This window comes from Garra rufa, chromosome 4 (assembly GCF_049309525.1).
Source record: "Garra rufa chromosome 4, GarRuf1.0, whole genome shotgun sequence".
In the NCBI taxonomy this organism is placed as follows: domain Eukaryota; kingdom Metazoa; phylum Chordata; class Actinopteri; order Cypriniformes; family Cyprinidae; genus Garra; species Garra rufa.
The window spans coordinates 53,330,118-53,401,229 of NC_133364.1; the positions used below are offsets into that span (position 1 = coordinate 53,330,118).

General features: G+C 36.0%; 1 protein-coding gene and 1 pseudogene across 1 annotated transcript; both read right to left on the reverse strand.

The window, feature by feature from the left end:
• Positions 1-16,601: 16,601 nt before the first annotated feature.
• On the reverse strand, positions 16,602-24,615 carry LOC141333020 (uncharacterized; annotated as a pseudogene).
• Positions 24,616-36,919: 12,304 nt separating this feature from the next.
• LOC141333021 (uncharacterized) lies at positions 36,920-39,216 on the reverse strand. The gene is made up of 2 exons (XM_073837969.1): positions 39,098-39,216; positions 36,920-37,881 (listed from the first exon to the last, which is right to left on the reverse strand). Exons 1-2 carry the CDS (start codon positions 39,168-39,170, stop codon positions 36,920-36,922), a joined length of 1,035 nt encoding a protein of 344 aa, XP_073694070.1. The 5' UTR covers positions 39,171-39,216.
• Between the last annotated feature and the right edge of the window lie 31,896 nt (positions 39,217-71,112).

The following is a 71,112-nucleotide window of genomic DNA, read 5'->3' on the forward strand; positions in this document are numbered from 1 at the left end:
TGTGATAACTAGAAAATGTAACAGTAGTAAATGGAAACAATGGAAAGTTGGAACTTTAACTAAATGGATAGCTGGAGCAATTATATTAGGTGTGAATGCAATAATGGGTACAAAAGGGATGACACCTTTGGTTGTAACTTATATGATGTTTTTAGAACCCCCAAAATCACCTGGAAAGAAAGGGTCTGGGGTTTGGTACCAGAAGAATACTGAAGGATAAAAAGTGAACAGGAAGTGTTCTTAAGAAATGTACATATAGAGTTAAAAGGAAGAAGTGTGATTTTAATAATAGGAAATATATAAAATGATTTTATTAAGCAATGATAATACAATTATAATGAAGCAATAGAATATTAAAAGGAAAGGAGAAGTAGAAGTAGAAAGTATTAAATGATTAAAAGTGTTTGATGTAATACTTGAATGCAATATGATGATGTGAAAGATGAACACTGAAAGAAAGAAGAAAAAGAATACATATATGTGTAATAGACCATATTCTTGTACATGCTTTACAATGATGGTACAATGAGAAAAATTTTAAATTTAAAAGAAAGTGGGATGTTTTATCTCATAGACAGAGGCATTGCTGGAAATGGTGGAAGAAAAGCCCCGGGAGCCTAGAAGAAAGGTGGCGGCCAAGGTCTTGATCGAGACCCAAATCCCAACCATGGGACACTGTAAAAGGTGTGAGAGGGACGGGAGAGGCCGTACCTTTATCTGTGAGGATCCAAAAGGGGAGTACATTGGAGCATGCCAACATGAAATTACTAATATACCGCTATTGCGGCAGAGATTTGGCCAGTACCTTACCATTGTGAAGCAGAGTATAAAAATTTGGCCTAAACCTGATGTTGTGAGAGATATGATTCTCAGAGAAGATATGTTGAAACCAAAAAAGGGTAAATTTTGGATTAAAGAGTACATGAATGTGATTGCAAAAATTAAAATAACTATTAGAGGTCAAATATATGTTGAATTAATGAAGTTCAACAAAAGAACCAAGACTTTTGAAGGATATATGCACATGAAAATGAGAGAGTAATGTGTTGGATTGAATCAGGAAATAGCAAGAAGGGGGTGTTTTGGATTTGGATAATAAGGTTGCTATTTACCTGTTTCAAAGTTATGTTATTTGCTTATTTTAAGTTGATGCCATATGCTTAGAGATAAGGATGCTTGCAATTGCAAAATTTGTTGTGTTAAGGATGAGTAAGAAACAATTGTGTAAGACATGCTATTGAGTTATTACTGTGTAATCAACCACAAAGGTTAACGAGAGGGTACACAGGGGTGAAGAGATCATGTTGCAACCCCAAGCAGAGCTGAAGCTGATGAAGACCTTGAAGAGGAAACGGATGAGTGCTAGACGCAGACAACAACGTAAGAGACAAAGGAAGGACCACCGTCTCATTAAGAATGACTTGCAGAGAATGGTACGCCTACAGCAGGAAGATTGGAACATACAGGACATTGAGGAATTGATGACTAATATGATGATTAATTGATGTGTAATGGTAATTACCCAAAAAGTTGTATAAAAGGTCTGAGGAGTAAACCACTCTTCAGATGCTGACTGCATTAAGCGTAAGAGGATACCTGATACCCTAACGAGGGACGCTTAACAGCATCTCCAATATTGCTGTTGAAAAGTTTGATTATATAACAAATAGCTTAGCTGATTTTTTATTTTATTTTTGCATTTAACTGCTTTGTATTGTAACTAATAAATAATAATTTTATTGTTACAAGTGCCTCTCGTGAGATTTTACTTATAACTATTAAATAAACCTTAACCACGAACAACCACAAGGGGAGTCTTCTACGTAATTCCTGAAGGACTGCAACCTGCGGGCAGGTGAGTAACTTTTGGTTTTGGCTAGATTTGACTGTCCTTACCCTACCTGAATAATCATAGGGTTAAAGGTGATAAACGCACCATTATTGAACACCAGAGACACTCACATTCTCACATTTATCTCCTCTAAAGCTTCATAAGAGATCTCAGCTTCATCACTCACTGTGCTCAGATTATTCTCCTTAGATAGAGACACTCACATTCTCACAATAATCTCCTCTAAAGCTTCATAAGAGATCTCAGCTTCATCACTCACTGTGCTCAGATTATTCTCCTTAGATAGAGACACTCACATTCTCACAATAATCTCCTCTAAAGCTTCATAAGAGATCTCAGCTACATCACTCACTGTGCTCAGATTATTCTCCTTAGATAGAGACACTCACATTCTCACATTTATCTCCTATAAAGCTTCATAAGAGATCTCAGCTACATCACTCACTGTGCTCAGATTATTCTCCTTAGATAGAGACACTCACATTCTCACATTTATCTCCTATAAAGCTTCATAAGAGATCTCAGCTACATCACTCACTGTGCTCAGATTATTCTCCTTAGATAGAGACACTCACATTCTCACATTTATCTCCTCTAAAGCTTCATAAGAGATCTCAGCTACATCACTCACTGTGCTCAGATTATTCTCCTTAGATAGAGACACTCACATTCTCACATTTATCTCCTCTAAAGCTTCATAAGAGATCTCAGCTTCATCACTCACTGTGCTCATATTATTCTCCTTAACCAGAGACACTCACATTCTCACATTTATCTCCTATAAAGCTTCATAAGAGATCTCAGCTACATCACTCACTGTGCTCAGATTATTCTCCTTAGATAGAGACACTCACATTCTCACATTTATCTCCTATAAAGCTTCATAAGAGATCTCAGCTACATCACTCACTGTGCTCAGATTATTCTCCTTAACCAGAGACACTCACATTCTCACATTTATCTCCTATAAAGCTTCATAAGAGATCTCAGCTACATCACTCACTGTGCTCAGATTATTCTCCTTAGATAGAGACACTCACATTCTCACATTTATCTCCTCTAAAGCTTCATAAGAGATCTCAGCTACATCACTCACTGTGCTCATATTATTCTCCTTAGATAAAGACACTCACATTCTCACATTTATCTCCTATAAAGCTTCATAAGAGATCTCAGCTACATCACTCACTGTGCTCAGATTATTCTCCTTAGATAGAGACACTCACATTCTCACATTTATCTCCTCTAAAGCTTCATAAGAGATCTCAGCTACATCACTCACTGTGCTCATATTATTCTCCTTAGATAAAGACACTCACATTCTCACATTTATCTCCTCTACAGCTTCATAAGAGATCTCAGCTACATCACTCACTGTGCTCAGATTATTCTCCTTAGATAGAGACACTCACATTCTCACAATAATCTCCTCTAAAGCTTCATAAGAGATCTCAGCTACATCACTCACTGTGCTCAGATTATTCTCCTTAACCAGAGACACTCACATTCTCACATTTATCTCCTATAAAGCTTCATAAGAGATCTCAGCTACATCACTCACTGTGCTCAGATTATTCTCCTTAGATAGAGACACTCACATTCTCACATTTATCTCCTCTAAAGCTTCATAAGAGATCTCAGCTACATCACTCACTGTGCTCATATTATTCTCCTTAGATAAAGACACTCACATTCTCACATTTATCTCCTATAAAGCTTCATAAGAGATCTCAGCTACATCACTCACTGTGCTCATATTATTCTCCTTAGATAAAGACACTCACATTCTCACATTTATCTCCTCTACAGCTTCATAAGAGATCTCAGCTACATCACTCACTGTGCTCAGATTATTCTCCTTAGATAGAGACACTCACATTCTCACAATAATCTCCTCTAAAGCTTCATAAGAGATCTCAGCTACATCACTCACTGTGCTCAGATTATTCTCCTTAACCAGAGGCTCTCACATTCTCACATTTATCTCCTCTAAAGCTTCATAAGAGATCTCAGCTTCATCACTCACTGTGCTCATATTATTCTCCTTAGATAGAGACACTCACATTCTCACATTTATCTCCTATAAAGCTTCATAAGAGATCTCAGCTACATCACTCAGTTCAGTTCAAGTAGCTTTATTGGCATGACATTTGTTACAGTATTGCCAAAGCATTTTATATACAGAGTATCATAACTTCAAGGTAATAAAACAGACAATAAATCAGAGAAAATATATTAAATTAAATACAATAAATAAACGTAAAAACAGCAGACAGTATTTCTAATATTGATTATAATAATGACAAATATATAGTGAACAATATGTGAAATTAAATATAATTAACCATTTCGTATGGTGTGTATAGTATATACATATTTTGCAGCTAGTTTGACTGCCACATCATGCTCTCCGAGTATATAATGTAATTTCTCTGAGTCATTTAGAGACAAAAATGAACAATTCAATGCTTCAAATTGAGGAAAGAAGATTTGCCTTGTAGTGGTGTATTTGGGGCAGACAAGAAGAAAGTGTTTCTCATCCTCTATTTGACTCAAGTTACAATGTTTACACATTCGCTGGTCTCTAGGAATCCATGTTTTTTTGTGTCTTCCTTTTTCTATTTCTAATTCATGGTCACTGAGTCGATATTTTGTAAGAATTTGCCTTTCTTTGATGTGTTCACTCACTGTGCTAATATTATTCTCCTTAGATAGAGACACTCACATTCTCACATTTATCTCCTATAAAGCTTCATAAGAGATCTCAGCTACATCACTCACTGTGCTCAGATTATTCTCCTTAGATAGAGACACTCACATTCTCACATTTATCTCCTCTAAAGCTTCATAAGAGATCTCAGCTACATCACTCACTGTGCTCATATTATTCTCCTTAGATAGAGACACTCACATTCTCACATTTATCTCCTCTAAAGCTTCATAAGAGATCTCAGCTACATCACTCACTGTGCTCATATTATTCTCCTTAGATAGAGACACTCACATTCTCACATTTATCTCCTCTAAAGCTTCATAAGAGATCTCAGCTTCATCACTCACTGTGCTAATATTATTCTCCTTAGATACTGTACTATTAAAGTACTATAGCATTACAAAATAAAACTTGAAAACAGAAGTGCGTCAACACATAGCAATCAATAACAACAACATAAAAGGTAAGGAAAAGGATAAATGTAGGTCTGGGTGAAGAATGTAGGAAAGAATGATGGAAAAGAATGAATGTAGGGAAAAATTAAGGAAAACAATAAATGTAGGCCTGGGTAATATGTAACAGATTCATAACACAATACAGAACATTTCCCAGTCCTAAATTCATTCAAACATCAACTCTCAGACATTCCTTCTTAACCATGTTGCTGGCTTCCTTTTTATGTGTGCACAGGTGTAGTGAACGCGGTTGCTGCATTTGAAACGGATGATCATTTTTCCAAAATCTGGCCTTTCACAGTATTTGCAGGCTCTCTGTGATACCAAGACAGGGTCATGTCTTCTTGTCAGTAGCTCAGGCAACACACTTGAGATAAAGAAGACTTGTTCTTTAAAACTGCTCATCTTTTGTACATCCTTGAAGGCTATTGCTGTATTTGTAGGGACAATTGATCTCTAACACCCCTTTGCCAAAGCAGGTACATCTTGCTATTCCATCCAGTGATGATCCAATGGGTGGCTCAGAAGGTTTCACTACTAAGCCACATGAGCTGACGCTGAAATCTGGATGGCTTTGGGACATGTATGCAGTGTAGGCTTGTCCTGCCGTTTCCTCCATGTCCTTACCCCAGAGCACAGATGGGACATTTAATTCTGTTCTTTTATACTGCATTATGGTGTTTAGGTATGTTTTGCTGATCTTGTCAGTTATGGTTGATCGGTGTAATTTAGTGCTTGTGATTCGACCAGCCCTATGGGTGAACCAGTCCTTTGACTTTGACTGCTGCCGTGTCACAGATTCCAGTTTCTCACATTGATGAGGTTGTAGTGTAGTTTCAAGTCTGTGAAATGTATCCTCACATTTAACCTGCATTTCCTGTGGTGAAAGTTCCCGGAGTGTTACATCAAATAAAGCAGTCAAAGGCTCAGGTAAGTCAGGATGCTCATCTGAATCAGTGTCAGATGATGCAGTGTCTGTGTCGCTATTTTCCAGGCTTGTCAGCACTGCAGCACAGGGGTCCACAACCTGCAGTTCCCGGATGTCATCATCTGTCAACACTGATAATACAGCAACAAAAAGACACAGTTATTGTGCTGCATAATGTTCACATCCGAGCTTTAAACACACAGGAGTATAATATACAACAAACAAATGTAATTTCTAAAAATAAGTAACCTGAAGACAAACGCAGACCTATTCAAACTAACAAATTATACTGATAAAAATTAAACTGTGTCTGTACTGTAGGCATTTTCATCTCTTCATCACCAAGTTACACCTTTCTCATGCTACATTATGGTGTCAAAACACTATGGCAATAGGAAGCTTGTCTAGGCTGTCAACTATTACATGCCTCTGGGTGTAAAACTATTTTTCCTAGCAGATGTTAAAGGTGCTTGAAGCTGCCTGTCTAGCCTCTTTGGTTTGAGGAACTTGATTTCCCTCAATGGAGCTGGTCTGACTTCTTTCCTGCTGATGTCTTTCCACATGCACACTCCAGATGTAACTGCTGCTTTCTCAGTCCTTCCCATCCTAACATAGAGCTCAACTTTGAATAATATTGCAGCTGAATGACTGCAGCATGACCCAAGCCTGAAATTTCACAAAAACAAACTTACTGGCTGATCAATAATGTTATGACCAGGGCTTGAAATTAACATTTGCTTTCACCCAAATTTCGTCTCGGACTATGAAGTAAACAAACATCTGACTTACTACGCGTGTATACGACCTAAGCCTAAACAGGTTTTGAATGTAACTGAATGATATTGGCTGGCTGCTGACATTTTGAACACTGTTGGCACTGTGTATTTCGTGAAAATTGTAGTTTCAAACCCTGGTTATGAGAACATATGAGAATATGAAAAGGAGAGTAGATTAAACATAAGTTTAACACTGAAGCACAATTCATCTTTGTATGTCAACTACAAGCCCACAACAACAAAAAATAGCCTACTTACCCTGCCATGCAGGTGCAGTTCGCCGTGAGGATGTAGTTCTCTCGTTGGTTGATTATAACCCAAGCCTCATACATCGTTGTCTTGTGTCCTTGTCTTTGACTAGGAAGAATTTCTGATTTCAACACACAAAACTCTGAGTCTATGTCATGCTATTTGACGTTCTGTACATGACCACAGACAACGTATTGATAAGCATCCAGTGATTTGTATGCTCGTAATTTCTCTCGGGTGTACACGCTCGGTTTCTCAACTAAATACGTATATATATCTGGCCACTGTATATTTGGCCATCTGCTAACGTCTTCTATCCACTCCACTATAGTACACGGATCTGGTAGCCGGATACCATTTGATAAAGTCAACTTTTCCAAATAACTTTCTCTGTCTGTGTTGCTTAATCCGCTCGCGTAGTTTGACACGCTGCTGATTCTCGCCATACTTCCGTTGCCAATATGCGCGCGCATACTTTGCTACGTCATCATTGTGTACAAACAGTAAAAGGGTCTATAGAGTAAACTCCTGAGAGTGGCGCTAATGCTAACGCAAACTGATGAAACATAACAGAGATTGAGTTTTGTTTTCACTCATATCGGTTTCACAGACAGTGCGGTAACATTAGAAAAGCATATTTTACTACATTTAACCCATAATCTGCTTTGGTGCGATTGACTGATGAAGCATTCAAATGAAAATGCATAGGATATAATCGAATTGTTCGCTAGTTATCTTAGTAAACGACACATATGTTGATTTTTTTTATAAATACATGGTAAATTCACTTACCTTACAATAAATGTCTCACACGAAGCGTTAATAACGTATCTGTCTGAAGGATTTCCCTCTTCATGTCCAAATTTCCTGATCCCGCCTCTGCTTCAATTTCATTGGTTGAATCTGTAAACCAATAATTTTCCTTTCTGCCCTCAGAACATGTTTGAGTAAGCAAAACTCCCATCTGCGTGCGTTATCGCAAAATCGAAAGTAAAAGTAAACAGCGCGAGCTCTCATTTAAAAGTGATTTCTATACCCTGCATATTGAAAGTGCCAAAATTATATACAATATTAGAATCTTTGCGGGTGCGCCGATAAGAAGAAAATATGGAGTCCCGGTCGTCCCGATTGCCAATCCGCCCCTGGTACAGGCTACAGGCCCGACCTCTCTTCACGATGTTTCACCAGTCGTTTAATGGCCACTCCCCTTTTACCTACCACCTGCAAAGTTGATATGAATATGTTTTACTTTTTTACATACAAAAAGATATATAGTATAAGGACAGGTATTCAGACCACAACTGAACGTTTGAAGAAAATGTAATGCCTTATTATTTAGAATTAGCTATTATTGATGTAAATGCAGGCATTCAAGGCACATAATTGATTTATTACGGTATTGACGGTATTAGATAATCCATGTCGTGGCGCAATGTCACACCGGTAATGACTATGACACCGGTGTACCGCCCACCCCTAATACAAACACACAGAAAAACTGGAGGATCAACAGAGATCCATGTGACACACTATTATAAAATGGCGTTTATTAAAGAGGAGAGTGAAGAACTGTTGAAGAAACATTCAAACATGAAGATATTGAGGAACAACCAAATATGGTGTCTATTAAAGAGGCAGGGCTGCCAACTTTTGAGCTCAGCTTGGAGTGAGAATTCCCACAGCAGTGTTTTTAGGGGGGTCCGGGGGCATGCTTCCCCATAAGAAAATGTTGTACATTTTACAGTTAAATTCATCTATCTGGTGCACGTTGAGAGTTCACAATTAAGAGCTCCAATACAGTTTCAGTGTGCAAACTAAACACAGAAAAAAGCTGGTCAATTGACTTGACCTTGAGGTTCAAGGGGACTCAATCCTCTTTTTAGTTGTGATATGGTGTCTCAGTCTAAATTACTCTCACACTGGTATATTTAGAAACCAAAAAAATTTGAATTAAAAAAGTATTAGAAAAAAATAATAATGATAATTGTGATGACGATCGTAATGATGACGTCATCACCGAAGCACCGGTCTGGCATTTGGCTATGTTTATGTTGTAGCTGCATGATTTGAAAACGTATTGAACGAGTATTGATGAAATGTGTATGGATTATGCCTCAAAGACTACGATCCCTATAAACTTTATAATTGTCACTCACCGTGTCTGCATAACGTAAGTGTTGCTGTGTTTTTGTGATTAGTACGGTTGGTACAAACAATAATAACATGAGATGGGTGTTTCAAAGCATTTTATTGTATTGTGTGATTTTTATGTATTAAGTGTAGTCGTAGTAGTTGTGTAGTCCATTTGTTTTACCTGTCATCTCCAGTTTGTGCACGTAGTGCTCTGGTAGCGCGCGTAACCAGAACGCTTCAATAATTAAGATCGTTCCATTTTCTGAATGGGTGTGCTGGATGTAGAGATAACACATCGGTTATATGTTTAAGTTTGTTACAGTGTGAATGTGTTGTGTAAGGAAAATACATTGCTGGGGTATTCCTGTTTGAGTTATATGTATTTCTACTTTGAGGAAATGCATTATGTGAGATGAACAAAATGATATGTACTAACCCATGAGAATGGATCGTTCTGTGGATGTGTGGTGGGAAACTGCCTATAAATTGAGTGTTTTGAAATTGTAGAGGAGGGCTGGGGGACAGAAAACTGCATCTGTTAATCCTGGAAAGTGCATGTCTGATGAGAGATATGTTTAAAGTTTGTACGAAGTCCCCCTGCAAAGTACTTTTGAGCTATAGGTTTGGCTGCTGACAGCTTTTTTCTTTGTGTTGATTAGTTTCAGTGATTGTTTGTTGTGGTTTTTTTTTTTTCTTTTTTTTTTTTTTTTTCTTTTGGAATTATTGCACTTAAATGGACACTAGTTGGTGGCTTTTGCTTCAATAAATCTGTGGCAACTAAAATTACCCTGTTGTACTGAGCTTTCCTAGCTCCTTCCTGGCCTCTCAAGCAGTTACGACCTGACATATGGTGGCAGCGGTGGTTCCAAGCCATTAGGAAGCCAGTACACAGGGGTGCATGGAAGTTGGAGACATCAGGTGCGTGTCTTCTACGTTAAGACTGTTCAAGTTGAATGGCTGTAGAAACTGTTTTTAAAGGAGAATGCCACCTAAGAAGCAAGATAAGACAAGAGCTATGGAGGAGGCTGAACCACCGGATCAGTCGGAGGCTGAAGAGAGGTCTTCGGAGGGAATGCCTGGCTCAGTTGTGGGCATGCTGCAAATGTTCCTGCAAAATCAACAGCAGAGAGAGGATCGAATGGAAAAGGAGGTGCAGCGCCAGGAGCATAAATGGCGGACTCTTCAGCATCAGTTTATGCAGCTGCAGACTGAAGTTCATCAACAACAGCAAGATCAACGGTCGAGGGAAGGAGCGACTGTACCTACTGCTATGTCAGCAGCTGCGCTTTGCCCTCCATCTGCCGGGATCAGCCGACAGACCCCTCATTTAAGTCAAAATGATGATCTGACATTAGCACCGGCACAGGATGTAGCAACGCAAGCTCAGGTGTCGACTCAGCCATGTTTTCAGTCTCCAAGAATGATGCCGTGGACTAAGGAGGAGGATATAGAACATTATCTAACAACGTTTGAACGCATTGCTCATGCATGCCGATGGCCTAGGCAAGATTGGGCGTTACATCTCCTTCCACTGTTATCTGGTAAAGCGAGGGCAGCCTATGTGGCTATGGATTCGGATGATGCTCTAGATTATGATGATGTTAAACAAGCTATTCTTGATAAGTTTGAGATTAACAATGAGATGTACAGACAACGTTTCAGATCGTACAGTGCCCTGGAGGACGAGACACCAAGAGAGCTGCAAGTAAGATTGAAAGATTTATATGAGAAATGGATGACTCCTAAACGTCGAACAAAAGAGGAGATCGGCGATCAGATCGTGTTAGAGCAGTTCCTCAAGTTACTCAATCCAGATACGAGAACATGGGTGAAACAGAATAACCCTATTTCATCTAAACATGCAGCTGAGATGGCAGAGGCCTTTATGGCAGCGAGACGATCGTTGTATCAACCCAGACGGTGGCGCAACTTCAGCAACAATCCAACTGGTAAGTTTGGGGATGGTTTGAGTGGTGGTCTGGTTAATCCTAATACAAGTACTTCTGTTCCTCAAGGTAGTTTTGATACTGACTTTAGCAAACATCAGGGTGGAGGTAATCGATATAAGGGTAAATCTGCATTGGTGTGTCATGCATGTGGTCAGCCAGGACATAAAAAGGTAGACTGCCCAGTACAAAAAGTTTCCAACACTCGCCTTTGTTATGTGCCAAGACCGGTTCTAGAATTTAGTGAGGTAGAGTTGAACAGAGATACAGTCATTGAGGTGAAGATAGGGAGTAAGTTCTTCAAAGCTTTGGTTGATTCTGGTTCAAGTCAAACTCTAGTGAGAACCGAATGCTTGAATGAAGTGGATATAACAAGGCAAGGCAAAGTGAGGGTTCGTTGCATTCATGGGGATGAGAGGGAATACCCCAAGACAGACTTGGTTATTGAGATAGAAAATCAGGCCTACAATCTATCAGTTGGTATAGTAGAGCAGTCACCCTATCCAGTGATATTGGGTAGGGATGTGCCAGTGCTGGTAGAGCTTTTGCACAGAGATGGGGAGATCGCTGAAGCCAGAGTGGTGACAAGAGCTCAGGCTAAGCACGACGAGACTTGTAAGCATTCCTTGCAAAATTTGCCCTTTAATGGGTACCCCAAAATAAGAAAGTCTAGACGAGAGAGACGGCAAAGAAAAGTTGAGGGCACCGAAATGGTTGAAAAGTTGCCTAAACCTTGTACTGAGGACTTGGAACATATTCCACATGATATAGTGCAACTACAAAGGCAGGATAAAACGCTGAAACCTTTGTTTGACAAGGTAGGGAAGGTGACCCCTTCATCAACATTGCAGCAGAAAGATCATTTTGTGATTAGAGATGATAGGCTGTATGTTCAAGACGATGAGGGAGAGAGGTTAGTGGTTCCAGAACCAATGAGACTTAAGGTGTTGCAGTTGGGGCATTCTGTGCCGTGGGCAGGACATCTAGGGCAGCAGAAAACCTTAGCCAGAATTGCCAGTAGATTGTATTGGCCAAGGCTTTATATGGATGTAATGGATTTTTGCAGATCATGTCCAGAGTGTCAGTTGGTAAATCCAGCCAAGAAGGGTGATAGGGTGCCTCTAGTCAGTCTTCCGGTTATTGAGGTCCCGTTCTCCCGAATTGCTATGGACATTGTTGGTCCGTTAGAAAGAACTAATACAGGGAATCGATATATCTTAGTGGTTGCAGATTATGCAACTAGATACCCTGAAGCATTTCCCCTCAAAAACATAAAGACGAGACAAATTGTTAATGCCCTGGTTCAGCTTTTTTCACGGGTTGGTATACCCAAGGAAATAATAACAGATCAGGGAACAAATTTTACATCCAAACAAATCAAGCAAGTGTATTCTATGCTGCGCATACATCCTATTCAGACCACACCATACATGTTGTACATTTTACAGTTAAATTCATCTATCTGGTGCACGTTGAGAGTTCACAATTAAGAGCTCCAATACAGTTTCAGTGTGCAAACTAAACACAGAAAAAAGCTGGTCAATTGACTTGACCTTGAGGTTCAAGGGGACTCAATCCTCTTTTTAGTTGTGATATGGTGTCTCAGTCTAAATTACTCTCACACTGGTATATTTAGAAACCAAAAAAATTTGAATTAAAAAAGTATTAGAAAAAAATAATAATGATAATAATAATAATAATTTATATTATAATTCTAATGACAGTAATATTGAAAACAATTCTGTGAAGTAAATAAAAACAAGTATTTCACCAGTATGTTATTTTACCCTTTTCTACAGTAGGGGAATTACAATACTTTTGTTGTAATTTCTACACACATGCAAGCAGGCCCTAAAACTTTTTGCCATATTTGCCATTTTAATCATGATACAAAAGAAATTTTTTAGTGATTTGAGAAAATTTACCAGCCATTAATATTTTTTCCTGGCCATGAAACTGTTTTTGCAGAGGCTGCTACTACAACAACTAAACATTTTTAATAAAAAAAAAAACACTGCATTTTAATCTTGATACAAACAAAGATGCTACACACGTTCACATGAGCAGTTTTTTTTTTATTTAAATTTGATTTTATCATTTACACATTTGAAGCAAAAAACAGAATTGTCTGACTTATTATTATTATTATTATATCTTTATATATATATATAAAATGTCATACTGTGTTTTTATCATAAAATTATGTAAAGTAACTGTTGCAGTGCTGCAAACCTGTGAACTTTTTTACCACAACACGAAAAGCAATGTACAGTAAAAGAATTTCAAGATTTAGTCATTACACTTTTATAAATAATTGCAACCGCATTTAAAAAAATATTTTGACACGAAATTTCAAATATTTTTCTTTTAATCTATTAGAATGTTGTTGTGAAAAAATTATATTTTTCTCATATTCGAACATGAATCCTACATTCATGAGAGATTTATCATCACCGAAACGTTGCTTCTTGTATCGGGTAACGTTATTCAGCCGTTAGCAGGATGAAAAACAAAACTTTTATTCAAATTCTGAACGGACTATATGTACCCTTGGAGTGCACAATAGCCCATCCTTAATAATCACTAAAAACATGTTGCTTCAGTTTATCGCAAAAGTCCCTTAATAATCAATGAACTGCTTATTTACAGTGAGAGGACTGGCAAGTGTACAGGGAAACAATCTGGCGTTTAGACGTGAGTGAATTCAGAACGCAATGGCCCATCACAGGCGTTCTAGATCAACAGATATGTCTGTGATTGTCTACATTGCTCAGCGCTACGAAAACACTTTGTCTTCTGACGATTTCCAGATCACAAACACAAATCTGCACTGAAGCTTTTGCCAAATCTGTTTAGCCAATATCTTATATTATTACAGTTTTAACTGAGGGTGCTTTTGACTGCGTGAGAAAATGGATGTGTGGCTTGAGAGCGTGTGAAAAGTATCAATTGCCTGAGTCTCACGCTGAATGCATGAGAGTTGGCAGCCCTGAAGAGGAGAGTAAAGACATGAAGATTGAAGAGGCATTCAGAGTCAAACATGAAGATACTAACAAACAAACAGGTTGTTTTTTATTCTCAAAGCTGAAATGAATGATATTTATGAATAATGTAACAGGAGTGCAAAAATGTGGAGACATTTAACAGAAGTGTTGAGATCACATGACAAATACTAACACTGAATATCTTGCTTTCACACTGTGCATTTGTTATGACGTAATGCGGTAATATTGTAACAGTAATATGGAATTAACCTAAACAATGTGTGTGTATGTATATACAGAACATTTTAAGTATAAAAGAGATGCTAGTGGAGCCATTCATAAAACCATGAAAGTCATTTGCATTGTTTGTGACAAGGAATGTGCCTATCATCCAAGCAGTTCTTGTTTAAAATACCACCTGAACTCAAAGCATGTTAATGTTGTGGAAGACAAGGGGCTTATGGATGCATTTTGAATCGCTACCTCCGACACAACCTACACACTACCGTCAAGAGTTATAAGCAGGGGTGCACATACGTGGTCTGTAGGTCCGCATGCATGACTGAAATAAGAAAATGTGTGTACCGACATGGTTGTTAATGTACAATTACAATTTTAGATCGACAAACTTTAATACTTCCTAGGATTTCTATTTGAAATTAAAGCATAATTATAGGCTATTCGCTGTCGTTGACATTTTATTTACTGACCCTCTTTACTGAACGTTCTTTAATCAGGAAGGCGCATACTGAAGGCCGCCCGCGTGCGCGACTCCGCACTTTTTACATTTCGCAATTGCCAGCAACCCACCAAAATAAAAGCTTGCTAATTTGTGTTTGAAAATGATGGAAATTCACATAAAAGAGTAAATACTATCATTTTATTTTTAAGTTTAATATAAAATATTTTTATTTAAGGAAAGAAAAGGAAAGGAGGTGAAGTGAGGCCAAGTATGTCCAAGTTCACTGTGGGGGAAGTGGAAGAGGAAGTCTCCCCTAAATATTTTGGTTGGCAGAAGGCCATGGGCTTCAGTGGCCACAGAGTCTGTCCGACCAGGATTGCCAACATGCCACACACTAATGATTTCAAGTCCAATGTTTGTCACCACTTCCACGTCACAGCCAGAGTCAGCTTTCAAGATGGTTGCCATGCCACAGCCAGAGTCAGCACCCAAGATGGTTGCCAGGCCACAGTCAGAGCCACCACCTGCCAGAGCTGCTTTTTCACCTGTCACCTAATCAGCCAGAGTTGCTGCATCACCTGGTTGTTTTGCTGCACCAGAAACTCTAGCCGGTTTGAAAGCCACGCCAAGGTCTTGAGCCACTATGGACAACATCAGAGTTCCCTGTCATCAGGAGTGTTGCATTTGGAGACAATAAGGCTTTCTTGGGGCATTTGAGGCTCGCATCCAGTTTGGCTGATCCACCATTGAGGCCGGTTGTTGGGGCCGGCTGTTGGCATCCTTGGACCATCAACAGTGGAGGTTATAGAGGCAAGTCCTCTGTCTTCAGTGCTTCCAGTTATGGCAGTGGCAATGTTGTGTGTCTGGGCAGTATACTGTACTCTCAGTCTGGAACAAAGTGCAGTCCAAGAATCCATTCCAGAGCCAAGTGTAGTCCAAGAATCTGTTCCAGAGCCAAATCCAGTTCAAGTTTCTGTTCCTGAGCCAAGTCCATTCCAAGAATTAATTCCAGAGCCAAGTCCAGTTCAAGTTTCTGTCCTGGAGCCAAGTGTAGTCCAAGAATCTGTTCCAGTTCAAGTTTCTGTTCCTGAACCAAGTCCAGCCCAAGTTTCTGGTCCTGAGCCAAGTTCAGTCCAAGTTTCTGGTCCTGAGCCAAGTTCAGTCCAAGAATCCATTTCAGAGTCAAGTCCAGTTCAAGTTTCTGTCCTGGAGACAAGTCCAGTCCAAGAATTTGTTCCAGAGTCTAGTTCAGTTCAAGAATCCATTTCAGAGCCAAGTCCAGTTCAAGTTTCTGATCCTGAACCAAGTTCAGTCCAAGACTCAGCTTTCGAACCTAGTTCGGTCACTGAACCCAAACCAGAACCAGTTCCACTCTGGTTGCCAATTAAGCTAGATCCACCTTAGCCACGGTGTGCTCCGCCAGCTCCACCTAGACCACCATCTGTCTTCTCTGCTCCACCTTCTGGTCAAGCAGCTCCATCTTTGGCCTTAACCTGGTCTCTGCCCTCTTTCATTTAAAGAAAATAGTCTGGCCCTGCATGGCATTAGCCAGAATGCCATGCCTATATCCACCTGGAACTGAAAGGCCGTCCCCCTTGAAATTCACTCCCCAGACTCCGCCCCCTTGCGTCTCTTCCATATAGGCCTATGTATATAAATCGCAATGTGCAATATTACGACTCTGTCGGTTGTTGTATATACTTTCATTATGATACTGTACAGTCTGTAGTCTCATATATTGTCTGTAGTACATGTTCTTTTCCTAACACCAGTCAGAAATAATGCTCATAATTTCACTGTGTGCAGAAAAATATAAAGACAAAGGCTTTTAATTCAGTTCCATTTAAAAGCTTTATTTAGATATTTAAAACAAAGCCCAAAAACGTGACTTTCAACTATCAAAGCTAAAATATTTTTTTTTCTTATGCAAATTCAATCAGTTGACCACAAATGTTGTTAATAAAATATAAAAAGTAAAGATAATGTATTAATAAAAAGTAACATTTAATAATGACTCAAAGCAAAATGATCATTAACTACTGGAAGTAAAAGTGAATACTAATTTTTTGCTACTAAGTTTGATCTCTCTCCTTCAAATTTACAAGTAGGGATGGGTATACATATGCATGCCAGACTAGAATGTGTAAATCTGCCAGAGATATACACAAAAAAACAACTGATTGTTTCTGCATGACTGTGTATAGCAGATGATTGAATAAAATGCTTCTCATTTGCAGTGCAGTGATACGGTTATTGTCCAGTTTGGATCCTCTCATGTATTTTCAGATATGATGACTGACTAAATATTTTGTTGCAGTGTGAACACATAAGGTTTCTCTCCAGTGTGAATCCTCTCATGTAATTTCAGATATGCTGACTGACTAAATCTCTTGTTGCAGTGTGAACACTCATAAGGTTTCTCTCCAGTGTGGATCCTCTCATGTGTTTTCAGAGATGATGATTGATTAAATCTCTTGTTGCAGTGTGAACACTTATAAGGTTTCTCTCCAGTGTGGATCATCTCATGTGTTTTCAAATGTACTGACTGACTAAAACTCTTGTTGCAGTGTGAACACTTATAAGGTTTCTCTCCAGTGTGGTTCATCTCATGTGTTTTCAAACGTACTGACTGACTAAAACTCTTGTCGCAGTATGAACACTTATAAGGTTTCTCTCCAGTGTGGTTCATCTCATGTGTTTTCAAATTTACTGACTGACTAAATCTTTTGTTGCAGTGTGAACACTCATAAGGTTTCTCTCCAGTGTGAATCCTCTCATGTATTTTCAGATATGCTGACTGACTAAATCTTTTGTTGCAGTGTGAACACTCATAAGGTTTCTCTCCAGTGTGAATCCTCTCATGTATTTTCAGAGATGATGATTGATTAAATCTCTTGTTGCAGTGTGAACACTCATAAGGTTTCTCTCCAGTGTGGATCATCTGATGTGTTTTCAAATGTACTGACTGACTAAAACTCTTGTTGCAGTGTGAACACTTATAAGGTTTCTCACTAGTGTGGTTCATCTCATGTGTTTTCAAATGTACTGACTGACTAAAACTCTTGTTGCAGTGTGAACACTTATAAGGTTTCTCTCCAGTGTGGATCATCTCATGTATTTTCAGGCCTCCTGACGTACTGAATCTCTTGTCACAATGTGAACACTCATAAGACTTCTCTCCAATGTGAATCAACTTATGCAGTTTTAAATAAGTTACTGAAGTAGAAATCTTTTCACACTTAGAACACATGCATTCTCTCACACCAGTATTAATATTCTCATACACTTGCAAACTTTGTAAATGGCAAAAACTCTTACCACACAGATGGCATGAATGTGGTTTCACCTTTGTATGAAGTTTCAAGTGTTTCCTCAGACCTGAAGCCGTTAAATACACTTTACCACATTGATCACATGTGTGCTGCTTCTCTCTAGTGTGGATGTTCATGTGCTCCTTTAGGTTTGATGAGCGTAAAAAACTCTTCCCACATTGATGACAAGTAAATGGTTTTTCTCCAGTATGAATTATCATGTGGCGCTCAAGATCTGTTTTTCTTGTGAAACTCTTTCCACACTGAGTGCAGGTGCAACATTTCTCTGCTCTTCTTTTCTTTAAATCTTTCTGTTTGGCTTGAGAGCAACTCAAAGTTTTTTCTCCAGTTTTGAAATGGTTTTTCTCCTCAACTTGACTTGATTCTTCATTCTCCTCTTTTCCTTTAATCAACTCTGAAATAAAAGTAAAAATGGTTCATTTTCAGTAACTTGTTATAAGCTGAAAAACATGAACAAACTAACATTTGAGAGCAGTGCCAATAAGTCCTACAGATGGTGGCACCAGAAGCAGATTTGGGAGAGCTGGTGTGTGGGATATCAAAAATAATGATCATTTAAACTAGAAATCGACCGATGTGGGTTTTTCTATAACCGATGCCAATGTTTAGAGGTCAGGGTCAGCTTGTGGCCGATATGTGCTACTGATTTTTTGGCCAGCTTTTAGGGTCGATATCTTGAAGTTCTCCCCTTTATTTGCATGCTAAAATGTCACACTAATAATAAGTGGATGCACAACATCTTTAAACTTAACATCATGAACACTGACATGAACCATCTCTCAGATTTAACCAAAGTTAACCAAACAAATCAAACTGACCAAGTATTAAATATATAAAACAGATAATATATATAAAAAAACTTTCAATCTTATACATGAAAGTTTTAGAACTGAGATTAATGTTTTAAATATTTGAATACAGGAATATTAAATGATTTATATAACTGAAAAGATCTGCCAGCAGGTGGCGGCAAGACCCTAATTTATTACTGAATCATATCATTCATTTGATTCGTTCTAACAGCTGATTCATTCCTGAATAAAACAAGTGACTGTCTTTACATATGGGAAATTTAATCATTTCACTAGATTCGTTTAAAAATGCACGTTCATTTATAAACGAAACAATGCTGTTTAAATGGAGATGCACAGCGGCTCAGTTGTGACTTGTTTCAGACTACTTTTGATGACAAAAGAGAGCAAAATCGTACTTTTGATGATGAAATAAAGCAAAATCAGGCAATAGTGTAATCCGCCCGCGTCCCACCCGCTAACCGCACACAATCTTCCTATTACATTATTCTAATTCTTAGTTTTGTTTGATAATATGATGAATGGATGGTTAATTTTAACAGCTGATCTGCACATCGCTGCTCACTTGTATAGGTTTAATCGTGATTTTAAGCCAAATCCATGTTAAAAAAAAAATAACGTTTAGTGACATCTGGACATGACCATAAGTATAAACTTTCAGTATCTGGGGTGACAGAGAGGACGGAGAAGACACATCAGGTGCAATCATCAAAATATATTTAAATGGAAGCTGGCGCCATGGTCCTCACTACATAACTCAGGTTCAGATTTTAGAAAATGTAGTTAATTTTTGCATCATTATTGATTAAACTCATCCACCCGCGACCCACCCACAAGTAATTAGAATGCATTTTTTTTTATTACCAGACTCGTGGATTATCCGCAGCACCCGTGGATATAACCACAATCTGTGCATCACTGTCTCCGAGCGGGGCAGAGTAACGTAGCCCTAAATCACAACGCTGCATTGTTTGTGAGAGCTGCCACCTCCTCCACCTCAGTGGAACTCTGTGAAATTCTCCAACTCAGATACAGGAAAAATCGAGCAGAACTTATAACACTGGGGCTAATATGTTAGCAAGCAAGCTGCTGATAGTTTTCGACTAAAGTTAACTGCAAGTAAGGGAACCTTCAACCAGCTGTAGCATTATGCCAGGTCCTGTTGGTTCTACGCTATTAATTTTTTCTTTCACTAAGTGAAAGCAACATAGTTTCATAGTTTACTAGAAATATATAGTAAATATATGGAAATGGGACTTAGAAATATCAGAATTGAAGCCTTACCTTTATCTCTCAGAACTGTTATTGAATCTTACAATATAACACCAATAACAAGGAGCTGCCCACGGATGTGCCTGACTTTAAATTAGCGCTACTAAACACGGATATCGGCCAATGCCGATCAGAGATGCTCTCAAGTCTCTGAGCTAGAGTCCAAGTCAGTCTCAAGTCTCTGAGCTAGGGGTGGGCGGTACACCGGTGTCATAGTCATCACCGGTGTGAGATTGCGCCACGACATGGATTTTCTAATACCGTCAATACCGGTATATTTAAAACAATAAATTTTCTTCAAACGTTCAGTTGTGGTCTGAATACCTGTCCTTATACTATATATCTTGTTGTAAATAAAAAAGTAAAACATATTCGTATCAGCTTTGCAGGTGGTAGGTAAAAGGGGAGTGGCAAACGACTGGTGAAACATCCTGAAGAAAGGTCGGGCCTGTAGCCTATACCAGGGGCGGAGTGGCATTCGGGACGACCGGGACTTTTCCCGGTCGGCCGGCCAAAGGATTTACACAGCGGATCACAAATTGAGCGGCGCGAGGCGAACGCGACCGGCCTGTTTACTTTTACTTTCGATTTTGTAAAGGGAGCAGCACATCTTATAATAGATATTTGTCAGTGAGTACAAGATTGCAACAAATCCTCCAGTCTATTTTTGTCATCTCTCTTTACTTTCGACCCGTGATCATTCAAATCTAAAGGTCATTGTACACTGAGTCCGATTTTCGCATGCGTTTTTTTTTTTTTCTCATATTCGCCGTCCTTATCAAAATGCTTATTATGGATGCGAAAATGCATAAAATCAAACACGATCCGAATTTTTTTATGACGGACGAAAGTTTCAGAGGCAGTGTGTAAACTCGATTAACATAACCTGTATTTTTTTTAACGTGCAAAAATGTCGGACGAAAATTTCGTACTCATGTGTGCAAAGACAAACTCCAGCAGCTCGTGTTGGATGCAGGGTTGCCAAGTCCGCGTTTTTCCCCACAGAATTGGTCTACTTATAAACTAATTGCCATGGGTTGATTTCCCCCAGTTATTTAAAGGTTTTAAATATTGCAGAAATTAAATTTCAATAAAAAAATAATTTTTGTTTTGTTGTACACTGTTAAGTAAGATCTTTAGGTTTTTTGCAAAATAAATATGTTGAGAATGCATAATACTCTCCTATGTCTCTTTTTGATAAGGATACCTACCATTTACTTATTATAATATAAAAATATTAACTTTATTTACATACTAAAGGGACAGGACAGGCTACTCCTCCCAAAATGTACCAAAAAAAGAAATACCGTGATATTATACCGTCACCGTTCAAAAGATGAAAAATACCGTGATATTAATTTTAGGTCATATCGCCCACCCCTACTCTGAGCTGGAGTCCAAGTCAAGTCTGAAGTCTCTGAGCTAGAGTCCAAGTCAAGTCTCAAGTCTCTGAGCAAGAGTCCAAGTCAAGTCTCTGAGCTGGAGTCCAAGTCAAGTCTGAAGTCTCTGAGCTAGAGTCCAAGTCAAGTCTCAAGTCTCTGAGCAAGAGTCCAAGTCAAGTCTCTGAGCTAGAGTCCAAGTCAGTCTCAAGTCTCTGAGCTGGAGTCCAAGTCAAGTCTGAAGTCTCTGAGCTAGAGTCCAAGTCAAGTCTCAAGTCTCTGAGCAAGAGTCCAAGTCAAGTCTCTGAGCTGGAGTCCAAGTCAAGTCTGAAGTCTCTGAGCTAGAGTCCAAGTCAAGTCTCAAGTCTCTGAGCAAGAGTCCAAGTCAAGTCTCTGAGCTAGAGTCCAAGTCAGTCTCAAGTCTCTGAGCTGGAGTCCAAGTCAAGTCTGAAGTCTCTGAGCTAGAGTCCAAGTCAAGTCTCAAGTCTCTGAGCAAGAGTCCAAGTCAAGTCTCTGAGCTGGAGTCCAAGTCAAGTCTGAAGTCTCTGAGCTAGAGTCCAAGTCAAGTCTCAAGTCTCTGAGCAAGAGTCCAAGTCAAGTCTCTGAGCTAGAGTCCAAGTCAAGTCTGAAGTCTCTGAGCTAGAGTCCAAGTCAAGTCTCAAGTCTCTGAGCAAGAGTCCAAGTCAAGTCTCTGAGCTGGAGTCCAAGTCAAGTCTGAAGTCTCTGAGCTAGAGTCCAAGTCAAGTCTGAAGTCTCTGAGCTAGAGTCCAAGTCAAGTCTCTGAGCTAGAGTCCAAGTCAAGTCTCAAGTCTCTGAGCTAGAGTCCAAGTCAAGTCTCAAGTCTCTGAGCTAGAGTCCAAGTCAAGTCTGAAGTCTCTGAGGTAGAGTCCAAGTCAAGTCTGAAGTCTCTGAGGTAGAGTCCAAGTCAAGTCTCAAGTCTCTGAGCTAGAGTCCAAGTCAAGTCTGAAGTCTCTGAGCTAGAGTCCAAGTCAAGTCTCAAGTCTCTGAGGTAGAGTCCAAGTCAAGTCTCAAGTCTCTGAGCTAGAGTCCAAGTCAAGTCTCAAGTCTCTGAGCTGGAGACCAAGTCAAGTCTCAAGTCTCTGAGCTAGAGTCCAAGTCAAGTCTCAAGTCTCTGAGCTAGAGTCCAAGTCAAGTCTGAAGTCTCTGAGGTAGAGTCCAAGTCAAGTCTGAAGTCTCTGAGGTAGAGTCCAAGTCAAGTCTGAAGTCTCTGAGCTAGAGTCCAAGTCAAGTCTCAAGTCTCTGAGCTAGAGTCCAAGTCAAGTCTCAAGTCTCTGAGCTAGAGTCCAAGTCAAGTCTGAAGTCTCTGAGCTAGAGTCCAAGTCAAGTCTCAAGTCTCTGAGGTAGAGTCCAAGTCAAGTCTCAAGTCTCTGAGCTAGAGTCAAAGTCAAGTCTCAAGTCTCCGAGCTAGAGTCCAACAGAACACAATACAAGGGTAAAACAAATGCTCATTTATATTTCATAAGGAAGACAGACAGTCGTATGTTAGATCATAGCTAAAGCAAGAAGCAAGCTAACGGTAGATGGTCAATGCTGAGCTAAACACGTTTAACGTTACTGAGCTATCAGGATGCGTTTTCAGATGCCTGATAAAATTAGATGTTGTTGAGCCTGAATCTTTTATCCTCATCAGTGATGCGCGGGTTGATCCAAAATAAGCGGGTGCCTGCAGTCACCAGCGGTTACCCGCGGTTACGATTCATCCAAAAATATTTTTAATGATATTCGGGTCGCGGTCGGTCGGGTCATTTGAAATAAAGATGCCAATTAAACCTTTGTAATTTATATAGTACTAGACACAATTTTCTATGAAATACATAGACCTACACACTATTGGCTGAATAATATTTACCTTTTGAATGTTAAGCGTTATTAACTGTTGAATAAATGATGGAGGGACAAAATGCCCGATTTCCCAACACGTTGAACTGAGCAATGCCACTGTACCATTTTAATAGGCTACTTTTAAACGCATATAGCTGTAGGATCTTGGTCTCTCAACGCACCAAACAGAAATGGCCACATTCCAAAGAAACAAAAGGACCCTCTTTCTCAGCCACAAAATTGACCCATGACCATCACAGGACGATCACCAGATGCCAGCTAGTCTACTAGTTTTGACCCGGCCTGCCGGTTAACATTAATCCACGTCAGGAGTACAGGAAGACGGTAATTCACAGGACACTAAAACAGTGATAACACGACCAAGGAGCACAAACCGCTCTTTGTCTGAGAGCACCCAAGAAACAGATGTTCAGTCTTCTCCCGACATAAATTTCAATCAGATAAACAGAAAAGGACAGATTTATACGAGCCTACAAGGCACAAGAACCTTTCGGTTAATCCCGTCTCCCTCCTATGACATTCCTAAAACCCAATCTCTCAATGGAGAGCATGCAAAGACAAACTTTAAGAGACAATCAGCTTATTAGTATTGCTATTAGAGCAACAGTATGTTTTCTTTTATATGCCTGCTGCGTTTTATGTGATGATTGAAGTTTAATCTATGCATTATATGCCTTTAGGAAAGGAAGTTGTCAAATGTATTAGCATGCAAGCAATATACCACTGTTTGATATGGAATGAATTATCTTGACGATTGCAGTTTGTCTGAATGAACGAGAAAATGATATTGTGTATACTTTATGCATTGCATTAGTTTATTGAAGTTAATAACAAAAATTGCAGAGAAGTCACGTACCAGAAGGAATTACAGGACGGAAAGGGGGTGGCGTGACCCGCCCCTTTAGCAATGCCATTGGATCCCAGCATCGTGGGACGTGCCCTAGCGGCCCGTTTAAAACTTCAGAACTCAGCGAACTCAGAGCTCTCAGCTCTCGCCTCACGCCTTTCGCCTCTTGTGGTTTGAGTGCTTTTTCCATCTGCGCTCGACCACTCGACCAAGCACGCGACGGTGCCATCAAAACTCTACAGAACTGAAGCTTCGTGACTGCCGAACTTTTCCAAGTCTTGCAACGCAGACTCAAAAGAACTTCCAGCGCATCAACCTGCGCAACCCGGCAACCGAAGCTCCTCCCGGCAACCAGCCCACTCCTCACGAATGTGTTTCCCAGAGGACGTCATCAAGAAGCAACCTATCAGCGAAGCCAGGGTTCCCTTCTGCTAAAGACAAGCCCGTGGAACTCTGCTTGAACCGAACGCAAGTAACAAGATCTCTCTTTACTTAGCTGAAACTGGTGCAAAATATTCCTTAAGTAGTTAAAAACTAAGTCTCTGCTTTTGTGATTTTCTAAGGTTGCGATCTAAGAACTAGTAGTAAGAAATACTAGAACTCTGGGATGCTATTCAAAACTCTGTAACTTTTACTCCCTGAATTGTGCGTGTGTGTGTGTGTGTGTGTGTGTAGTAGATTATTTTTGTGTCTTAGAGTAGTCAATAAATCATTGTTTCATTAAAAGAAGTGTCTTGAATTTTATGTTCACAAAAGTTCTATCTGTGTTTAGATCAAGCTACCTCAGCTTTAAAATTTCCTAATGTAATATTTTGGTTTATTTGTGATCTTGGCCAGGAGCATAATATTTTGAGTTGATACAGTATACTGAATTGACTACTTCGCCGGACGAATGGTCAAGAAGTGTAATCTATTAATTCTGAATCAATTTAATGAAGTTCCGAATCTTTCGATTCGATTCATTATTTGAATCATTATAAATTTGAGCTAATTAATTACATAGCTCAGTAATGTCAGTTTTATGTATTTTCTGAGAGGGGTGGGATTTTTGTTGGGAAAGTCGGGGGACAGACGCACACTTCGATTTGACTGGATAAACACATGCAGCATCTTAATTGTTTAGAAAATGGTATTCCTAATTAATGTCTCGAATTTTTTGATTATGTCCAATGCTTCTCTTTCTTTTTGGAATTATTAGACACATTTCACTATGTCTTTTCAAACGCCTAGGTCTGTTTCATTTCCTTAATTATAAAATTCCAGAGAGCGAAACGAACGAAATTAAACATTACTTAATAAATTCAAAGCACTATAATTTCCTTATTCATTTTATACAACTATTAATATATAAAATGATATTATTTTTTTCATATTGGTGATTCCTGAATTTATTTTATTTATATAAAAACTTTTGAAGTGCATTCGTTATGTTTGTATAAGAAAATTCGTTAACCTAGCCTATTGAATTGATCTAATATTCTTGATAATTTTTAGAAAAAGCTAAAAGCTTTTTTTTGCAGTCCGAGTTGCAGGCGGGTTAGTTGAAAACGTCGGTTGGGTTCGGGTTATTTATACATTGACCCTAGGGTTGCCACCCGTCCCTTAAAATGCGTAATCGTCCCATATTTGAGAATGAAATTGCGCGTCCCGTTTTGGGGACGGGTTTTGTCCCGTATTTTTTATAATTTTTTTTAAAGCAGCGTCTCATGCAAATAATCACTGTGGTAAAGCCAGCTGCGGTTCAGAAAAACACGGTCAAGCCAGCCGCGATTGATTTTAAGTGTGCGCGCATATTACAGTGATTACGGTAGTTTCAGAAACAACACAGAGAGAACACGCTTGCAGAGCGCTTTTCATTTAGACGCCCAGGACTGAGAGATAATACTACAAAATACTCGTGAATTTTTACTTACTAATTTATTTGCATTTCCAAGTCGAGTCTGAAGTCTTTCGAGGACGAGTCTCAAGTCGAGTCTGAAGTCACTGTGTGTGCGACTTAAATTGCACTCGAGTCCGAGTCTCAAACTAGAGTCCCCATCACTGATGCCGATATAAAAAAAATGGCAAATATCGGTCATGAACCATCCGTTCGAAGGAATCAAATGAATGATATGATTCAGTAATTAAATCAGTGTCTTGCCCCCAGCTGCTGGCAGTTTATCTTTAATATTTCCATATTAAAAAAAAAATAGATTTAAAACATTAATCTCAGCATGAATTTAGGAATTTGATTGCACTCCTGCCACCACTGAGCCTCATTAAACATATGAAAAGGTTAAAAAAAATCCCCTGTAAATCACCTTAAGGAGTCAAATATTACCTCGTAATGGGAAGACAATTTTATTTTTAGATTTCTGGATTATTGTTTAGAATGTGCTCCTAAAATTTTGACGAGTGCTCCTCACAAGAAAAGTGAGCAAAGAGCCCTGAGATAAGATTTGTGAAGCTGCAAAGCTTAAATTCTCAAAACCAAAGAGATATTTATTCTAAAAGTTAAGACTCAGCCACACCTCCCTAAAACAGCTTGTTCAAACACACTTCCACTTCACGGGGTGAGTAAATTAGCGTAACCCCATGATTATGAATCTGAATACGAAATGGAAGAAGGCACAACTTTACTGGAGGACTGTTTCCTGAACCTGGGAGAGCAGATTTCAATGCCAGATGTACACAAAGGGTTAAGGCTATAAATGGACCAATCACAATGTTGCAAGGACAATCTGTGCTTCTGACCGACAGCTTCTAAGTATGTTTTCATATTTAAAGAAATCAGTACTGACTATTCAAACGCGAGTTTTGAGCAGTGTAGAGTATAGGGCTGGACAATATGTGACCCTGGACCACAAAACCAGTCTTAAGTCGCTGGGGTATATTTGTAGCAATAGCCAAAAATACATTGTATGGGTCAAATTTATTGATTTTTCTTTTATGCCAAAAATCATTAGGAAATTAAGTAAAGATCATGTTCCATGAAGATTTTTTGTAAAATTCCTACTATAAATATATCAAAATGTAATTTTTGATTAGTAATATGCATTGTTAAGAACCTAATTTGGAGAACTTTAAAGGTGATTTTCTCAGTATTTTGATTTTTTTGCACCCTCAGATTCCAGATTTTCAAATAGATGTATCTCGGCCAAATATTGTCCTATCCTAACAAACCATATATCAATAGAAAGCTTATTTATTGAGCTTTCATATGATGTATATATCTCAGTTTTGTAAAATTTAACCTTATGACTAGTTTTGTGGTCCAGGGTCACAAATATCGAATGATATTGTGAGGCGCGTTTAGTCAATGAAGCCGGTGCTTTGATTAGTAGTAAATCTCCATCACGTGCGTTCCGCTCAGATTCCGCTGGAGCGGCAATTGATACACAGAGACGTAAATCTCTGACAAGCTACGCCATATCGAGCTTAATATCGCATTCGATTGGAAATTTACTACTAATCAAAGCACCGGCTTCATTGACTAAACGCGCCTCACAATATCGTTCGATATATTGCCCAGCCCTAGTAGAGTAGTGCTTGTTGTTTCTCGTTCTACGTTTGCAAATGCAGACATGGTGTTATGTTTACATGGTGCAACGAAATGCATAAAAAGACAGTATGAGTCATTATAATCAATCATCTATGGAGCTCATATTATGACAAAACTTTATGATATTTGAACTGTACAAATTTGAATTATTGACAAGTGTCATTTCACAAAACTGAATATTATATGGTATTTAACATAGTTCTGAATTCGATTTTTTTAAAACTTGAATATTGAACATTTGAAATTGAACACAACTGAATTTTCAAATTGCAGATTTTCAAATAGACATGTATTTTCAAACAGCAGATTTTTGTTCCGATTTCTAAGACTTCAAATATTCAGTTTTTAAAAATACAACTTCAAGTTTTCAAGATGAAAAAAAATTCGGAACATCAAATTCAGTGTTCAAAATTCAAAGCGCAGAAATTCAGATCATACAGAAAGTAGGTCAGAGGTTATGCACAGGGAAGATGATCTACGAAAAGTCGAACGAAGCATTTACTGTGACCGAGAGGGGGCATGTTTGGTTCACTTAGGCTAGTTTTGCCGTGGTCACAACATATTAACTCGTGGGTACGTGATAATACGCCATGGCCACAAGTTATTATTTCGTGGGAACATCATATTAACTCGTGGGAGTATGCATGTCATGGCAACAAGATCTTTTTGTAAAGATAATGACATGCCGGAATCGCCGCGCGGCTGCTGCCTTCTCTTGTAGTGGAAGCGTTTTGTGCAGTTGAGGCGGTGTTCGCGACGCGGTCACAGTGCGGACGCTGCCGCTCACAAAAAGATTTTAAAAAAATTATCTTTGGCTGCGCCTGCTGCGAAGCGCCGTGTTCGTGGAAGCGGCAGGATTTTGGGTGCAGGAGCAAAACTTGCACTTCGCCTCCCCGCCGCTCCCATTGAAAATAGACACTCGCGACTGCCGCGTCCCGTGTGAAAAGGCCTGAAGTGATTTGTGCTGTTTTGGGAAAGACATTGCTATAGTTGCAAACAACAAGATCACATTTGATTTCATTAAAAATAAACACAACAGAAATGTACTATATGTGTTCTTCTATTTATAATTCATAGTCCCATGAATAGTCTTCATGTCAGGCACATCTCTGTATTTTTATTTTTTTTTTTTTTGATTGATCATACTAGGAGAATTCCATTACATGATCTTCGTTTTCAACACTACCGACAAATGTTCTATTTGTTGTTAAAAATCTGGTTAAAGGACATAACATATTTTTATCTCTGGCGGCGCCTGACGCAAAGAGACATAAGTGGCAGTATTTTGGCTGCAGGAGCACCGCTTGCCTGTTAACGGATCGGTTCTTTATATTTCATATTTGTTTATTATTATTATTATTATTAAACAGTAGGCTAATACAATAGGCCTAATTTTATAATAATTATATTAACTGGTTAGGGCTATATTTATGGGCTATATTTATTGTTTTATATGCTTATTTCCCTTTCAGTTCGTGTAGTGCTTTAATTAACTCTCTGTATAATTATGCTAGTATTATTAATATGCTAAAATATTTTGCAAATACTGTAAACGCCTGACAATTATGCCAATAAAGTTTTTACTTTATTAATGTATTTACCCCAGTTTGTGACGATAAATGAGCATGTTGTGTTCATTGTGTTTCAAATGAAACTGCGTGAATGATTTATTCCTTAACTATAAAAATATAATAGTTTATCAATAAGACGAAATTAAATATGTTATATTCACCCTTTAATCTGCACTTCCAGTAAAAATTCCTCGTCGGCAAAACTTTCAGAGCCTGAAGTCAAGAGATCTCAAGTATGATACAAAGCTATAGACAACTAACACAACCTTTTATAGCCCGCATACTAATAACAGCCTAGATATGTATGTAGTCTAATTTGTTGGGGAGTCGCTCTCCAAACATCGGGTATTAAAATTGCCTTTGAATACTCGTGCGCGTTTTGCATTCAGTTTCGTTTTACGCAAAGCCGTGTAACTATACACTGCCATCTTGTGGCCACGACATATTATCACGTACCCACGAGTTAATATGATGTTCCCACGAAATAATAACTTGTGGCCATGGCGTATTATCACGTACCCACGAGTTAATATGTTGTGACCACGGCAAAACTAGCCTAAGTGAACCAAACATGCCCCCTCTCGGTCACAGTAAATGCTTCGTTCGACTTTTCGTAGATCATCTTCCCTGTGCATAACCTCTGACCTACTTTCTGTACGATCTGAATTTCTGCGCTTTGAATTTTGAACACTGAATTTGATGTTCCGAATTTTTTTTCATCTTGAAAACTTGAAGTTGTATTTTTAAAAACTGAATATTTGAAGTCTTAGAAATCGGAACAAAAATCTGCTGTTTGAAAATACATGTCTATTTGAAAATCTGCGATTTGAAAATTCAGTTGTGTTCAATTTCAAATGTTCAATATTCAAGTTTTAAAAAAATCGAATTCAGAACTATGTTAAATACCATATAATATTCAGTTTTGTGAAATGACACTTGTCAATAATTCAAATTTGTACAATTCAAATTCAAAAAGTTTTGTCATAATATGAGCTCCATAATCATCAAGATCAAGAATCAATATAAACAATAACAACAAGCACTACTGCATTATAATGAATTCATAATGCATTATAAAAATCTTAAATTTTTATACTTATAGTATGTTGTATCATCTCGTATCATCCAAGGTTATTTTCGTAAACGAAAACTAAAACTAAGACGAAAACTATTGATCAAAAAACATTTTCTTAACTGAAATAAAATAAAAATGTCAAAATAAATGAAAAACTAGAACGAAACGAAACTAACAACTTTTATTGAAAAACTAACTGAAATAAAATAATAATTATCAAAAATAAATAATCGTTTTCGTAATCATTATGTTCTCACCCCATGGCGGAAAAATAAAGACTGCGGCATGAACAGCACCTGAATTAAATCTAGGCTACTGCATCAGTTTTTATTGATGTATTTTATGTAACACAAGCGATCAAACCAATATACTGGAGCTGCTTAATCGTTAAATGATAGAGATTCAAACACCCACGCGATCATTTGTAAATGACAACGATTCCTCATGTCTATTAAACCTTTGAAAAGTCTTACCGGAACATTCAAATCTATATTTGCACTGCCGCTGACAGAGAGAGCGGTCATCATGTTTATGTAAAAAAAAAAAAAAACAGCTTCACAAACAGTCTTTTCAAATACCCAGTCGTTAATATTATCACAGCAATATTCTGATTAAAGGTCATAGTTTGGATATAAACACTGATGTGATGTCTATGGTAGAGATCAAAACAGAGCACGTCATTTTTTGAAAGTAATTGGCGCTTCAAGTAACGTTTGTGTCGATTGCTTTGTTTCGCAACTAGATGGAAACAACTGTTAAAAAATGTATTTGTCATTGACTACTAGAGATTGATTCAAAAACGCAGATTCATCCAGTTATGATTTTGTGAGCAAATCATTTATTCATTCAAACCACTTTTTCATAAATTTAATATAAAAAGTTGGTGTATTAAATATATTCTATTTTAAATATTATGTATTAAATTATTAATAATTCATTCAAATGAATTAAACACTTTTTAATAGACTGAAGCAATTAATATTTTGTCTCACATTATTTTGCTTAGTTTAGAATTGCTAGGAAATCGTGATCTCTATTTAATCTCTAAAAAACTAAAACTAAAACTGAAACTAAACTATATAAAAACTAAATAGAAATGTGTTTACAAAATAGAAACTAAACTAAAACTAACAAAATTGTTAATGAAACTAATAAAAACTAAACTAAGTTTTATTGCAAATTTGAAAAAGCAAAACTAAATGAACCTTGGTATCATCATGTATCAGATGAATGTGTAATATGACACATTTGTATTATCAGTTTGATGGTACCCTTTAGACAGCTTTTGATAAGTAACTCTGCAACTGCATGCCAGCTAGCAGTAATTATTATTAGTATTATGCTAAATATATTCTAACACTGTATTTTGATGGTTCCCCAAAAGACAAACTTATATGTAACTTTGCAAGTATGTGAATCTTCTACCTAGCCTAACCTTAACCTAAGTCTACTAATACTAGACTAATGATACTAATAATAATTAAGGAGTGTTAGTTGACATGTAGTTGGAAAGTTGCTTATAGTCAATCCATTGTGCTGTCCATTGTGTCTTATAAATAATCATAATCTTATAAATAAATATAATGTATTGTAATTATTCATGAGATGATATAACATATTATAAGTATTTTTTTATATAATGCATTATTATATTGCCTTTAAAATGCCATAGTAATGTACTATGAATAGGGGCTTCATTGAAAATGTTACTGCCCCATATATACTTTTAAACAAACTAATCTGCTTTAAAGATTGTTTCTATTACAATTAACTAAATCTAAAACTACTGTCAGTATTATTAAAGCTTATTATGAAGTATTTTGAAAGCCTGATGTACCACAAAAAGTCATTAAAGATGAATGAAGATCAAACACCAACCTCCTTGTTCCTCATGTTTTATTCTGAAAGGTTCTGGTTCCTCCTGTTTTATTCTCAAAGGTTCTGGTTCCTCTTGTTTTATTCTCAAAGGTTCTGGTTCCTCCTGTTTTATTCTCAAAGGTTCTGGTTCCTCTTGTTTTATTCTCAAAGGTTCTGGTTCCTCCTGTTTTATTCTCAAAGGTTCTGGTTCCTCTTGTTTTATTCTCAAAGGTTCTGGTTCCTCCTGTTTTATTCTCAAAGGTTCTGGTTCTTGTTTTATTCTGAAAGGTTCTGGTTCCTCCTGTTTTATTCTCAAAGGTTCTGGTTCCTCCTGTTTTATTCTCAATGGTTCTGGTTCCTCTTGTTTTATTCTCCAGGTTTCTAGTTCCCTCGTTTTCTCCTCACTCTCCACTTTAATAAACATCTTCACAGCAGCAGATCTCAGTTCAGCTGATACTTCTCCAGATATTCCTGCTTGCTTCAAAACCTAGTCACAGCTGTGAGGATAAGAATATTACAGGTATTTACTGACCTTAATTCAAAAACTGTATTTTTACAGAAACTACATTTCTAACAGGCTGTACTAAAACAGAATCACGACAAAACAACAGAGAGCGCAGTGAAACTATTTTTCTTCCTCTTAGGTTTAATGGTGTTTGTCAAACAGAAGTGTGTGTGTTAGTGCCACCCGCTGGACTGGAGCGTGAAGCGCCGAAAGGAGGGAAAATAATGCGGGGGAAATGACTTTGTTATAAGGTGCGCTGTTGTTTTTCTTTAAAAAAACGATTTGTACAAATAAATGAAAATTGATTAAAATTATAGACTCACATCGTGGTATTGGGCATCAATCAACAGTCTTCGTGAGTGAGGAAAAATAAATATTAGTAAAAGATATTGGTAAAAAAGAAAAGAAAAAAAAAACAGTATACAGGTCTGAATAAGATATTTCACATAAAAGACATAAATTAGTCCACAAGACAAAATGATAGTTGAATTTATAAAAAAAAAAAAAAATAACCCCATTCAAGTTTACATCCACTTGATTCCTTACACTATTCTTTACTGAATAATTCACAGCTGTTTTTTTTTTTTTTTTTTTTTTTTTTCTGTTCAGTAAGTTCCTTGTTTGTCCTGAACAGTTAAACTGCCCGCTGTTCTTCAGAAAAATCTTCCAGGTCCCACAAATTCTTTTCAAATGTTCACTGATGGTTCAGAAGGTAAAACTGGTGCATTAAGAGCCGTGGGTGAAAACATTTTGAATATAAAGATCAGGGGGAAATTAAGTAAGCCTATTTAATGTAAGTCTCTTCTGTAGCTACGGAAGGGCAGTACTGAATGAAAGAAATATAATTTTAGGTGAAATAAGAAAAATGTACACATCTTTAATGTGTTCAATAGTTTACACCCCTGGCTCTTAATGCAACAAGGGACTCACGAACAACTTATCACTGAACAAAACAAACTAAATAAAAATACAGCAGTGTAGGCTACACAGTATTAAGAATCAAGTGTATGTAAACTTTTGAAGTGATATTTTAATAATTTTAAAATATTATTTTCTCTTGTGGACTATATGTGTCTTTTATGTGAAATGTCTTGGTCAGTACTAAAAAATATTTTGTGTGATCCCTCTTATTTTGGTAAAAAAAAAAAAAAAAATTTTGCAGATCTTTTATCTACATATTAGTACCCAAAAGGTACTGCGGCAGCTTTTGCGTTTCTCTCTGAGAGTGTTGTGTATGAAAACATGTATAAAGTTGACTCTAGTATTTGTAATTTATTGGCATTTGTTGTTCAGCCATGACTTAACATGTCTTAGTTTTAAGTAAATAAAAATAAAGTGTCATCAAGGAAGAGTAATATTACCATAACTTTGTTTAGAAAATTTGCAATTGTTTACTTTCAAATATGGTTTTATAAGACAATTAACATGAATGTTCAATATTCTTTGCTTCTGAAAGATACATTATAAATAAATATACACATGCAATTTTTTGTCAAAAACAACAACAATAGCTTATGGTATTTATTTTTAGGAAGGAAATGCTCCAAAAATCTACAAAGGGGACCTATAATGGAGGGGGAAAAGTATGGCAGGTGAAAAATTAGAAATGTCCACATCATCCCTGGTGAAAAAAAAAATCCCTGGTTGGCTGGTTTTAGCTGGTCATAGCTGGAAGGCAGGCTGGTTTTAGAGGGGTTTTGGCCACTTTTCCAGGCTGGTCAGGCTGGACTTAGCTGGTCAGGCTGGGAAACCAGGTAAAACCAGCTAAGACCAGCCAACCAGCCTAGGCTGGTATTAGCTGTTTTTCAGCAGGGATAGACAATATTAGAAACCTAACTGCAACTTACTCTTACTTAAACTAAGCCTGAAGAGGTACTGTGAAAATCTTTATTGTGTGATTTCTGTAGCTTTTCTAGCTAAAATGGCATTTCAAATGGTTAAATGTGTTTTTTATGTATTAATAGTCAGGAAACTTGCATGCATCTTTCAGTATTTACTTTGCACATTTTTTTATTTGTACACAGGATTGTGCAGTAGGTTAAAGGTGAAGGGATCATTTCGGGGAGGAACAATGATCAACAAGTGCTTCAGTTTCGGGTCATACCTATAGCGTTCAAGCAGCAACTCTTTATCTCTTTGCTCCTTCTCCTTCTGCATTTATTTCTCTTTTTTTGGCCCTCTCTTCTGGCCAGATGAACAGAAAGCGTGACACTTTTCTTGTTCTCTGTGGCTCTTCCTGGACATCCACGTGGTGCTGGCTCTCATTCTTGGGACCTTTAGTAGAGATTACACAGAACAGCTCCATCATGTGCTCATCCATCTCCTTTTCTGAGAGGCTTCATCCAAATGGCCTTGTGTGGATCTGGAGTCTTCCATTTCATTGGGGTCATCTTTATCTTCCTCAAATCCCTGGACCTCCACCATTTCACTCTCCTACACTTCCTCCAGCATATCACTGTCACTCTCCACCCAAGCAGCCATTCTTGGATTTATTTCAGCCTCCAGTAGTTATGGGCGTTCAGACTTGAGTAGGTGACAGACCTGGATGGTCTTCCCTGTGAACTCCACATACTCTTTCTCCTCATCCTCTATGTCGATGAGCATAAGTTGTGGAGGTGGCTCAAAATGGGAAGAAGTAGACAGCTGAGGCTTCACAAGGCAGGGAGGACACACTTTAGTTGAAGACGGTTGCAGAGCAACAACTTCATCAGATGCAGGAGTGGAGCTTGGAGGAACCATCAGTCGTTTGGGAGGACTCACTTGGGAGCATCGGAGAGAAAACTGTCCATCAAGTGCTACAGTGGGATGTGGAGAAACTAATTCAATGTCTTACTTGCAGGTTCTTTTCTTGCAGTTGTGAAATTTACAAGCAAGTTCTGAGTGAAAATTGTTTCTACATCAATTTGCTTTCAGTGCAAGCTCAGGTAGCTGGCGGCGTGTCTTCCTGAACTTTCTGTTTTTGGCAGTGAAGTCGAAGGCCTCACTCTCACCCGTCTTTGTCAACAGTGCCTCTGGAAGTTACTCAAGTGCCAGCGTAAGCAAAACTATCAAAAAGTTGTCTAAATATCCTTCTAAACTGTGGCATTGTAAACACAGAATGCTGCAAAGTAATACTTTTGAGTTATTAAACTTTTAATGACTTTTTAAATTTAGTTTTATTTAAAAAAATAAATAAAAAAATTACATAGTAGATGTTAGTTAGACTGGTCTTGGTTGGTTTTAGAGGGGCTGAAGACCAGCCTAAACCATTGTGAAATTATTATATTAATTATTAAAGAAATTAAGAAATTAATTATTAACCATAGGCGATGCTGTCTGTGCTGTAGACAGCATTCAAATGAAGTTTATCATGAATAAATGTTACATAGTGGACATTAAATAAAATAGGCCTACAAGAAATAATTTTTTATACATACCGCAGTCTTGTAAGTCCATTAACTCATTGTCTTATTATTATTATTGCCTATAATAGGTTATATTTATTTACACCCCCCCCCTCCTCATTTCGATCTCTATTATTATTATGTAAATAATTAGACTCATGGCTGATTGTGTTTACTAAGACTGAATTTATGGCAAGTAAATCTGATGTGAACTTCATCATAAACTACAGATCAACTATCAAAACAAACCCATGCCCTTGTGTGATGATTCAGCAAAACATTTAATAAGGCTGTAATTTAATTTCATCTTCTTTGCTATTGTCATCAAATACTGAATTGCCTGAGTTTGATTGGGACTATGGTCTCTAAATATGGAGAACAGCCTAATACAGCAACAACAGAGTCATGAGGAAAACCAGTCTTAAATACCCTTGAAAAAAAAAACTATTCACACCAGAACTTACAAATGTTTGGTTCCCTCGTTGGACTTTTAATACATTGCAGTGACACAGAGGGGTATATAGAATGTAACCTGGTTCAAGAATAATGCAACACCTAATTCCTGAAAGGCCCTCGGTCCAAGTGTGCTCTGAAAGATCTATACCTATATCTTTAAATGTTGTGTAGGAGGAATGTCATACAAATATAAAGATGTTTAGCGGATTGGTAAGTTTGAAAATGAGTATATCACTTTTAACATAATTCTATACCTGTAGATATCTGAAGAAACGAGAAGGGGTTAATACAAGTAATCATTGTATTTTCTAAACCTCATCACCAGAATGAGTTTGCAAATGATGTTTGAGGTCGCTTTGATACGTGAAACTCTCCTCACACTGAAGACACTTGTAAGGTCTCTCTCCTGTGTGTATTCTCATGTGAACCTTTAGGTTTCCTTTAATCGTGCAACTCTTTCCACACTGAGGGCAGGTGAAGGGCTTTTCTCCAGTGTGAACTCTCATGTGATTCTCAAGGTTTGCTTTGTATGTAAAACTCTTCCCACAGTGATGACACATGAAAGGCTTTTCTCCGATGTGAATTTTAACATGATCCTCAAGGTGATTCATGTCTGTGAAACTCCTTTCACACTGATGACATTTAAAACTGTTCTCTCTTGAATGAAGCCTCATGTGATTATTAAGGTTAACATTATTTCTGAAACACTTTCCACACTGACTGCATGTGAACGGTTTCTCTCCAGTGTGACTTCTAATATGAATCTTAAGGTTTCCTTTAATGGCGAATCTCTTTCCACACTGAGGACAGGAGTAAGGTTTCTCTCCGGTGTGAATTCTCATGTGGACATTAAGGGTTTTTCTGTGTATGAAACTCTTCCCACACTGATCACATTCATGCGGTCTCTTTCCAGAGTGAGTTTTCATGTGGACGTTAAGGTTTTTTTTCTGTGTAAAACTCTTTGCACACTGAGTGCATATGAATGGCTTCTTTTCAATGTGAGTTTTCATGTGGATTTTAAGGCTTTCTTTACGATTGAAAATTTCTCCACACAGTTGGCAGGTGAAAGAGCTCTCTCCAATATGAGTTACCAAGTGAGGATTGAGGTTTGTAGTTTGTGTTTTTCGAGGGTTTTTTGGTGAGGAATTCTCTTCAGTCAGAAAGCAACCAATTGGTTTATCTTCGATATTGAAATCATGATATTTCTCATTCTTATCTTTCTCTTCTGTTTCATTCAGTTCTTGACTCTCCTCTTTCAGTGCCATCAGGTCTGAAAGGTAAGAAGAAAAAAGAGCCGTAAGAGGAAATCAGTGAAAAATCTTTTAGCTTTAAATCGGTTTAAACAATCAGGATAAGCGTAAGTAATTACCATTTTGAATAGCCGCTATACCCACAATCTCTGTGCACTGTGTAAACAATGAGTGTCGTATTCATGCGACAGATCACTTCCGGCGTTTGCGTAAACTACACCAGAGCGCTACACGTGTAACATGCCTGATGCTAAACTCGATGTGGCTGTGTATCAAAGGTAAAAAATTATATAAATCCTGTTCAGTTTCTCACAAAAACCGATCGTTTCGTGTCTTAGGACATCAATGTATCGTCACGAGCCGCAGGGTGTAATTTTGATTTGTCTGTGCATGATTTTGTTTACTTTTAAAGGTTTGGTGTCCATCTACTGCCATTATATGGCTGACAGTCTGCACCGGTTTTCGTTAAAAATCTTTGTTTATGTTCTGCTGAAGAAACAAAGTCACCTACATACAGCCCTGGGGGTAAGCAGATAAACATCAAATTTTCATTTTTGGGTGAACTATCCCTTTAATCACATATTGATATAATATATTTATATTGTCATAATTTCACAACAAACATTAGAAGGGAACAAACAGGAACTTATACTTATAAAGGATAATAAACACAACAGGTGCGAGAAATCAAACAATCAAACTGAACAAGAACAAAAAGTGACCAAATATGAAAAAACAGGAACTGAAAATGAACAACATTGACAGTATAGGTTTCGCTTTAATGCTGCATTCCCAGCCTGGTCTCATTGTTTATAAAATATACATTTTTCAATGTTTTGACTGATGCTAAAACATGCAATTTTCACTTATTACACTGTTTAAAGCAGTTTTTAATAAATTACTAATTTAGTTATTAGAATTTTTATTTCATTGATAAATGATTTACATTTTTAGACCCCTTAGCCTAACCCCAAACATAGCCATTTTATAATGAATATAAAAATATGTACAGTATAAAAAAAACACGACAGACAAGTGCAATCACAATAATTTTTTTTTTTTTTGCAAAAAATGTCCAAAATACCAAATATTTCAAATGACAATGCATTGCAGTCACAGTCTTCTCTGACACAATAGTTTTATATGAGGTGCAGAGTTAAATGTAAGGGTGTTTTCTGTCTTCTGTGGTACTGGACAATTTAATCAAAGAGTTCAGCTTTGAGAATGAAAACCAACCTGTTTGTTCTTCAGTATCTTCATGTTTGACTTCAATCCTCATGTCTTCACTCTCCTCTTTAATAAACGCCATCTTTCAAATCGTCACGTCACGTGGATCTCAGCTGCTTCTTCAGGAGTTTTTCTGTCTTTGTCTTCGTCCTGTTTAAGATTAGATTAATTAACAGAAAAAAATGAATAAATACAAACTGCATTTTTAAATGCAGAAACAATCTCTAGGTGTGTCTCAATCAGCTCTAGTTCAGTTGTCAGCACAGAAACCCTAGCATTCAAATTAATAAAATAACTCAAATTATATAACCTAAAATGCTACCGTTTGTATTAGTATGTACTGTTATGTAGGCTGCATTAATACATTCACGTTCATAAAAACATTTGCTATTGATTTATAAAAGTTGTCATCACAGGTGTCACATGTTCGTTGTTTTGAGCAGCAGGAGTCGTCAGTGAGCTCTGATTCGAGTGATTCAAAACAGTGAATCATTTTGCGATGCGATTGATTCAGTTCCTGAGTGAATGAAACTAAACGTTTCTGTTAGTCCTGTGCACATGCTGTTTACACGCACAAAATAAACTTAATTATTATCTCTAAATAAGTCTTCGCAGTGTTACATTGGTTAAAATTCTGTACACATTCATATATAAATCTCTAAATGAGTTTTATTTAAACACCATAAATGAATAAAAGCACACACCTTCCTTAAAGCGAAACACAGATGCAGGAGTGCGGCGCAGCCTTATGACGTCACATCGCCAGACCAAAATAAAAGTCTTGAAGCGTTTCTCCCTTGCTGAGAAAAAAAACCCTATAGCAGGGTATTCATAATATTTAAAATAAATATAAAACAACTTTAATCTGATTAACTAATGCAATTTTATTTGTAAAGTTTTGCATTTTAATGAACTTTATTACAATAAAAACAAACAATCTGCAAGTGTTCAATGTACAATACAGTTTAGGGTTACCACTTTTACTTGTTTATTTTCTTTACATGGGTATTATGTTGTTTATTAATGTATTAAATGTAATGTTTCATCTAATAAATTAATGCTTATGTGTCTGACTTATCCTTAACAAGCAAATCATAATATTACATTGGAATGTAATCCATGTACATTGTATTTACAGAATTTTTACAAATTACAATTTGTGACCCAGTGTGTGAAAACCAGGCCAAATCTAATTCTGAGATAAAGTTTGATTTTAGCCATTCATTTCACTGGGATTTCAGTTGTTGACATGGTTTTACTCAGTTAATATTAAATACATATATGTGACCCTGGACCACAAAACCAGTCTTAAGTCAATGGGGTATATTTGCAGTAATAACCAAAAATACATTGTATGGGTCAAAATAATTTTTTTTTTTTTTTATGCCAAAAATCATTAGGAAATTAAGTAAAGATCATGTTCCATGAAGATTTTTGTAAAATCCCTACTGTATATATATCAAAATGTAATTTTTGATTGGTAATATGCATTGTTAAGAACTTAATTATGACAACTTTAAAGGTCATTTTCTCAGTATTTTGATTTTTTGCACCCTCAGATTCCCGATTTTCAAACAGATGTATCTCGACCAAATATTGCCCTATCCTAACAAACCATACATCAATAGAAAGCTTATTTATTGAGCTTTTATATAGCGCATACATAATAGTTGTGTAAAATTTTACATTATGACTGGCTTTGTGGTCCAGGGTCAAATATTTGTATTATTTTCACAGACTGTTCTTTATTTCATGGAGAAAACAATAGCTAGGTTTTCACAGTTTGGGATCCATTTTAACCTTATTTAGCAATTAACCTAAATATTGTTGATAATAATTATACTGTCATTGCAATGTCTGCTTCGGGAGAGACTTGGAGTACGAAGAACTGTCTGACTGTGCTTTGATTTTTGTTAGCTCTGTCATTGCGGAAATGATGCTCTATGGAGGCATTTTGTCGCACGACATTTTTTATATTTTACTCTCTGCCAACACTTGGCAGACTCTGCTTAAAAGACCCGCCCTTTTCACTGGACAGTCAAAAAGACCAATCAAACTAACGATGACATCAAGTATTACCCAATCAAAAGTAGGAAAGGAGGCATCTTCATAAAATGCTTGTGGGACGATTTGCATGAGACAAAACCCGTCCCATATTGATTCAAAACGGGACGCGAAATTTTATTCTCAAATACGGGACGATTCCGTATTTTAAGGGACGGGTGGCAACCCTAAAGAGTTCAATGCCAGACACACTAGTTAACTGCTCAGAGATGTCTTATGAGCAGCAGTAGTTTTTGTTTGAAGGCTCTGACGTGATCAAAAAGCTGGGTGATAATCTGGTCCTTTCCCTGGAGCTGAACATTCAAAACATTGAGCATCTCTGTTACATCCACAAGGAAAGCCAGGTCAGAGAGCCATTTCTTGTCAATGGGCACTTGAATATTACCATCCTTGCTTTCCTGAAAAACTCTGATCTCATTACGCAGATCAAAAAATCTCTGGAGAAATTTTCCTCTGCTGAGCCATCTGACCTCCTGGTGGCAGGCCTGTCACCAAGGGGGGGCATTGGGGGGCAGTGCCCCCCCAAGTGACTCGAGGTGGCCCCCTGCCCATGACCGCGAGTTAACTTACTTTTGAGAACGAAAAACATTGATCTAGCATTAAATACTGCCAAACAAATCATCTAGCTCTAAAGGAGCACTAATCTCTACAACGGTAAACTAATATGAAGCTAATAAATAATCGTTTCCGTAACCTTTTTTTATGCACATTTTGGGATATCGCATAAAAAACGTTGGATGGAAGCGCCAAGATGCGCATACATTCTAAAAATGCGCGTAAAAGCTTATGTGCTAAGTAGGATAAAATTCTTATCCGGTAAGAAAACATGCACATAAACTCGATGGAAACACTTTTACCTAGCCTAATACATTCCTTGATGCGCATCAAAAAATTGACATGTGACTTTGCGATGTGATAGCATAACTGGACCAACCAACGGACCGATCTCATTGCACAGCATCTTAAATTCTAGTATATTTTAAAGGTCCCATATCGTACACATTTCTGGAGGTTTATTTTATTTGTTGATGTCCTTAAGAATATATATTTGCGGTATAAGTGCCAAAATCCATCTCAATATATTTTTACAGCTCCTTTTTTAGGAGCTCTGTCAAAAACAGGTCGATTTTGGCCCATCTAATTAATATTCATGAGCATCTCTTCTGATTGGCCTGTTGTTTTCTGAGTGACGCACAACCAGGCCAATCACAGGTAACTACGGTCATGTATGCTGTAAGCGTAAGCGAGCTCAGAGCAATAGAGAGAGCTGATACTCAACAGGATATTTTAGAATGATCATTAATGTTTTTTCTTTTACAAACACCGAATGCAGTAAGCTACATAACTGTTGCTTTAGTAAAGCCCCTTTCACAATGCGCGCTGATTCTGGAAAATTACGGGAACTGTGTGAACCAAAGCCAGAACCTAAAGGCAGTGTTGTAGTAATGATGCACGTTATCAAGCGACTCTTCACAACGAAAAATAACGTTACGTGCAAAGTGGAATGAAGCGGCGATCAGGCAGAGCCAGCTCCTCACTATCAGCGCTGAAGCACAGTTTGTTCAGGTTAGTTTCAGTTTAGTGAAACGTACGCGTCGCATTACATCTCACATCCAAACGTCACATGTCTTTATGGTTTGTGTGTAAAGCAAGCACAGATTCCGGAAAACAACTGTGAATGAACCAAATTAAACAATTCCGGAACAAATCGTGGGACACATTATCCGTGTATTTACCGAAATCGCTGTGTGAAAGAGGCTGAAGTTGACGTGCCGCTGGTCTCTTATATTCACGTTGTTCTGAAGCCTGTACAATGATCGTAGCTTGACATCTATCGACTGAACAGGGTTTTCTCAACTTGTTTTCCTGTTGTTGTTGCTCAATAATGGAATGGATGCGTTGTTGTCTGGGGGTTTGACAAAAGGAGGGTGGGACGTTGGTTTGTGACTGAAGGCGGTGACTTGAGTCGATCGGACGTCACATCGTTACGGAAGTCACAGCTGCTCGTGAAAATGAACAGCTACTTTAAGCAGGCTGTGTGCAGTTTACTGTGGATTGACTGTTTTGAAACTCATATGGTAGTTAGATAGCCCCTAGACCTTAGTTATCATGAAAAAAGCCAGGAAATTTTGATTTTGACGATATGGGACCTTTAAAATGCTTGAGGAAAGTCTCAAAGTGCTTCGTTATAATAAACTCCCAGAACTGTTTTCCTAAACAGTAGCCTCTGAAATAAGATAACATGACTGCATTTCATCTGCGCTCTCTGAAGATCGTAATTTATTATATGCCAGAATGATCATAGGCTATAGCCTACAGTGCCTTCTCCTATACTGCAGAACATTTATTTTTGCTTCGTGATATTTAGCGCAAGTTAATCAGGAAGTGACAATTTTGTTCTCTTCAACTCACTGGATGGTAACACTGCTTTATTCACAAATGTTTTATACGATATTCCAATTTTGCGCATAAGTTTAATTAACTTTGGATGGAAACATACTGGCGTAGCAAGCAGGCGGGCACGCACTGCTCATGGGATTCTGTGTTGGGAGAAAACCAAAAAAAGGGTATTAAAGAATAAAATAAATAGTCCTAAACAAAATATGTTTCACTTAAGTAATTAGCATATTATCAAAACCAAATAAAAAAACTGCGACATGTCTACACTGAGTTCTGGTTCGTTTAGTGACCGTGCAGCAAGCTCATGGAAACAGAGAAGGCTGAAAGCCCTTTATTTTTTACGAAAGCTGTTTTTATAGTGAGTGCAAATAGAAGTTAACCTTTTACAGTTCGGAATAATGTCTTATTCTTATCTATGTGACCAAAAATTACATATTTTATGTTGGTTCCGCTGTAAGGAAAAAAAATGTGTGTGCACCGAGTTCCAAAATCTGTAAAAATGTTGTTGTGCGACTTTGGTAAGCGCTCCGCTTGACTGACGGTCGGACCATTTCCCGCTGACACAGGGACGTAATACGTACACTACGTACGCTGGCAGCGATAAACCAATCAGAGAACATTATGTAATATGTACAGTACGTATGCTTAACAACATTTGTTTGACTGACTCCGACAATGATGAGAGAGAACCCGGCATGTTTGATGGCGAAATTGCCCAGCTGTTGAATTCAGACACAGAAGATGAGGACTTTGATGGATTTTTGAGAGAAGATTGATTAAAAAAAATTATGTGAGTGTATTGATAAATAGTAGAATAAAGTTCAACAAAACTCACTGTTGTTAGGAAGCAGACAGACAACCAGGTAAGTAATGACGATAAGATTTATTTAAACAGCAGAGTGATGGAGATAATGCAGCCAACAGGAAATGGTGAGTATGAGACTAAGGATATGTTTGATCCAGAGATGATAACCACAATGGAACTAATGATCCTTTTCCTTGCAGATTTGAAGATGGGAAGATTCCAGGAACGATCGTCGGAGGAAACTCAACAGGCTTACGGTACACACACACACACACACACACACACACACACCGCTGGAGACTGGAGCTGGACAGACTTGGACAAGACAGAGTACAGGTAAGTAATAACAGGTAAGTTCGTTAGTGTAACTCGCAGAGGGAAGCACTAGGAGTCCGCTTTCTTGCAAACGAGCCCGGACACTGAGCGGTGTGTGGAGAGAATATTTAAAGGGGTGTGGTGATTGGGTGCAGGTGCGTGTGATTTAGAACTCAGGTGATTGTGATCTTTGTGTGACTGTGGATGCAGAACCTGGCCAATCCGTGACAACTGTTTTGCTTCTGTTACCTTTTTTTGTAGACCGTATGTTTTAGCATGCGCCTTATAATACGGTGCGCCTTATGTATGGGTTAAGTACAGAAATAGACCCCGTAATTGAGACTGCGCCTTATAATCCGGTGCGCCTTATGGTGCAGAAAATACAGTATATAGTACTTCTAATGTCTGTTTGTGAGATCATAAAAAGTGTGCCCCCCTATGAAAACGAAATGTCCCCCCAATGAAAATTTTCTAGCGATGGCCCTGTCTGGTGGTACAACACATCACCATATTGCGCATCCATCTCTTCCATTAGTGCCTTGAAATGTCGGTGAGAAAGCGCCTTGGGAGCGTGTATTGTTAACAATTTGGACGACATCATGCATCACATCCACAAGCTTGACAGATTTAGCACATAGTTGTTCTTGATGTAAAATGCAGTGGTACTTAACAACTTTTCCTCCACATTCACTGACTTTCTGAGACACTAATGTAGCAAGGCCAGATTTCCTCCCTACCCGTGGGCCCTAGTTTGGGCATCTCTGTTCTAGTATGCCTAGTAATGTCTTGATTAGCTGGTTCAGGTGTTCAGATGGGGTTGGAGCTAAATTCTGCAGGACACCAGCCCTCTAGCACCGAGTTTGGGCACCCCTGGTCTAAAAGGCAAAACAGGCATGTTTGATATTGAATTTTAAAACTTTTAAAACAAACAAAAAAATCAAGTATTCATAATTCTATTTCACATTTATGTAATTCACCCATTACGTCATGCATTGATTAATTTATACATTAAGCAAATTTCCATGTCCCAGCAGGCACACAATGTCATTAGACATTTGGTTAAATTTGGGTTACAACGTCAGGCAAACAAAATCATACATCTAATGTCAATTTTGATGTTTTAGGTTGTGTTGTAAAGCAACCAAATTCCAACATCCATTTGACGTCAAATACTGACATTTAGTCAAAAAATAAGGTTACCAAATTCCAACATTTCCTAAACAGCATAATAATAGAGAACAAAACACAACATCCCCTTACCCTCTTTATGGTAACTTCAACAGATTCACAAAATAATATATCCTACAAGATACAGGCAAAATACTTCACCTTGAGGAGGCGATGAACATGGAAGTAGAAAATACAACACAGTAGGGGGGAGAGTGGGCCAAGATGAGGCTTTTTTTTTCTTTTTTTTACTTACGTGGTCCTTAAGATAAGGGTAAAAAAAGCAGAAGTACAATGAAAGTATCTGAAGTAATTTTCAGGATGTTTCCTATCAGTTTGAATGATCAAAATGTATCCATGACAAATGGTTCTAAATATATGGCTTCCTGTGTTCCCATGGCTCAAAACAAACCAAATTTTCAATTTCAGCCTTTAATTCTTTGCATTTCTGAATCAATATGTTGAACACCAAAGTTGAAACCTTCTCAAAAACAGACTAAACAGAGTTTGTAGTGTAAATGTTCACATTTTTGCTTTAAATGTGACCAATATCAGATTTCTAGTGTGAACAGATCATGATTCTGAACTGGCCTGCATGTGCAAACAAATGATACAAACAGGGTTTCCAGGTTTTTACAACAAAATCTGCCTAATTGCCTCACAAAACTACTTACTGTGGTTGGGTCAACCCAAAAATTTGGAAAACAACCAGAGGAAACAGTGGAAAAAGTAGCCCAATTCCGAGAAGATACAGTTGATTTGGCAACACTTGCGCAGCACGCCGTCATACAGAAGTAAACATGGAGGATATAAAGTAAATGATTATGTGTTTAATACTAATCTGATCTGCTCCAGAAGCCAGTGAAATTATGCACAGGCAATATGAAAAATAAAAGACAAGGATGTGACAAAAGACTGTAATGTTTGTGAGTTCTTTCGCAACTGATAACATTGAGTAGTATGTAAAATCTTTTAGGTGACTCACACTGCGGTCACATTGCAAAACATCTGACCTGTATCAGATTTAGTACCACAAATGGAAGAAATTTCATGTGGTTTGTGCTGTTCACACTGTCATGACAAAAACAGATCTGAGTCACATGTGAGCGAAAATTGTAAAAAAAAAAAGAATAAATATTTGCAGTTAATCACATGACAAACTGTAGTCTAATCACTCCGGTGTGATTGTACATGTTAAAGAGCTACTCAATTTCTGTCAAAACTCTGATCAGGCTTTTCTCCAGTGTGAATCTTCATGTGTCTATTAAGGCTTCTTTTTTGAGTGAAGCTCTTTCCACATTGTTGACAGGTGAAAGCTTTCTCTCCAATGTGAATTGTCATGTGTGTTTGAAGTGCTCTTTTTTCTGTGAATCTCTTGCCACATTGTTGACAAGTGAAAAGTTTCTCTCTAGTATGAGTTTTCATGTGGACATCAAGGCAATATTTATGTGTAAAACTCCTTGGACATTGAGAACACATGAAAGTTTTTTCTCCGCTGTGAATGTTCGTGTGTTTATTAAGGCTTGATTTTCGACCAAAGCTCTTTCCGCATAGGTTGCAGGTGTAAGGCTTTTCTCCAGTGTGAACTCTGATGTGGGCATCAAGGCTGTGTTTATGTGCAAAACTCCTTTCACATTGAGAGCATGCATAAGGCTTCTCTCCAGTGTGAGTTTTCATGTGGTTTTGAAGTTTGCATTTTTGAGTGAAACTCCTTCCACACTGTTGGCAGCTGTAAGGTCTTTCTCCAGAGTGGATTCTCATGTGAACATTAAGGTGTCCTCTTTCAGTAAATCTCTTTCCACACTGTTGACAGGTGAAAGGTCTTTCTCCAGTGTGAATTCTCATGTGGACTTTAAGGTATTCCTTTCTGCTGAAAGTTTTTCCACACCGTTGGCAGGTAAAACCACTTATTTTTATTGCTGTCTTTTGTGCTTTTTTTTTAGTATGTGAGCAACTATATGATTTTTCTCCAGACATGAAATCATGTTTCTCATGCTGGAGATCATCTTCCGTTTCATTGAGTTCTTGACTCTCCTCTTTCAGTGTCATCAGGTCTAATGCAAAAAAAAGACAAATCCAAATTAACATCATTTTAATTGCTCAAGGCACAAACATCAAACCCAGCAACATTTAGATCTTCAACATAGTAAACTATTATAGGAGGAGTTACACGTAATCTCAAAACATATTCCCATTATTCAAAGTGATAATGATAAAAAGAGCAAAAATATCATTTATTTATTTTTAGAGCTGGACATTTTAATAGGGATCAAATGATTGAGTTCAGCTTTGAGAATGAAACCAACCTGTTTGTTCCTCAGTATCTTCATTTTTGACTCTGAATGTTTCTTCAATGTTCTCCTCTTTAATAAACACCATCTTTATAATCTCGTCTGCTTCACCTGGAGTTTTTCAGTGTTTGGACAACTTGTCCTGTTTAAGATGAGAATAATTAACAGATAGAAAAGTAAATGTAAACTAAACGTCTGGGTGTGTCTCGTTCTAGTTCAGTAGTCAGTGCACTGAAAAGTGAATCAGTCAGAGTTATAGTTAATGAATTTAAACAACCTGATAAAATATATTACACATTTAAATACATAAAGTTAGTAACTATTTGTGATTAATATTTACTTGCACATAATTTTCAATAGATTTAACTTTCATGAAAACATTTGCAGTTGTTTTATTAAAGTTGCCGCTGAACATGAACGTGTTTATTGTTCTCGTCACTGTTAGTCGTCAGCATGCGTTGATTCAAAAGCTTTGAATCACTGAATCATTTTCCGAATGATATGATTCGGTTCAGATGATTCGGATTCTCAGTTTCTCATCACTTCTTTAATATACTTGAACGATGTACTGATTTGCGACATTTGGAGCGAAATATGTTTTTATTAATATGAGGTAGACACCATCATGCAGTAGCCAAATGTAATCACTCACATTTCAAGATTTGCTTTGTGCAAAATAAGTAATTTTCTTAGATACTTTAGCATAATTAGGCTAAGTGCTAGAAATCAATGGTTTAATAGAAGCAGATATTAGGTTTAATGTTACTAATTCCATCTTATTGTTACAACTTCAATGCATGACCTCATAATAACAAATGGTCAGTGTGAAATCAGGATATTCTCGGCTGCACTTGAAGGCAGCGTTAATATTTGTCATGTGATCTCAACACTTCTGTCGAGTGTCTCAATATTTCTACACCTGTGAGACATTATTCTTAAATATCATTCATTTTAGCTTTGAGAATGAAAACCCACCTGTTTGTTCATTAGTCTCTTCATGTTTGACTCTGAATGTTTCAATCTTCATGTCTTCACTCTCCTCTTTAATAAACACCATCTTTATCTGTTCCTCAGTATCTTCATGCTTGACTCTGAATGTTTCTTCAATCTTCATGTCTTCACTCTCCACTTTAATAACCGCCATCTTTATAATAGTGTGTCAAGTGGATCTCAGTTACTCCTCCAGTTTTTGTGTGTTTGAACACTTTGTCCTGTTTAAGACAAAGGCATTTAAGAATTAACAGAAAAAAAAAAAAATCAATGCAAACTAAATCTCTGTTTAAATCTCAATCAGAGGTATTTCATTGAAAGGCTGTGGGTGCGAGTGAGAGTTTATGACCTGATTATTGCTCAACACTGAAATTTTGCCAATATATAATAACTGGACACAGAAAATAAAATAAAAGCAATTACACGCAATTACCATTTAGTTTTAATTAAGATTAAGTATTTTGTGATTAAATTGCGTTTAATATATTACATTAAGAAACAGAAAACTGCTATTGTTTGTGAAATATCATTAGACATGTTTGTGTTTGTTGTTCAGTGTTTTGAGCAGCAGATGTCGACAGAATGCGGTGATTTAAAAGTGAATCATTTGTGAAGCGATTGATTCATTTGAACTGGAGTTTTGAAAAGATCCGTTTCTCCATCACTGAATAAATCCTTGTTTACTATCATCTGATTCACTAAATACGGACCGAAATGAGACGCACCTCTTCCGTTACTCGTGTAACAGAATGATCAACTACCTTTACAATGTTTGTAAAAACTATAAAGCAGACTGACCACTGTTTATCAAATTAAACATTTAAATGAATAAAACCACAAACCTTTCTTCAGCTCAAACAGACGCAGCTGCACAGCGCAGATCTATGACGTCACAGCACTAGCTCAAAATAAAAGTCCTGTTCACACGCTGATGCGTCTACAAAAGTGCATAGCATAGGTATGTACACAAAGAAAATTCAAATAACAAAACATCTCAGATAGTTATTCTTAGAGAAATACATACTGAAATACATGTGTTTAATGGTGTGCTGAAAATCACCTCCAACTAAAGTATATACACACAGTAAAGATTTAAGATCTAATCATCTAAAAACTCAATATCTTAAAGGTCCACTGAAGTGCCTTGAAACACGCAGCGTTATTCTATGTGGTGACGAACTTTTAACTGAAACAAAAACATATCGCCCAGCCCCGCCCACTAATTTTGAAGAGCCAGTAGCGTTCCATTAATATATGCTCGGGCCAGAGCTGTTGAGCTCGGTAAAGCCGCATTTTATGACAGCCACAGACTAATAAATTACCCCACAGATTCAATATGAAACTTGCTTAAACGAAATAGTGATCATAGTCATGCTGAGGCTGTGTAATTTAATACATGCCGTCCGCACATATGAGCGCATATGATCTGCTCCGTGTATTGCGTCTCTGTGTAGGGGGCGGGACACTACGGACTCTAGAGAGCATTTGATTGGACAGAACGTTTGATTAGAAACTGAAGTGCATGGTGATATCATCCAAATCCTTGATTCATATTGGCGGAAGTGACGAGACTGTAAGTTTTGAATGCCCATATCTTGCAAACGCGAATTTTGTCTTTTGCAGCACACTGGCTTATAGATAACCTTAAGGGTAATATATTCATACTAAAAGCCAAAAAAAATTAATTTTGATTTCAGGGGGACTTTAAGGAATATTAGCTGTGGGTATACCACTGTTATACTAACTTGTTTGACAAAATAACCAAGGCATTTCAGTGAAAACCTTTATTTTGTGGAAAACTGAAAAATATTACTCTTACCATTTCTACTATACAAAAATACTCTCCTCAGGACTTCATTCTCATTGTTACAGATTTTTATCATTACTTGTTTTTTTATTACATTATTTATATAATGGGAAATCAGACATTTTTACTGCACTTTCACATATTCTATAATGTAAATACATACATTATATATAATAAAAAATGTTTTTGTACCATATTAGTTCTATAATCTGAAATAGTAGGGTACAATGACACTAAAAGCTCTGCAAGGATGTTTATTTTAAACACAAAGTTGATTCTGCACTAATCTTATATAATATTTCTTTTTTTTTTTTTAAACATAGTACATTTAACTCTTTCCCTGCCAAACACAGAATATTCTGTTATTTATGAGACAACGCTCCCCCAGAATTTTCTGGGTTTTCTTTATTATACTTTGTATTTCACTGTGAAACAGAACAAGTGCTGAAAGAGCCATACAGTTGATTGTTCTGCATTTGTTTTTCTTCTTTAGTCACAATTGATCTTGTGAGTCTATGTGAGATCTCATGTCACTATAAAATCGTTCCTACAGTCAACCAGTGTGTGGTCTTGCGGTCTGGTCGAATCGTCTAGTGTGGGCATTCAGGGGATTCTAAGGCTAAAAATCAGTTAAGGTTTGAAAATCGTCTACTGTGTGGCCAACCTAAATCTGTTTTCCTTGTTATGTAACTAAATGTTTTATTGCTTCCTAAGACAGAGGGGCAAAAAAGAAAGGAAAGAAAATCTTTGACACAAGCACTGAATGCAGCGCCAGTGACACTGATGAGGAATCTCTGAGTTCTCCTTGGCTTAAATTGCTGGTTCCAAACTGGTTCTTTCTTATTTAATGTATCTTATTTCAAACTTTAACACATTTTGAAAATGTCTAAGAAATGCAACATTCATTTTTGGTGCAAAACTAATTGTAAAAAAAGTTCAAGAGGTGTTCCTGGTGGCTCTAATGTTACAAACACCAATAACAATATTTGATGTTTGCGTGGTCTGTGCATTTGACTGTTTGATTTATTTGATACAAGTCTTGTTTCTTTTGAGGTTTGTCTTAAGAAGCTTTGATCTTTCTACAGCAACAACCCCAGACTGTGTACTGAAGCGGTACAGTAAAGTGTTTCATGCCTTTAAGAAATAAGGCAGCATCAGGCATGCACCAAAGTTGGGTTTGCCCGAAATACACTTGCATTAACAGCTGTTGTGGCTGAAATACAGCTTGTTGATCCAGAGTTTTCCCAAAGCATCCTGAAATTCAGTGCCAAGGAGGAGAAACTCTTCGACTTTGCAAATGGTGCCTGCAGTCACTGACAGCAGACCTTAGATCTGCCATAAAAAAAAGGCCAAAAAAGAGCATAAACTACTACCAATAACATATAAGATGAGATAGAAAGACACAAAACCTCCTTATTTAATTATGTTTAAATGTTGTTTTAAGGTAAATTTTGTGATTAACATCAGTTCATGTTGGATGTAATTCACATTGTCAGCCCCTATGGGTGCTGTGTTTGCAAGTGGTACACGGTGGAAAAATAGACAGTTTGACAATATAACATTGCAATCAAATGAATAATAATATAATAATAATAAATGCGCACAGGCAGTTTGGCGTGACTTGCCTGGAACTCTACAAAGTCATGAGTCGTACCTTGAAATCATGATTTATGGGCTCAAAAACCTGCCTGGAACGCAGCATAACCACAATATAATATACGTGTATAACTTGTTGAATTACATATACCGTATAAAAGTTAATAAAAAATAGGAGTCTGTGAATGTCACACAACAACACTGCATAAAAGTATATGTTAAAGTAGGCTTCTCAACTTCTAGACTTAGAGTAACGTTAGTCTAAAACACTCACTCATTTAAACACAATTTTAAGCTTTTTAGACAAAACCTACATCGAAAAGTTCAGACTTCATTACACAACACCGAATTGGCGGTATCATCGTATGGTGAGGAAGTTTTTAAGTTTTCAAGTCAACCTACAGTAGCTCCGTGCAAAAATGATGCACATCATGTTTCAAATGATTTGCCAAATACATTTCGTGCCTTCAGTTGAGAAAATAATTATATTTAAACTTAATCAAGCTAAAAATAAATTCACATTACATCATACATTTACATAAACCCCAATTTAACATTATAATCTGATGTCAATTTGATCTCAATATGACATCAGTTGGATGTTTAAAATTTGATGTTGATTTGACAAACTTAACGTCAAACATTTTGACCTACATATATATTACCCAATTAACCACCGGAAGACATTGCCATCCAAGCTGAATTTAAAATTATGCTTTACTACATATTGATCAAATCTTGACGAATATTTGACATCAAATTGACATCAAGGTGCCGCTGGGTATCTATTACATCATCATTTGTATTAAAATCATTGGCAGATCTGATCTTTTCCAATCACACTTCTGGGTATATCTAAACAGGATGATATCTTGGCATTTGTAGCGCTGGACCATGAGCTCTTTGTAGTGAGCTGTTCTGCAAACACAGCAAACTGGTATTGCAGTTTTGGTCACGTTTGCTTCAACTTCACTCTCTTGACGCTTTATGCTAAATGTTATGATGCTTATTTGTTAATGAGGCATAGAGCTGTGCCCTTAGCCTGCTTCATGAAATCATCACTCTGGTGAAAGACCCTTGCATACAGCCATACACAATTACTATAGCAAACAACCCACAATTCCTGTGATTTGATTGCTGTGGCACAGCTGGTTACAGAAGGAGGGACACATTTGCTGTCATACACAGCAAGCTGACTGTCATGACAAAAAACATTGCTGACTGTGATCCATTGATATTGGCGAATGTTCAGTATCTGCATAAACATTTTAGAGTTCCCACAATTCCTTCATTTTCTATAGTACTAAAGGGTAGAACTGATTGAAAGCCATCAATGTCCAGATTGTGCTTTGCCATGATGTAGCTGGTCAGGTCTATGGTATCAGAAATTAACCAGTAATCCTGGTAAAGTATTTTTGAAGCATATTTTGGTGGCTTGGGTAACCTTTGAGGAACAGTTCTTTCAAATGGACTTGATTAGTTCTAGACTGGCCCTTCAATTTCCGATAATCTTCTGATGTTCTTCACTGTTGCTTTCTGTAAATACAGAAGTTAAAATTTACTTTACATTTTTTAAAGGAACTTTAGAGTTACATTTGATGCAATGTGATGACAAGTAAATCTCTTGTGTGATCTTAATCTATTAAAGAGATAATTGGATGCCCATTTCCACAACTCGATATGATTCTTTAGGGTCTTAATGAAAAGTCTATAACATACTTTGATTAAAATTTCTCAATGGTAATGTAAAAAAAATAATTTTATCTTGTCAACATCAACCCTTTTTAGAGCGAGCTATTTTGTTGCATATTCCTTCAAATGCTAATGAGCTCTGTTTGCCCCACCCCTCTCTGCAGTGGGATGATGAGCTGTAATGTTTACTTTAGCGCATTTAGCTGCGTTTAGTGGCAAAATTTTCTAACAAGCACAGTATCAAGAAAGTGCATTTGCAAATATGCATAAAAACCCTTCTACTCACTTCTGCTGCAGGGTTTAATTTGGTTTTGACTGTGTAGTTTTTTTTTTTTACTCTTAAAGATTTGGTAACCATTGATGTCATTATATGAGTGTTTGCGACGAACAACCGTATAAGTCCAAAAAACCCAAAAATGAGATAACCATGTGGCATTAATTGTATGTGTGAACTTTGTATACAGAAACAGTTTGGGGATATTTTCGCACGACCAAGAGCCCGCATTTTAAACGTTAAAATAGCATCACGCGGAAAAAACGTTTATGTCCACAAAGAAGTATGGAGATGCCGCTTGCTGTCATGTCCGCTTCGGACATTAAAAGGCAAACCTCGGCAAAAAAAAAAAAAAAGACAGCCGACATGACCAAATGGAAGGACAGAGTAAGGAAGGCATTTGAGGGATGCTGGAAAACCATATTTGATTCGAAGAGGAGAACAAAAACCAGGGAAAAATCCACCGAAAGATGTGAGTGGAAGAACCGTATATGTGATGTGATCTCTCTCTCTCTCTCTCTCTCTCTCTCTCTCTGAACGCGCTGAGGAGCGCTAAACACCGCATAAACAGTTAACCTATCAAAATAAACCACATACCATACATAGTAAAGCTGTATTGATTCATATTTCCCGCCAGTCCTGTGTAAAGTACGGCAAGCAGAGTTTATTTGTTTATATATTTATTTATATCGTGAGATGGCGGAGCGCGAGAACAGTTTGAAGTACTATATACACAGGTGCGCTGCGCCAGCTTTTCTAAAAAAAAACGACAAGGTGCACTATTGGAGCTATCTAAACATACATTGTATAATATTTAGCTATGATGTATGTCTGCATTGTATTTATTTATATATTGTTTTTTGTTAATAATTCATTGTTATTGTCTGTACTGTAAGAAGGTCTATGTATTGTACATTGTTCATACTGTATTTTCTGTTTTTAAATAATAATAATAACAATAAGCTTGAAATAAATGCTTAATATTAACCTGAAGTTTCTGTTACTGTATTAAAACTAAGATAAAGGAATCAGATCTTTAGTGGTTTAAAGTGATATAATGAACTGGAGTTATACCGTTATTCCACACTAACTGGACATATACCGTTCTTCCACATTTCAGAAATATAAATCACAATAACTTTTGATTTTTAATACTGACACTGAAAAATGTTATCTCCTTAGAATTGAGAAGCTTTTGTTGTCTATTTTTTTTTTTTTTTTTAATTCTTTATTTTTCCATTGCATTCAGAAACAGACATTCACAGTATACACATTACGTGCACATATTTCTTGCATCTGTTGTCTGCCCTAATTGCCGACATAGTAAACATACAGCTATAGCAACAGTTGAAACTAACAGACAAAAAAAAAACCAAAAAAAAAAAACCGTACAACTATGTACAGATATGGAGTGATCTTACTCTTGCATACCCTCATACATCATAAGTACTGGTTTGTGAAAATAAAATCTGGCCTATGAGGCGTGACATATTTGACCCAGTTTTCCCAATATGATGTAAATTTATCCAATTTGTGATTAACAAAAGCTGTTATCCTTTCCATTTTATAGATGTCCATTGTAATATCCATCCATATATTTATGGTTGGGCTCTCCGGTGATAACCATTTTCTGGTAATACTCTTTTTACAGGCCACCAGCAAAATATTTACTTAATGTTCATCCCTTTTCGGCCATTCCTGAGGTACGTGTCCAAAAAACATAGTCTTACTCTCAAGGGGCATTTCACATTTGAAGATATACTGTAGAGCGTTGTGTATTTCTCTCCAATAGTCCCTCAAAACAGAGCAGTCCCAAAAAATATGGTAGTGGTTTGCACTTTGATTTCCACAGTTCCTCCAGCAGACAGGGGAGTTATTATCATAGTGAGACTTCTGGGAGGGTGTTATAAAGTACCTAATCAGGCTCTTCCAGCCGAATTCCCTCCATTTTTGGGAGCTGGTACACCTCCATTGATACCTCCATTGCCGTCCATTCTTCCTCAGATATATTTATCCCTCCTTCCTTCTCCCATTTTATTTTAATATATGAAGTTGAATGTGATTTCAAGTCCAGTAGACCCTTATACAGACATGAAACAATTCTATCAATAGTTTCTGAGTTATAACTTTTTATGAACAAATCAATCAAACGTGTGCCTGTCTTTGTTACATTTTTCATCTTCGTATCAACATAATGCCGTAGCTGCAGGTATCGATGGAAATCTTGTTTTTCTAATAAGTATGTCCTTTTAAGCGATTCAAAACTAAGCAATTTTCCATCTTTCATTATACTACATAGGTCTGTTATACCCTTAGCTATCCAATCCTTGAATCTAGAATCCAATTTATTAGGTATGAACTCTGAGTCGTAAGCACACCATTTAAGAGCTATAATGTTGGCCTCGAGTTTATGTTCCTTTATGATTGTTTTCCATGTTTTAAGGGTCCATTTCACCCATGGGTTATCAATATTATTTATGTAGGTTTGTAAGTTATTATCAGCTAAAGTTGCCTGAATGGGAATGGGCAACATTTTTTCTTCAAGGTTTTTCCATTGGGCAGTGTATGACGGGTTACACCAGCATATCACTGCTCTCATCTGCGCTGCAAAATAATAATATCTGAAAAAAGGCAAGCCCCATCCTCCCTTTTGCTTAGCCAGCTGTAAAGTTTTGAGGCGAACCCTTGGTCTTTTACCTTGCCATATATACCTAGATAACATTTTGTCCCACTCGTTAAACTAATTTTGGTTAATCTCTATTGGTAGGGTTTGAAATAAATATAAGAATCTTGGCAATATATTCATTTTGATGGAGTCAATTCTTGAGCTAAGGCTAAAGAAAGGAGTTAAATTCCATCTTGCGATGTCGTCCTTTATTTTTTTATGAATAGGTAAATAATTCTGTTCAAATAATTTTGTAAGATCTTTTGGTAGGTTGATGCCTAGGTATTTAAAAGACTCTGTTTGCCATGCCAAGGGATAACTACGTTTTATTTCTTCTGGTGGGCTATAATTATATGAGAGTAGCTGGGTTTTACCTATATTGATTTTGTACCCTGATAATTGGCCGTATTGTTCAAATGAATGCATCAGTTTAGGTAAAGAGTACGTTGGGTGTCCAAGATAGACCAGAATGTCATCCGCGTAACAGGCCAATTTATATTCCGTCCCTTTAATAATGATTCCCTTGATGTCTTCGTTTTGTCTAATGAATTGAGCTAGTGGTTCCAAATATAATGCGAAGAGTAATGGTGACCATGCACAGCCCTGTCTGGTGCCCCTTTCTAGGGTAAAGCTGTTAGATAAATATCCATTGATTTTAATCCTAGCGATGGGGTTGTCATATAGTGCCTGTATAGTTTTAATAGTTGTACCATGGAAACCGAATTTATATAATACCCTGTAGAGAAAATTCCAATTGACGGAATCAAAGGCTTTTTCAGCGTCTACACTTATCACAATTGCTTTAATTTTGTTTTTTTGTATATGGTCCATAATATGTAGTGTCTTTCGTATATTGTCTTGTGTTTGGCGTTGATGTATGAAACCTGTCTGGTCGTTATGTATCAATGTTGGTAGAAACTCTTCTAATCGTTTGGCCATGATAGACGTAAAAAGTTTATAGTCCACATTAAGAACAGAAATTGGCCTATAAGATCCACATTCCAATTTATCCTTGCCTTCTTTTGGTATGGCTGAAATTATTGCCTCCTTCCAGCTGGGTGGCGTTTGTGCCTTTTTCAAAGCCCAATTCAATGTGGGAAGTAGAACGGGTATTAATTCTTTTTTAAATTCTTTATACCACTCTGCAGTGTAACCATCAGATCCTGGTGACTTGCTTAATTTAAGCCTACTAATTGCAGCTTTTAACTCTTCTTCAGTTATGTCCGCTGTCATGGTTTGATTTTGTTCTTCATCAAGGGTGGGTAGGTCTAGGGAGTTCAGGAAGCTGTCAATCTGAGTTACAGTCCCACCAGGGACTTCAGAGTATAAGGTTTTATAGAATATTTCAAAAGCTTCCTGAATTTCATTTAATTTATTTTTTATCACTTTTGTTCTTGAGTCCCTAATTTTATGAATTGTGTTTTCCGCTATCTTTTTTTTCAGTTTCCACGCCAGTATTTTCGTAGATTTAGAGCCGCTTTCATAGTGTCTCTGTTTCAGAAACATTAAATTTTTCTTAATTTCTTGTGTGGCTAGATTATTAATTTCATTCCTAATATTTTTAATTTCTCTTAATGTATCCTGTGCAGAATCTACTTTATGTTTTCTTTCTAGTTCCTTTAGTTTGTTTTTTAGGTCCTCTAATTTTCTGTTCCTATTTTTTTTCTTGAATGAGGATATTGATATAATTTTCCCTCTTAGTACGGCCTTCAGAGTATCCCATAATATGGGAGGTGAGACCTCTCCAGTATCATTGAGCTCTAAGAAGAAACTGATTTCTGATTCAATTTGTGCCTTAAAGGATGAATCATTTAACAGGCTTGAGTTCAATTTCCATGTATTATTCTTTAACCGTAGGTCAAAATCAACAGATAGATATATTGGTGCATGGTCACTTAGATCTATCGTCCCCATTCCACAAGAATGTATTTTATGCTTATCTTTGGCGAATGTTATAAAATAATCTATCCTTGTATATATAGAGTGAGAAGCAGAATAATTGAAGTAACATAATTTTTATGGTGTTGGTTATAGTTTTAGTGTTACTTAACTATAATAAGCCTGTTGCTGACAAATGAAATTCATGAAATGTATAAATTAAATTTAGGGGGAATATAGATGTTCAATGATTTATCACTCTGAAGAAGTTACTGCAGTACTTGGTATCCCAATAGGTTTAAAAGTTAGTTAGTTTTAAATGCTTACTTTTAAAAGCTTAGTTTTAAAGCATAGTTTAGACGCTTGGTTTTATACACTGTGTGTTAAATGCTTAGTTTTAAAAGCGTAGTTTTAGCTTAGTTTAGTTTTAAAAGCTTAGTTTTAAGGGCTTAGTTTTATTAGGAAGTAATAAAAATATAAAAAAATGTATCGAAATAAAAAAAAATCATAAAAATGAAATTTTATAAAAATATATAAATAAATACAAATAAACCGAATAAATAATAAAAATGTAATTAAAAAAATATATATTTGTTTTAAAAGCTTAGTTTTAGTTTAGTTTTAAAAACTTAGTTTAGGCTTAGTTTTAAAAGCATTGTTGTAGCTTAGTTTTAAAATGTTTTATTTAGGGCCGGGACTCGATTAAAAAATTTAATCTAATTAATTAAAGGCTTTGTAATTAATTAATCGCATTTTAATCGCATATAAATATTTGACCTAATAACAGTGAGAAGTAAGTTTTTTTACATGGATTTTTATTGTACCATTGAATAATGACTGAATACATAAGCTTAAGCAACAAAATATTGTTTATTTTTGTTCAACCAAGTCCAACAGACCAGTGCAATATTGCCATTAAGTGTAGCAATAGGCTCGATGTGCTACAGTCAGGGTTCCTGCAGATTTGAACAAGTGAAATTTAAGACTTTTTAAGACCTTTTTAATACCACCTTATATGAAATTTAAGACCTAAACCTGTAACGGAAATAGATATTATATTACATGCATACATGTAATATTTAATGTGTTTAATGTAAAAAGTAAACAAAATTTCATGGCTGTCATAAATTTTATACTATGATATACAGTGAACTTTTCATATCAGCAGATACTATTCCACACAAACTATCCCCATAAAAGTACCACTAGAAATATCTGATGTAAAAAACTTTTACTTTCGAAATGTATGCATTACCTTTGAAATTTATTTTATGAATTTATCAATAAATTCTAAATGGCTGTTAGCAGTGAGATCACATAATTTACACTGCAAAATTAAAAGTGAGATTAATGTTTTAAATACATTTATTGATTTATAAATATATACATTATAAATGTTGGGTGTGGAGGCATACTTTTAAACACACTAAACTACCAGCAGGTGGCGGTAAGTCACTTCATGAGCGAGTTATTTCAACTTATTCGACCAAACGCTGAATCATTGCAAAACGTTACTAGGAGAATGCTTCTGCTGCGATCCTTGTTTGGAACTATTTTCGTTGGTGAAACAGAACAAAACAGTGAAAATATTTTGTCTAACATGTAAGTAACTTGACTAACTACTTGTTTATTGAGCTAAAATTAATGTAACATTTGTAATTGTGAGAATTTTCAGCAAAAAGCTCACTTGGTATATTACTGAACTATATCATGTTATAAATAAACTATACATTTTAAATTTTTACCTCAGTGTGTTTCTTTAGAGTGCTGTTACGCTCATTTGTTTTAAAGTATGTCACAAATAGACCAGAAATACACACATATCCATTATCAATTTCTGTTTACGTTGAATGTATTAAAATATGAATCTTTCTTGCCTTTCGATGCTTCGCTGGTTGTTTTGTCACTTCAGTTTTAATCAGGTGGTTTGTTCGGTCGGGCAAGTAAAAAAAAAAAAACATTTTAAAAGTATCTCGAAGGCTGGCGGTCAGCTAGCTCGACCTATATTTATTATCATTATTGAGAACATTATATACAGAAAAAGGTAGTTTGACCTGTATACTGCTACTGCGATTCTGTCTGAAGACGCAGTAACTTCCACAGAGGGAGAAAAAAAATCTACAGATGTTAGCAACTGGCCTTAGCCAAGCCCTATATCCAGTTTTTTCAAGACAAGTATCGCTAAACTTGCACTTCCCCAAAGCTAAAAAGTTAAATCCATTTTACTTCTGCGGTACAATCCGAGAGAGACTCGCGCCAATAACAGAAAGCTGATTGGCTATTGCATGCTGGTCTCATTTGTAGTTTAAATACAGCAAATTATATTTGGAATAGTGAAATAAAGAACTACAACACCACGGAAACAACAAAAAGAGAATTTAAATGAGCATTAGAGGTAGCGTTACATGGACATCGGAAAAATAAGACCTGTGTAAAATTATTTAAGACCTAGAACAGCGAATTTAAGACTTTTTAAGGCCTAAAACTTTGATTTTTAAATTTAAGACTTTTTAAGACTTTTTAAGACCCCGCGGGAACCCTGACAGTGATATGCGAATTCCTTGTTGCATAGCTTGCACACAACCATGCTCTTATCGACGCTTCCATCCATTCGTTTTTTATAACAAAATTTCTCATCCACAGGGCCAACCAAAGCGGTCCCATCAGCTTTTTAGTCCATGTTCACAGTGGTTTGTTTTGCTGCGTCCCAATTTGCCTACTTATTAGTGTTGGGCGATATGCTCAATTTTCATATCGCCCTATCGTCAGCCTGAGGTATCGCCGATACACGATACTATCGTGCTAATTTAATTAATTATTTATGTACTAAATTCCTTATTCGTTTTGTAAAGGTAGACTTTCTTTTGGCATATGATTAAGTTGTGCGTGTACAGAGCGCTGACTGTAATTCTGCCGGAGTTGTTCAAGTTACTTTCGGTTTCATTCTCTGCTATCGTCAGTGAGTTGTAAATGTGCGTGCCAGAATGTAAATGAATGAATCTTTCTTTACCCGTCATATTGCGATAATGTTACCGCTGTATGTCTGACCGTTGTCATCAGGTCTTGTTGTAGTTCAGTTCATATTGAATGCGGAGAAGTGATGCGCGTGTAATTCACGTGTGTATGTTTAGCGCCATCTGATCGCATCGTAATTCTAATTAACGCCTATAGATGTTACTGAGATGAATGTTTATGTTTACTATATACAGACTGATTATGATACATCGTAATTAATTCAGCCTGAACCAGGTTTTACTACCTCTGTTATCCTAATGACTGCAATGCTAATATAATATAACACTCCCTTTAGAATCGACCACCGTACTGTATGATGAAAATCTCCCATTTTCACTGCAGGAGGTGCGTTAAGGCGCTGTGGCCTCTCTGTGCGTGTGTTTATACCGCGGCAAGTTTCTGAAGCATCCTAGAACAGACTCTCTGTGCTGCATTGCTAAAGTTAAGTTCTTTGTTGACGGATAATAATAATTATCATCTAACTATCGTCAAAGGCATCATCAACAGGCGATATCTCTGACTATCGTCGATACACGATACTATCGTCTATCGGCACAACCCTACTACTTATACTATCAGTACCGCCGCTCCCTATACGCAGAGTACGCAGTCTGCGTAGGGCACCAACTCCCGGGGGGCACCATCCCAGCTGCTAAAAAAAAAAATCGTTTTTATATATTATAATAATAAATTAATATTAATAATATACATACACAAATAAACAAAAATATAAAAATATAAATGTATATATTGCATTTTACGGTGAACGCAGACTAGGCTAGTAAGCACACGTGGTGACGCGCAGCATCTGCACCGCGACGCGCCCTCACCTCTGTTTACGGCTGCCTATTTGGCCAAAAATGATGATAATAATTGATGAACTATATGCCTGGTCCTGGAAAGAGACATCAACAGTCCGGCGCCGAGAAACGAAAGAAAAAAAAAAAGCCCAAGATGAAGCCCGTGCATCACTTTCAGGTACTTTCATAATCCTGTGAAACTTTATATTATTCTGTCGACGTTAATAATGTGTTTTAATGTCGGTAATAATTTCACGACTAACGCATCTTTCTTAATATGAATACAGGCATATCTAAGTAAACAAAATGACTTAAAATGCATTATATTAAAACAATTATGGTAATTATGATTATTGATTAATAATGACCATATAGTGTAATTAAATAACAGTGTTAAAATATATAATCTAATACAAAATTAACAGTTTACGTTACAATTTTAATAGAAATGCCTGAAAAGGTCACCAAAGGCCTGGTAAATGCAGTTGTTACACTTACATGATGATCGAATTCCTTGTTTAATATTTTAGTTTGTATTTTTTGCTGTAGAGCTGCAATTGTAATTTATAAATGATACAATTTATTTATGTATTTACTATTTACTTTTATTTGAATAAAGTTCTATTTTGGCCCCTATAGTTGTTTTTTTTTATTTTTTATTAGCCTATTTTATTTTTACTTCTGTAATATTTGGGGGAGGGGGCACAAAAGTAAATTTCTGCTTAGGGCACCCATTTGGCCAGCAGCGGCCCTGTATACTATGCCCTATAAGTATGTACTCTTTTTGTGAAGAAAGGTAGTAGGCAAGCTTTGGGACATATACTTCGTCATAACTGCTTCTTTAATGGACGCTCTGTTGCTTAGTTACCTGAATCCTGTCACTGTTTAAACTGCCCTGTCAATCATCACAGTTAACATTATCTACATTTCGTTTAATTTAATTTCCTACCGTATTAGAGAGAAATTAAGAGGCACGTTCTTTAACGAGTCTTTCATGCCGAGAACTCTGCTCTTGTGTTTGCTTAATTATGCATTTAAACGTTAATGACCAAACCTATCTTTATAAATGTTGCTGCACATGGAATATAACGTTTAAAACCATTTAAAAAATATATTTTTTTTATCAGGTTACACACTGATTATTTATCACTCAAACCCCTTTCTCTACCTGTCCGTTGGTCGCGCATATCCTCCATGTTTGTAGTTTTTTAACACTTTTTATGCGTGTTTGTAGTTCTAATCGAATCCTCGTTCACGGCGCAGTGTGTTGTGGGCAATATTAGCCGTTAGAGTGTGCATTGATCGTTAAGTAGTAGACCATCCGGGAATCTTTGGAATACTTTTTTAAACATACTACGATTTGGGACATACAATCATATATATATATATATATATATATATATATATGCATACAGTCTGAACGTTAGTTGGTGCTCCAGTATAATTGGTCCGCCGAGTCTCATCCAGTGAGAAACGTTCCTCGGTGCAAAACTAAGTGCAATTAAATGCATTAAAAATTTTTACCGCGTTATTTTTGTGTAATTAATTAATCTAAATTAACGCGTTAAAGTCCCGGCCCTAGTTTTATTAGAAAGCATGAAAAAATAAAAATATATAAAAATTTATGTTTAATGAAAATATAAAAAATATAAACTGAGTATATAATAAAAAATATAATTGAATAAGAAAATATATGTTTTAAAAGCATAGCTTAGTCTTAAAATAAATGTTTTAGTAAGAAGCAATAACAAATTATATATCTAAAACAAAATTGAAAAAATATATGTAAAAATGATATCTAAAAAATAAAAATAAAGAATTAGAATTTAATAAAGCAAAATATTAGTTTTAAATGCATGGTTGTAGCTTAGTTTTAAAATAAATGTTTTATTAAACTAAGTATATAATACAAATGATAATTTAATAAAAAATATTAGTTTTAAAAGCATAGCTTAGTCTTAAAATAAATGTTTTATTAAGAACCAATAAAAATGTAAAAAAAAGAAATTATATCTTAAAAAAAATAAAATAATAATAAAATTAGAATTTAATAAAACAAATGATTAGATTTAAAAGCATGTTGCAGCTTAGTTTTAAAATAAATGTTCTATTAGGAAGCAATAAAAGAATAAAGAATGTATAGAAAAATGATTTAAAAATATAAAAAATTGTATCTAATAAAATAATACAAATAAACTGAGTATATAATAAAAATTTGAATTAAATTATAAAAATATTGTTTTAAAAGCATGGTTGTAGCTTAGTTTTAAAATAAATGTTTTTTTGGGAAGCAATGAAAAAAATATTAAAATTACTTAAGAAAAAATATACAAAAATGATATATATTACAAAAATTAAAATACAAAAACTATATATAATAAAAAATATAATTTAATAAAAATATTAGTTTTAGTTTTAAAATAAATGTTCTATTAGGAAGCTGTTTATATATATATATATATATATATATATATATATATATATATATAAACTTAGAATAATATGCTTGTAGATATTTAGGAAACATACTATCTATTTTTATTAGTACTGTCAAAATTAGCAGGTGATTATCTTTTCCAGTTTAACAGTGTTAAAAATATTTAACGCAGGGGCAGGGCTAAGGTTGGCCACCCCACTTGTCTTTTTGTTTACTCACTCGCTTTCCTGAAAAGTGTGACTGACGCGATGCAGAAGACAGAATTTATATCTCATTTCTGCTCGTTTTGTTGAACCTTTGCATTTCAGTCGTGACAAATAGACAAACGTGCCGCTCTGTCTTGGTGCTTTGAAAATGAAACTGTTTTCTAAATCCAAAGTACAAAAATTAAGCTTCTGCTTTTGGGACAGTGGGAGGAGCAGCAATCGAACTTGGGTTCACACTAGACAACTGAACCAAGTGTGAAAGCACCCTTAGAGTCACATCAGTTGATGAATATGATTGCCAATCCCAAACATTATTTGGCCACTCACACACACACTCCCATTGGAGACTTGCCTTTTAAAAGCTAAACAGTTCTTTACTGTTTAAAAATTGCACATTGAGACTCCTTCATTGTGATCTATTATGCAGTACGCATTTCATTTCAGTGACGTCCAGTCATGCCCACATGTAAGCAAACATTTCAGAATGGTTCTGAGGGTTTATAGTAGGAGTATCATCTGTGACAGTGACAGACATGAATCTTGTGAACGAGTGATTCAGAGTTTCATTTGAGAGTTAGTCCAGCTTCAGTCTAAAGAGACAGCATGAGTGAAATCCTCTTCATATCTGAGAGCACAGTGTGCAGACCATACACGAGTCTAAACGTAGTGTGCAGACTTTACAGAAACACACTGTGCAAATTTGATAAATCTAGACTGGACTTTGTCTTCAACATTATCGTCCATCTCTGAGGAGAGTGAGAGACAGTTGAGCTGCGACACTCAGAGTGTCATGGAGAAGAGCTCAACAGGTGAAGTTAAAATTATGTAGTTACAGTTTTTTTCAGTCGCTAACAAGCGTTTGTCCAAACAGTTGTCACATTTTCAAAACTCTAAACACAATTAGCACAGCATCGGTCTTTTGTGGCCATACCATTCACACATTTCATGTCGTTTTCACCCAATATGCAGTCAGTGAACACATTTCCACAATGCTTACATTTTCTTAACAGACAAGCTATCTATTCCAGTTGTGACTAGTACATAATTTTCATGTACTAGTAGTTAATCATTAGGTACTAGTACTTATTAATTAGATACTAGTACTTATTAATTAGATACTAGTACTTATTCATTAGATACTAGTATCTATTTAATAGATACTAGTATTTATTAAATAGGTACTAGTACTTATAAAATAGAAACTAGTACTTATTAAATAGATACTAGTATTTATTTAAAATATACTAGTACACATTTATTAGATACTAGTACTTATTTGAAATGTTACTAGTAATATTTTTTATTTTACTAGTAAAATGTTTAATTGAACTCTACTGTGGCCATTCGGACTAGTCATAACATAAGACGAGTAAAAAAGCTAATCTGACTAGTAAAATAAAAATTGTTACTAGTAATAATTATAAAATATACTATTGTCTAATAAATAAGTACTAGTAACTATTGAATAATTACTAGTATCTATTAAATAGTTACTAGTATCTAATGAATTAGTACCAGTATCTATTTAATAAGTACTAGTATCTAATGTCTGCTTACTAGTAATATCTAAATAGATACTAGTCACTATTGCAATAACTACTAGTCCGAAATTAAAAGATGATATCAAAAACAGAATAACTACTCTTCACTGTTCGTTTGGAGATATCTTTAACCTCATAAAGAACTAGTAAGAATTTATTTGGAGATATCTTCATTTAAACAGATCATTACATATACATGAGTTCCTATCCACCGTCCAATCAGAGTCCACATGGTAATACAAAACATGAATATGCTGAATTAATTTGATTGTTAAGTAGGGCTACATGGCTACCTTGCTAACTGGTTACCATGAAAACATGAGGAAATACCAAATCTTCTGCCCAACAAAAGTATTTTGACATGTTTTTACTCCAAATTCACTTCATAACATCAGTCGAGCATTGGAAATAACTTTTGTGATCTGATATGGCATTATTAAACAGAATGAGGCAGAAAGCATGTCACCTTATAACAGTGTTAAAGGCTATGTCGATTAGCATTGTCTTTTATATATAATTTATTCTCAAAAATACCAGAGATGGCTTGAAGAACACAGATAAAACCATAGGTTTTATCTTAAACCGGTTTTAGTTTTATCTTTCCAAAATGTACTAGTATCTAATTAATAAGTACTAGAATCTAATTAATAAGTACTAGAATCTAATTAATAAGTACTAGAATCTAATTAATAAGTACTAGTATCTAATTAATAAGTACAAGTATCTATTTAATAAGTACTAGTATCTAATGAATAAGTACTACTATCTAAAGAATAAGTACTAGTATCTATTTATTAAGTACTAGTATCTATTTAATAAGTACTAGTATCAAATTAATAAGTACTAGTATCTATTTAATAAGTACTAGTATCTATTTAATAAGTACTAGTATCAAATTAATAAGTACTAGTATCTATTTAATAAGTACTAGTATCTATTTATTAAGTACTAGTATCTATTTAATAAGTACTAGTATCTATTTATTAAGTACTAGTATCTAATAAATAAGTACTAGTATCTAATAAATAAGTACTAGTATCTAATAAATAAGTACTAGTATCTAATTAATAATTACTAGTATCTATTTATTAAGTACTAGTATCTAAAGAATAAGTACTAGTATCTAAAGAATAAGTACTAGTATCTAATTAATAATTACTAGTATCTATTTAATAAGTACTAGTATCAATTAATAAGTACTAGTATCTAATTAATAAGTACTAGTATCTATTTAATAAGTACTAGTATCTAATGAATAAGTACTACTATCTAAAGAATAAGTACTAGTATCTATTTATTAAGTACTAGTATCTATTTAATAAGTACTAGTATCAAATTAATAAGTACTAGTATCTATTTAATAAGTACTACTATCTAAAGAATAAGTACTAGTATCTAAAGAATAAGTACTAGTATCTAAAGAATAAGTACTAGTATCTAATGAATAAGTACTAGTATCTAAAGAATAAGTACTAGTATCTAAAGAATAAGTACTAGTATCTAATGAATAAGTACTAGTATCTAAAGAATAAGTACTAGTATCTAATGAATAAGTACTAGTATCTAAAGAATAAGTACTAGTATCTAATGAATAAGTACTAGTATCTAAAGAATAAGTACTAGTATCTAATGAATAAGTACTAGTATCTAATGAATAAGTACTAGTATCTAATGAATAAGTACTAGTATCTAATGAATAAGTACTAGTATCTAAAGAATAAGTACTAGTATCTAATGAATAAGTACTAGTATCTAAAGAATAAGTACTAGTATCTAAAGAATAAGTACTAGTATCTAATGAATAAGTACTAGTATCTAATGAATAAGTACTAGTATCTAAAGAATAAGTACTAGTATCTAATGAATAAGTACTAGTATCTAAAGAATAAGTACTAGTATCTAAAGAATAAGTACTAGTATCTAATGAATAAGTACTAGTATCTAATGAATAAGTACTAGTACCTAAAGAATAAGTACTAGTATCTAATGAATAAGTACTAGTATCTAATGAATAAGTACTAGTATCTAAAGAATAAGTACTAGTATCTAATGAATAAGTACTAGTATCTAATGAATAAGTACTAGTACCTAAAGAATAAGTACTAGTATCTAATGAATAAGTACTAGTATCTAATGAATAAGTACTAGTATCTAATGAATAAGTACTAGTACCTAAAGAATAAGTACTAGTATCTAATGAATAAGTACTAGTATCTAATGAATAAGTACTAGTACCTAAAGAATAAGTACTAGTATCTAATTAATAAGTACTAGTAACATGAAAATAGATACCAGTACGGGTAATAGAATAGAATTAATCTCAAAACGGCAACTACTAGACTACATAAACACGGAAAGTTTAAGAGATTTCATAGTCTCACTTGTGGAGTTTGTGCGTGAGGGCGCCCTCCGGCGACAAGTATGAATGAAAAAGATATTACATTAATTGAGTACTCAAAAAGGTTAAAAAACCCTAAATTGGGTCAAAATAGCAAACATAATTAAGAACTTTAAGGTGAACATTTGCAAATCCTTACATTACATTTTTATTTTATCTTATGTACATTAAAAATGATAAACAGAAGCTCAAACATTCATGACTAATGTGAGAATCAATTATCATTTTATCAGTTATGACTTTCGTCAGGTACATTTCTGGCTTTAAAAGTTCACCATCTACCAATTAATAATGTTACAAATACAAAGTTTAAATAAACATTGTATGCTAAATGAATTGTAATTCATGTTTAGTGATGTTCTTATCAGGTGGTGGATAAGTTGTATTTACAATATGTCATTAGATGATACATTGAGTAGGAATTAGGACTGTCGGGAAATATATTTTTAATCTTAATAATTACATGATTTCCCCATTAATTAATCAAACTAGTCAAAAAATTCTAAATGCTCCAAATAAACAATTAAAAGATTAATTATTCTTCTAGACAGTGATGTTAAATAGACAACACAAAAAAGTGGCCTTTCGAAACTTTAATGTTGTATGTTTTAATTCCATTAATTTCTCTGTCTGGAATATGCTTCTAGCCTCTGCATCACATCTTGCTGTTTCACCCAAAAGTGACAATTCTCTCATCATTTACTGACCCTTGTGTTGTCCAAGATGTTTACGCCTTTCTTTCTTCAGATGAACACAAGCAAAGATTTTTAGTCCTTGCAATGTAAGAGGACAACTTCAAAAACCACATAAAGTGAGGACGACAGTCAAAATTAAAATATTAGTATTTGTATTTGTCTTACATGTTACATATTGTTTCACTATAGAAGACACTGATTCATTAACAGGGGTTGAATGTCATGTCATATTCCTTTTGTATATAATTTTTTAAGTATAACTTTTGGATGTCCCATACTGTGTTTATTGTTGTTGCACTAGATATGTATTTGACTTGTGCCATTGCATTTTGTTTTGTTCTCTCCCTTTAACCATATTTCTGTATGTCTGTCAGAAAAAAAAGTACTTCTCCTGCAGCACTTCTTTTTAATACTTGAGTACAATTTAAAGTTGTACTTTTTACTTTGAATCAAGTATGCTTTTGGCCAGATACTTTTAATTTAGTAAAAAGTTCACTATCTATACTTTCACTTTGAGTACTCTGCTAAAAACTTAGTTTTGTATAATATTATAGTGAAATAGTGCTATTGCAAATGTAATACTCCTTATTTTTGTTTAATGTTTTTATTTAGAAATTATAACCATAATCATTATTAGTTATATTGATATATAAAAAGTACAGTGTACAGTGCCTTGCAAAAGTATTCATACCCCTTACATTTTTTTTGTTGCAGCATTATGTTAAACTGCTTTAAATTACTTTTTTTTTCCCACATCAGTCTACATCTCATAACACCATAATGACAAAACAGGTTTGTAACAACTTTGCAAATGTATTAGAAATAAAAAAACTGAAAAGATCCCGTTGCATAAGTATTCATACCCTTTTCTGGGACACTTGAAATTTAGCTCAGGAGCATTCATATTGCTTCTAGATGTTACTACAATTCGAGTGGAGTTTAACTGTGGCAAATTCATTTGAATGAGTATGATTTAGAAAGGCACACA

Excerpts from the sequence above, each read along its gene's own strand:
- LOC141333021 (XM_073837969.1), bottom strand. The coding sequence starts at position 39,170 with ATGGCGTTTATTAAAGAGGAGAGTGAAGACATGAGGATTGAAGTCAAA. Across the intron at positions 37,882-39,097 it reads AGATACTGAAGAACAAACAG|ACCTGATGGCACTGAAAGAG; the intron begins GTTGGTTTTCAT and ends CTTACCTTTCAG.